This window comes from Equus quagga, chromosome 14 (assembly GCF_021613505.1).
Source record: "Equus quagga isolate Etosha38 chromosome 14, UCLA_HA_Equagga_1.0, whole genome shotgun sequence".
Lineage (NCBI taxonomy): Eukaryota > Metazoa > Chordata > Mammalia > Perissodactyla > Equidae > Equus > Equus quagga.
The window spans coordinates 15,244,937-15,316,692 of NC_060280.1; the positions used below are offsets into that span (position 1 = coordinate 15,244,937).

The 71,756-nt window shown below is 38.5% G+C and overlaps 2 protein-coding genes across 4 annotated transcripts; both read left to right on the top strand.

Moving 5' to 3' along the window:
• Positions 1-999: 999 nt before the first annotated feature.
• Positions 1,000-13,319, top strand: PSMA1 (proteasome 20S subunit alpha 1). Its single transcript, XM_046638452.1, has 10 exons — positions 1,000-1,120; positions 2,390-2,434; positions 2,696-2,797; positions 2,918-3,021; positions 5,209-5,297; positions 5,904-5,974; positions 6,091-6,220; positions 7,847-7,926; positions 11,523-11,633; positions 12,948-13,319. The coding sequence occupies exons 1-10, from the start codon at positions 1,118-1,120 to the stop codon at positions 13,002-13,004; spliced, it is 792 nt and encodes a 263-aa protein (XP_046494408.1). The 5' UTR covers positions 1,000-1,117; the 3' UTR covers positions 13,005-13,319.
• Positions 13,320-22,039: 8,720 nt separating this feature from the next.
• COPB1 (COPI coat complex subunit beta 1) lies at positions 22,040-53,054 on the top strand. Of its 3 annotated transcripts, none has more exons than XM_046685695.1 (22): positions 22,040-22,187; positions 22,919-23,069; positions 26,536-26,765; positions 27,182-27,351; positions 28,855-28,969; positions 29,686-29,778; positions 32,153-32,290; positions 34,118-34,237; positions 36,151-36,258; positions 36,341-36,487; positions 37,228-37,373; positions 38,951-39,047; positions 40,144-40,304; positions 41,184-41,304; positions 43,402-43,629; positions 43,794-43,973; positions 46,189-46,333; positions 47,364-47,483; positions 50,067-50,212; positions 50,823-50,912; positions 52,047-52,202; positions 52,671-53,054. In XM_046685695.1, exons 2-22 carry the CDS (start codon positions 22,979-22,981, stop codon positions 52,728-52,730), a joined length of 2,862 nt encoding a protein of 953 aa, XP_046541651.1. In that variant the 5' UTR covers positions 22,040-22,187; positions 22,919-22,978; the 3' UTR covers positions 52,731-53,054. The 3 variants fall into 3 exon arrangements, with proteins under 3 accessions (XP_046541651.1, XP_046541650.1, XP_046541652.1); XM_046685694.1 differs by having other exon boundaries at positions 22,073-22,222; XM_046685696.1 differs by having other exon boundaries at positions 22,097-22,261.
• The last annotated feature ends 18,702 nt before the right edge of the window (positions 53,055-71,756 follow it).

The window sequence follows — 71,756 nt, forward strand, 5'->3', positions numbered from 1 at the left end:
ACTACTAGGGAGTCATATTTAACCTGGAAAATGTTTAACATGAAAAAATGTCCAAACTATATAAATGAAAAGGTTTCAAAAGAGTGTGATACTAAATTGCTCGGAACTTGAGCAAATCACTTCAGGGACCTGGGGCTCATTTCATCTGCAAAACTTAGATCTTTAAGGACCCTTTCAACTCTTACCTGAGTCTAGGTACTCATCCTTTCTTCTTTACAAAGAAAATAAGTCACTGGCAGTAGGTAGATGTTAGGTTGGCAGCTGTTTGCAGACTTGTCCTAATCTAGTTCATTTGGGGACTTACTAAAAGATGCTCTCAAAAGAGAAAATACGTGTTTCGGAAGAAAATGTCCATTTTTTTCCTTAGTAGCCTAATGTATCAGGCATCGTGCTTGGTTATGAGGGCACAGAAAGACATTAGTGCCTTCAAAGAGTTCAAAGTCTGGTGGAGGAAAACCAATAACTGTGATAGTGATCAATGACAGCAAAGCCTTGAAAGATGAGTTCTCCAGGGAGTGGGGAAAAGGATTCCAAAGTAGGAAGAAGAGCATGTGCACAAAAAAAAAAATACTCGAGGAAGAGTATGGCTGACACACAGAAACGGACCATTTTTTTGTGGCTCTTCCTGCGGTCTCGTTCCTCTCACAGTCACACAACATCCCATTCTCTGTGGACGCTGAATGAGAGGTTGAACGGCACACTCCATCATCCAGAGTCGCAGCTGTCGTCTCGAGCGATTTCAGGTGCATCCGGCCAAGCCAGAGAAAAACTGGCGGGAATCTGCAACACACGGGTAACTTCTCTGAGGATCCAAAAGGGCGACTTGATGGTGGCCGCTCCGCAGCTCTTAGCTCCCGCCAGCACTCCCGGCCCAAGTTTCCCAGCCAATCGCAGTTCCTCCATCTTCCGAGGCCCCGCCCACTGCCTAGCCTGCGGAGGGCTCTGAGGGCGGGGAAGCGGCGAAAGCCTATCGATATCTCTGAAGTAGATTGCTCAGACCTGCGCCGCCGCCGTCAAAGCCCCGCAGACTTCTCAGTAGATCGCCGAGCGGTAGTGTCGGCAGCGCTCCTTGATCCGCAGCTTTGCAGGAGGCGGCAGTCAGGCCCGCGCCGGAACCATGGTGCGTCGGGTCCGGAGCCCAGGCAGGGTGGGGGCAGAGGTCGGCTGATTGGGGGATAGCCAGCCGTCTCTCTTGTCATCTTTACAGCGCCTCGAGGCCACGGGGCCTGGGAACCTCAGCCAGCGGGAGGGTTTCGGCAGTGATTCAGCATCTCCGGCCTGGCCGGAGAGGGGCGGTCGGTAGTCGGTGCGGCCTTTCCCCGGGCTTGTTTCGTTTTCCGCCGGGCCTCGGACGCTACGTCCTTGGTCTACTAGCCGGGTTCGTTCCTTCAGTGGAGTACATTCCCAGCGGTCCAGAGTGACCCCTCGTGCTCAGTGTGGGAGAGAGGGGAGTAGAGGCCTCCCTGCACTGCCAGGTGCAGACTTGACCCCAGGGTTTGGGTTCCTGGACCGCGTCCGTTTACCTGGTGCTTTCGTCTGATATCTCTCTCCTCTAGAGTTCGATCAAAAGAGGCCTTTTTCAGTCGCTGTCCAGTCATCTGGTTTTACAGATGACTAAACCGAGGCTGAGAGAAGCAATGGAATCAGGGTTACAATCTAGGGCTCACGGCTTCCTGTCCTGTGTCTACCTTTCCGGCACTCAGCCTTCTCGCCCCCATGATCAGTCTCCCAAGTACTGTTTTAGTACCGCCACTAAAGCAGTAATGGGTCTGTCCTGTAGTATTTGTGTCCATCTCTACCTTCCTGAGGACATTCTTGTGTTTATTCATTCAATGTGGATCTTTATACGTACAAGGCACTGTTTTAAGTGCAGTGAGAGTTCAGACATAAATCAGACATGTCCCTAATCATGGTATAAGGTAGAAGGGGACATGGAGATAAAGAACTGGTGAGAGTATGTGTTGGATTTTGGGAGAAAAGCTGGAGAAGACTTCAAGAGATAGGCATTTGGGCTAGTTTAAGGAAAAAGAATGCTTTTGACCATTTTTTAGGGCCCAGTATAAGGGAAGGGCATAAGCAAAGGACAGTTGGCACATATGAACTGTAGTAATTGAAAGAACCCAAAGGGAGGGCAATGGACAGTGGTAAAATTGGAACTTGGGAAGATAGGTACTATCTAGATCTGTCCCCCTCCCTCACTAGCTTATGGTAAATGTAGAATTGGCTTGCAGCTGAATACAGTAGTAATCTTCCAGTGAAGTTGTGGTAAGAGCATTGCATTAATGTTGAATGGAAGCAGATGGGAGAACATTTTATAATGATAGAGTTTGCCAAGATTTGGGATTTGTAATGTTCTTATATCAATAGGTCTTTTTTCTTTTAATTTCAGTTTCGCAACCAGTATGACAATGATGTCACTGTTTGGAGCCCTCAGGTACAGTACTGTTTTATACTATTTCTGGGAAGTGGTTTTTGGTAGCTGCAATGTGTTTATAAACTCAGGACGTTGTAGGCTGTGAGACAATGGAATATAATAATTTTAGACATTCCTGGAACCTAAGTTTATCATTAAAGTAAGTTTCCTAGTTAAAAAAAATCGTAACTGAGCTCACCAGAGATTTAGGAACTTTAATTTTAAATATATAGAAGCGTATTATAAGATGACTCTAAGATGTGTGATTTTTTTTCTCTTTAGGGCAGGATTCATCAAATTGAATATGCAATGGAAGCTGTCAAACAAGGTTCGGCCACAGTCGGTCTGAAATCAAAAACTCATGCAGTGTTGGTTGCATTGAAGGTAAGTAAAGCAATAAATATATCTGCCTCCTTTAGGAAACAGAACTATCAAACATAAGGTTCACTGTATAGATAATAAAATTGTAAACTTGTTTTTATGTTTCATGATGTCTCTATTTAGAGAGCACAGTCAGAGCTTGCAGCTCATCAGAAAAAAATTCTCCATGTTGACAACCATATTGGTATCTCAATTGCGGGACTTACTGCTGATGCTAGACTGCTATGGTGAGTATGATCACGAAAAATAAAAGAAACATCCCTTTGATTCATAATTGATTGCATTTCTAGAAAAGATCCAGATAAGATATTTTAGGAAGTTATCTGCCAGAGTGTTTATGAGTTAAGATTGTGGGGGCTGGCCCCGTGGCGCAGCAGTTAAGTTCACACGTTCCGCTTCTCAGTGGCCCAGGGTTCGCGGGTTCGGATCCTGGATGCGGACATGGCACCACTTGGCAAAAAGCCATGCTGTGGTAGGCATCCCACATATACAATAGAGGAAGATGGACATGGATGTTAGCTCAGGGCCAGTCTTCCTCAGCAAAAAGAGGAGGATTGGCAGTAGTTAGCTCAGGGCTAATCTTCCTCAAAAAAAAAAAAAAAGACTGTGAATACCTTAGTGGATTTGGGCTCACTTACTAAGTATTCCATTTCTTGATCCCTGTCATACTAGCTAATAGAATAAACCGTATTAATATTAATACTTTTGAGAAGTCACTGAATAATGTGATACTTGTTAACTCAGTGTATATTGTTTGAGACAATGTTATGCCTGTGAAGAGCTTGACACTTTTGTCTGGTTCCTAGGATCAGCCAAACTACCCTTGCTTTCTTTGATATGCCAGTATTTCTTAGACGTTTACTTTTTGTAGAGCTCAGTACACTAGATACTGCAAGGTGTACAAAGATGAATCAGACATAGATCTTCTCTTCTAGGAACTCAAAATCTAGTAATATATCTATAACATAAGGTAAAAAGTGGAGAGTAACAGGCAGATTTCCATGAGAAGCGAGAGGAGATAGAGATTATTTCTGGTTGAGAGGCATTGTGTAAATGAAGAACTGGGGCTTTGAAATCACATAGGTTGAGTTTAGTTCCCACTTTTACCACTTGGTATCTGAGATTGGGCTAATTACTTAAACTCTCAAATTCTTTTAGTATTTTCTTTTTCAGGGTTATTGTTGAATAGCCTAGCATGTAGAGCACTTAACACAGTGCCTTTCAGGTAATATGTGCTTGTGTGGCTGGGAGGTGGGAGCTAGTTGCCAAAACTAATCTCTTAAGTCTGTGATTTAATTAGGGAAGAAAGACTATGAGCATGAAGAGAAAGTAATAATGTTAAGAGTTTCAAGTTATCCAGTGAGCCCCCTGCTCTCTTAGGTCAGCAGAATAGTGGCAGCATTATTGTTTCTGTCTGTTCTTAAAAATGTAAAATATGTTACATTGTCAAACATTTTATGTAACCCAATCTATCTAAAATATTGCCATGTCAACATGTAATCAAAATAAAAACCTTACTAATGAGATATTTTATACATTGTTTTTTGTACTAAGTCTTTGAAATTTCATGTGTATTTTGTGCTTATGGTACATCTCAGTTCGGACTAGCCACTTTTTAAGTGCTCAGTAGTCACACGTGATTAGTACCTGCCATACTGGGCAGTGCAGTTTAGACAGCCTTAGGAAACGGACTTAAATAAAATTCCTGAACAAATAAATAGCTTGGTTCCTGCAGTCAACAGTTGATCATCAGATGTGACATACACATAAACTGGAGAAAGCAACGTGGAAAGAAAGGCGCATATCCATTTCTTATTTATCCTCTTGGCTTTAATAGTTAGGCATGAATTCCCTCTTTTCCAGTGTTCTCTTTGCTCGAATCTTGTCAGGTGTAACAGCGAGACTCAGCAGTCCAGTGACCAACACCTCTCTGGAGTGCTGCTTGCGGATAGAAGTAACATGGGCAGGAACACGTCACAGGGTCTTACTGTGGATTCTGTGTCTTGCAGTTGCTCTATTGGAGGAATTTTAGTCAGCTTTCAAGAAAAAAGCAAAGTAGTTATGTTTTTGCTGGTTCAAGACCTAGGATTAAGATATCTTAATATCTTAAGGGGAAGGATAAGAGAAGAGAGAGAGTTTTATTTCTTTTGCTCAGCCTTCTCTAGTCTATAAAGTGCTCTGAGACAAAGATTATCTAGAGCTAAAGAATATTTTAGACTTTTTTTAAAAACCTCCGGTGACCCCAGAGTTTGGTATAAAAATGCATCCTCGTGGCCTTGTCTTTCTGGTTCCCTCATACAGATGTAATCCATGTAAATGTCTGGAAGAAAGCAAAAAGAAATCAAACTACTTTATTTAGATTGGAATAACTCTCTGTGATTTGCAATTACTAATTTTTCTTGTTTCTTTTTTAGTAATTTTATGCGCCAGGAGTGTTTGGATTCCAGATTTGTGTTTGACAGACCTCTTCCTGTGTCTCGTCTTGTATCTCTAATTGGAAGCAGTATCCTTTTTATGTTAGCATTGGTGGACATGAACTTTAGAGGGTTTTGATACTTAATCCCTATGTTACTTATTAGGAATATGATAATACTTAACATAGGTAAGATTGTGAAAACTTTAACATCAGTCACTTTTTAATAACAGATTGTTTAAAATTTAGAAGAGTGTGGGAAGTTTTTCTATGGAAGAATAGGTTCTAAATAAGGAATTGGGTTACTTTTTCATCAGCCCTTATAAGCAATTGATATTTTCCAGACATAGATAAGCCCAATTTCAGGAAAACTATCCAAGCATCATTTTTAGAAGAGATTTAAAAGTTTTTTATTGGTAGTTCTAGATGTCCCCCAAAATCCCTGACCCTGACATCCAAAACAAATGAGGTTTTTTTACATGGAAGGGGATCATTTTGCTAGTGCTCGTTCTTGGGTTTGGTGAATAGTCAAACATTTTTTAATACTAGGCCAAGAAATATTGCCATGTTATTTTCTTCTTCCTGTGGTGGATTATGCAGCAATTAAGAAACCAGAACTCTTTGTTAATAATGTTTAATTTGAAATAAAGATACTGCTTTATTGCTTGTTAGAACAGGCTCTTTAACTGGTTTAAGAGACCCAGATACCAACGCAACGGTACGGCCGGAGACCATACGGTGTTGGGCTGCTTATTGCTGGTTATGATGTAAGTTCATAGAGTATTGTTATATTTTAATGATTTTTAAAAACTGACTAGAAATTTTCTAATTTTTAACTCAACCAAAGTCAAGAATTACGTAGTGTGGTTTTTTTTCTTTGTAGGATATGGGCCCTCACATTTTCCAGACCTGTCCATCTGCTAACTATTTTGACTGCAGAGCTATGTCCATTGGAGCCCGTTCTCAATCAGCTCGTACTTACTTGGAGAGACATATGTCTGAGTTTATGGAGTGTAAGTGATACATATATTTTTTTGCCCCCTCCAGTCTTTACATAGTGAATAAACACAGTGTTCTATCTGAAGAAAACTATCTGCCATACAGAGTTTTTTAAAAAAAATCAAGCCCATGAAGTGTTTGTTATTTCTGTCACACATACTGGTTTTTACCCCTTCTGGCTACCACAGTAGTTTCAATCACTAGTAGAACTTTTTCAGAATACAATTATGTGTCCCCAACCTTGAAGGTTCTTGATTCAGTTGGTCTGAAGTATGCCCCAGCCAGAGTTGAGAACCACTGTACTAGCTACCACTTGTAAGTTTTGTTTACAGCGTTCAATTTCTTATGATTCTGTTCTTATTTTTAGTCAAACAGACTTCTCTGCATTGAGTAGTCCATAAACAAGTAAGAAGTTGATGTAGCTGTGGGAAAGGAAGATGTAAGATGTGATGATAGGGCAAGTTTTCAAGTGCTTTGCTTATGCAAGGGTCTTAGATTTTAACATATACTTTTTATGCATCTTTTGAGGTCGTCGTGTGGTTTTTTTCCCCTTCATTCTATTGTGGTGTATTGCGTTGATTGACTTTTTTTCTTCTTCTCCCATTTTATTTTTTTGGTGAGGAAGACTGGCCCTGAGCCAACATCTGTTGCTAATCTTTCTCTTTTTACTTGAAGAAGATTATCCCTGAGCTAACATCTGTGCCAGTCTTCCTCTATTTTGTATGTGGGATGCCACCACAGCATGGCTTGATGAGCCACGTGTAGGTTCATGCCTGAGATTCAAACTGGCAAACCTGGAGCGGCCAAAGCACAGCACATAAACTTAACCACTATGCCAATGGGCCAGCCCCTTGATTGGCTTTTTAATGTTAAACCAGCGTTACATTCCTGGGATAAATCCCTCTTGGTCATAGTGTATAATATAAATTATATATAAATGTTTATATAAACATATAAATGTCCCTGGAATTTTGTTGAGGTTTTCTTTGTGTCTATTCATAAGTGGTATTGATCTATAGTTTTATTTTCTTGTAATTTCTTTGTCTAGTTTCGATAGCATGGTAATACAGGCCATACAGAAAGAGTTGGAGACTCCTTTTATAAAGGGCAAAAACAGCAACTAGCATTCCACAGAATACGTTCTATAAAACTTTGAGCTGTATCATTTGTGAATCAGGTATTTGATTAACTTAGCATAGGAAAAAGTCAAATTTAGTAATAAAAATCATGTATCCTCTCATTAAATAAAATAGAAGCCAGCAATGTTCTTGATTATTATTAAAAGATTGTATGGGGACCAGCCCCCTGGCATAGTGGTTGAGTTCAGCATGCCCTGCTTTGGCAGCCCAGGGTTCGTGGGTTCAGATCCCAGGCACGGACCTACACCACTCATCAGCCATGCTCTGGTAGTGACCCACAGACAAAATAGAAGAAGATTGGCACAGATGTTAGCTCAAGGCTAACGTTCCTCAAGAAAAAAAAAAAGATTATATAGCTAAACATTAAACTTTTGGCTATTTTTATTATGATGTATTTAGTATGTGACTAAAACCATGATTTCACACTATTAGACCTGACAGATAAAAGAAGCCTAGCATAAAGATGAAATTAAGAAATAATTGTTAATTTATTACACTTAGGCAATTTGGATGAATTGGTTAAGCATGGTCTGCGTGCCTTACGAGAGACACTTCCTGCAGAACAGGACCTAACTACAAAGGTAAATACCACCTTTTCCAATTGTAGATATTAGCATTTCAGTTTAATCACTTGTTGCATAAATGTAGTAGTGGAGTGTATACTTAGAATTCTTCAATTTGGGAGATGATTGCCTTGGCTTATTGTTTTCTGTAAGCTGTTTACTAAGTGACCAGATTTTGAAGTGATTTTTGAACATTTCTTTTTGGTAAAAGCAATAAAACCAGTAAGTCTGATATACAGTATCCTTTATTTCTTCAGCAGATAGGAATATCTTTGTGTTGTTAATTCAGTTAACATGTACTTATATTGAGCACCTATGACTGGGCAGGCATTGGCATTGAGAATATAGTAAACACAGCAAACATCTTCGCCTTCGTGGAACATACATCCAAGTGGGGAGAAGTAGACAATATATCCATAAGTAAATTATATAGTGTATTAGAAGGTGATAAATGCTGTAGAAAAAATAAAATAGGTTAAGAGGAGAAAGAATGACCAACTGGGTGTAGGAAGGAGGTGTGGTGGGTGTAGTTTAAAACAGAATGATCAGGGATGTCCTCGCTGAGAAAGTGAAAGAGGAAAAGACTTAAAGGAGGTGAGTGAGTGAGGCATGCAGGTGTCTAGAGCAAGATTATTCCAGGGTATAGAAATGCAAGGGCCCTGAGTCCAGAACGTTCCTAGCATTCAGAGCAAGGAGGCCAGGAAGTAGTGTTGGAATCAATGATCAAGAGGAAGAGAAGGAATGAAGTCAGAGGTAATGGAGGCCAGATTGTGCATGTCCTAGAAACTATGGTAGGTACTTTGGATTTCACTCTGAGTGGGCTGTTAGATTTTGAGCAGAGGAATAACTATGATTTCATTTAGGTTTTAACCATTTTATTTATTTATTTGTAAAGATTGACACCTGAGCTAAATCTGTTGGCAGTCTTTTTTCTTCTTCTTCTCCCCAAAGCCCCCCAGTATATAGTTGTATATTCTAATTGTAGGTCCTTCTGGTTGTGCTATGTGGGACGCCACCTCAGCATGACCTGATGAGTGGTGCCATGTCTGCACCCAGGATCCGAACCTGTAAAACCCTGGGTTGCTGAAGTGGAGTGCATGAACTTAACCACTCGGCCATGGGGCCAGCTCCTGATTTAGGTTTTAAAGGAGTCATTCTGGTTGCCATTTTGAGAATAGATTGTAGTAGGCATGGGTAGAAATAGTTTTAAGGCTGGTACAGTAATTCAGGTGAGAGATTGTGGTGGCTGGAGCAGAGTCACACAAGTGGAGATGATGAGAAGTGGTTCAGTTTTGGGTATGTTTTGAAATTAGAGCCAAAAAGATTTGATAGCAAATTGGTTGTGAGGGTGCCAGAAAAAAAAGGGGGAAGTATATCTTCAGGGGTTTTGGCCTGATAAAGAAAGGGAGAGATTTATGATTTACTGAGATGAATAAGACAGTTGGAGGGACAGGTTTTGGAGTAGGGGTTGTGGAGGAAGATCAGGCAGTTAGTTTAGGACGTAGAAAATTTGAAGTGCCTGTTGTTTGTCCATTTAACAATAAAGAGTAAGCAGTTATCAGATGTGCAGCCCCTGGCGTTTGGTGGAGAATGGTCTAGCCTAGAGTTACAGATTTTGGAGTCTTTCTGTAGAAATGGCTCTAGAGACTGGACTGGATGAGATTGCTAAAGGAATGAAATAGTTAGGAGGTTTGAGGACTGGGCCAAGGGCACCTTTAGAGATTGGGAGATGAGTAGATATCAGCAAAAAGGACTGAGAAAGATGGCCAGGGAGGTAGGAGGAAAACTCGGAAAGTGAGGCATCCTTAAAAGCGAATGAAGAAACTATTTCAAGGAGGAGGGAATGAAAAATTCTCTTAGATCAAGGAAGATGTGGATTAAGAGTTAACCATTAGATTAGCAAGTATGTCACTGGGGCCTTGACCAGACAATCTTAATGGAATGGTGGGGCAAAGGCCTGATAGGAATGGAATCAGGAGAAACTGGGAGAAGAGGGATTGGCAGCTGCTCTTTGGAGGAAATTTTCTGTTGTGGGTCCAGAGAAATGGAGTGGTGACTGAAAGAGAACATAGTGAAAAAAGAGTTTTTTGTTGTTTTGGTTTTTTGAAGGGGGAGAAATTAGGGACCGGCCCTGTGGCCGAGTGGTTGGGTTCGTGTGCTCTGCTTCGGCAGCCTGGGGTTTTGCCAGTTCAGGTTCTGGGCGCGGATGTGATGCCACTCGTTGGGCCATGCTGGGGTGGCGTCCCACATGCCATGGCTAGAAGGACCCACAACTAAAAGTATACAACTATGTACCGGGGGGCTTTGGGAGAAAAAAGAAAAATTAAAAAAACTCTTAAAATGAGAGAAATTATAGCATGTTTGCTGCATGGTTATGAAAATAATCTAGTATAAAGGAATCATTTATGTAGGAGAAATATGAGAAAAACTGCTGGACTGATGTCCTTGAACAGTATACAGGTGGAAAGACAGGGCTTAGGGAAGAAATTGGACTGTTCATTCACCGTACGGGAAAGGAGAGAATCTAGGGACATAGATACAGGAAAGAGTGGATACTGTGGGAGCTTGTAAATGTTCTCTTCTAATTAGCTTCTATTTTCTCGGTGAAATAGGAGCAAGGTTTTCAGCTGCAAGGAGAATGGGGATGTTACAAAGAGTTGTTGAGGAAAAGGGGAGATTGAATGATCTAGGGACCTCTGTAATACAATGCAGGAATTATTGTGGGCCTCCTTGAGCTTCATGATCATTAAAGTGAGATCAGTCAGCATATTATAAATCCATTTTGATAACAGTGATTGGATAATTATTACTTAATACATATGTGAAGACTTATTACCTACGTAATCTTTTTTAAACAATTTTTCCTGTTATAAAAATAATAAATATTCTTTAAAAAAATTAGGAAAGTATGTTGTTTTTATTTGATTAAAATACCTATAATGCCATCACTCCAAGATGACTATGTTTTAAATTTTAGGTATAAAGTTAACTTGACATTTATAATTTGGAAAAGTTTGTTCAGGTATCTGGCTTTCTGATTTCATATTTTTATTGAATCATACAGAATGGCCTGTATATCCTTATGCCTCAAGTTTTCACTAAACTTTTAATCTTACAGGAGTTATTTTGCACTGGTAAGCATTTGTTGAACATTTTAAGAATTGCTCTTTAATTTTTCCATGTAGAGCATAGTTCCAAGCCCCCATCAAATGTAACTCTTTAGAACCCCAAATTTATTCTGTTTCCTTGCCAAGAAGCATCGTGTCTTAGACAAGAAACAACTTTGATTGTCTCTTAGGAGTTAAGCTTGCTTCCTAGCTGAGTGGTCTGCGTCCTCTCTCTGGTCTGCAGCACGCTCCCATTATGAGCCAAGTTGCAAATTGCTAGGTGACATAGACCTTTGAGGTTACTCAAGGTTCTCAAAAGTGAATATTAAATCTACAAATTATAAGGATGTACTAGTTTTCTTACCTTTTCTCTACACTTAAGTATTTTTTGAGTCTTATTCACATGCTATATAAATTTTTATTCAGATTTTTTCACCCAACATTTTGTCATAAGCATTTTCCAACCTAAATTCTCTTGATTTTTTATTTTTACCTTTTTCCCCTCAGAATGTTTCCATTGGAATTGTTGGTAAAGACTTGGAGTTTACAATTTATGATGATGATGATGTGTCTCCATTCCTGGAAGGTCTTGAAGAAAGACCACAGAGAAAGACACAGGTATGTAACTGCTCATAACACAAGAGGCTTTAGTTCTGTTGTAAACTGCTGTTCCCTCCACAACTGTGTAAACCTACCATTTTTGTCTGTATTATTGAGATAGGATCGTAATTCAAATGGCAGGAGGAAAACTAAGAACCTACTAAAGTAAAATGCTCAAGGAGCAGTGATCTCCATAAACACAAAAAGGGTTGATGATTTGGTTATCTATTGCTATTTCCCACAATTCTCTGGGTTGACTGGGGCTCAGCTGGATGGTTCTTTTGCTGATCTCACTTGGAGTCTCTCAAACGGTGCAGTCAGTTGAGGAGGTGGGGCTGGAACGTCCAAGATGGCTTTACTCACATGTCTTTACTCACACTTTCTAGGTATCTTAGAGGGGCAGCTAGAAGGCTGGGACCTCTGTCCATGTAGTCTTAGGGCCTCTCCTTGACCAGGGCCTCTCTAGCACGGTAGCAGAACTCTTACAAAAGTTTAAAAGCTCAAAAGTGAAAGCTGCCAGGCATTCTTAAGGCTGAGGCCCAAGACTGGCACAGCATCACTCTTGCACGTTCTATTAGTTGAAGCAAGTCATAGGGCCAACCAAGATTTTGTAGGAGTAGGGACTCAGAGAAAGTTTGTTGGAGAACCAGCTTTGGCAACTAACTTGGCTCTTCAAATAGTGAGAAAAGGATCAAGAAATCTTGGTGAATCTTAGGCTAAATACTGGTCTTTTTATTTGGGTGTTTAGAATACACATTTGCTATTTAAAGATGTTTATTTGATAGCTGTGTAATTGAAAATAAAGTGTCCTGTATAGAAATTTCTTCTACAGCATGAATTTTTTTTCCAACTTGAAAGGGATATTGTTGATACTATTTGGAGGAGCAAGATTTGCATTATTTAAACTGATTTTGGTAAGGCCCAGTACTGTTGGGAAGACTGTAGTGCAGTGCCATGCAGCTGGTTTGTTTGATTGTATTTTTGCTGTGTTTATTAGTGCTAAAGAGGAAAAGAATGTCTAAAATGTGCCAATTGTATTTTAAGGCTAGTAGTAGTAATAAAAGCAAGGCCTGTATTCTTGTGCAAGACAAAGTGTGATAAAATGCTGGAATTGTTCAGTGATGCTTAGGTTTTCAGAACTGTAAAATTATATCTATTCAAAAAAACCTTTTTTCAGAAATTTTAACAGGACAATGAACTAAAATTGAGTGTCCAGAATATCTCCTAACCCCTTTTTCTCATAGATTTTTTTATAACATAACATTTGTGATTAGAAGTATATGTTGGTCACGTGTTCTTTGTACATATTTTCTTTTTTCTTCCCCTCTTAAGCCTGCTCAACCTGCTGATGAACCTGCAGAAAAGGCTGATGAACCAATGGAACATTAAGTGATAAACCACTCCATATGTGTATTATCAAATCTGTAAGAATGCAGGAACATGTAGTGATGACAATAATCTATACTTTGAAACAAAAGATGCAGACTGGTGGAATGGTATGTTTTAGGAATCAGTCCAGATGTGAGTTTTTTCCAAGCAACTTCAATGAAACCACATAATGGGATGCATTTTTCTTTGAAAGGGTCTATATAATCATTTTCTAGGACGTATAGTTATCTGTACTAATGTTTTTATATGAAGAACATAGTGTCTTTGTGGTTTTAAAGACAACTGTGAAATAAAATTGTTTTACCTGCTGGTGTATTGGGATTTTGTTTGTTTTTTTAAGTAGCTTCAACTGTAAATAGTAATCTGAGATTACAGCTGGTCATTTGTCTCGTTTGCCAAATTAAATTTCCTTACTTTTAGTCATAGGGAAAAATATTACCTGTTATCTATCACAGTCTTATACTGGTTCCCCAATGTATGAACTGGCTGCATGAGATCCATGGAGATTTGGTTCAGAATACAAATTTCAGGGTTCAACCCTAGAGATTCTGATTAAAACCTAAGAAACCACCACTTCCCAACAATAGTAGCAGCAAGTTAACATATGGACAGTTTTTCTTTCCAACCAGCAGATGGCAGTAGTGATAGCTCCTGTCTCAGTGTAGGGAACTTTTGCAAAAATAACAAAAGGGAAATTTTAATCCCAAACCGTTGTTTCCTCTTATCCTGCCCAGCCCCATTCCAGCATAATCTTTAGGCTGCCTCCCATTATGCGTATGAGCTGTGCACACAGATATTGCAGAACAATCTTTATCTTAGACCATGCAAAATGAGATTAGAGGGAATCTGGTTTAAAAAACAAAACCTTTAATCCAAAATTTTGCTGCTAAGAAGCCTATAGAAATTATTTTATTTTCTAAGATTCTTATCTTTCTAGAGGGGAGACTTTCATTTATAGATAGGGAACTTGGATTTAGACCTAATTCTATAGTCAGCTGCTGTTGGCTTTGGGTGAGTTACTTCACCCTGTTTTAAGGAAATCCTTTGGAGAATTATTGTGAAGGTTAAATGGGAAAATTTATGTGAAAACACCTTGTACACTATAAAATTCATAAAATGTTAGTTTAATTTTTTTTCCAGGTTGCCCAAAACTTTAAAAGCCTTAGTAGGTTTTGGGGCCAGCTCTATGGCCAAGTGGTTAAGTTCGCGCACTCTGCTGCAGCGGCCCAGGGTTCACTGGTTCAGATCCTGGGCGCGGACATGGCACCGCTCATCGGGCCACGCTGAGGAGGCATCCCACATGCCACAACTAGAAGGACCCGCAACTAAAATATACAACTGTGTACCAGGGGATTTGGGGAGAAAAAGCAAAAAAAAAAAAAAGCTTTAGTAGGTTTAAATCTTTCTTTGACTTGTTGAAGGGAGAGTGGTAAGAGATACCAGCAAACTTGTTGAGAGAAAAACCTCTAACTAAATGCTAAATGCAGAAATGTGAGCTATTGGTCTCCACTCTAGAAGTATCCTCAAGAGACTGCCATTTGAGCTTGGGACAAGGCCACAAGTACTGTGTGACCATTTGACCTACAATGGAGTTGCATCAAGCACACGTTAACTTTCACACACACAAAACAGTGAATGAGAGGGAGTCCTCCCACCTGCCTTCAGACTCAATGGGTGTGTTGTCTGGAGGAGGGAGCATAAGTGGGAAATTTCATAATCTGCTTTTCAGGCAGGTCTGTCTTCCCCTGTGCCTTTCATTGTGTGAGCCTCTGTCATTGTTGAGTGATTCTCTTGTTTAAAAATGGCGTGTGCATGTGTCTCATATTTATTGTTGATGCCTTCAAGTTGATTCTGACTCCTGGCAACCCTGTGTACAGCAGAGGTGACACCTCACCGATCTTTTTGCGCCATCCTCTCACCTTCCAGTGCTATATTAGATAATGCTTCTCTGCTATTCACAGGGTTTCATGGCCAATTTTTTTGGAAGTAGGCGCCCAGGTCCTTCTAAGTAGTCTATCCTAGTCTAGAAGCGCCACTTAAACCTGTGCACCCTGGGTGACCCTGCTGGTATTTGAAATACTGGTGGCATAGCTTTCAGCACCACAGCAACATGCAGCTGCCACAGTATGACAACTGACAGATGGGTGGTATGGCTCCCTGATGGGCTGTAGCGGTAAAAGCACCAAATCTTTTTTTTTTTTAATTGAGGTTATGATAGTTTACAACATTGTGAAATTTCAGTTGTACATTATCATTTGTCAATCATCTTATAGGTGCACCAATTCACCCTTAGTGCCCACCCTCCACTCCCCTTCCCCCTGGTAACCGCTAATCTGTTCTCTTTGTCCGTGTGTTTGTTTATCTTCCACATATGAGTGGAATCATAGAGAGTTTGTCTTTCTCTATCTGGCTTATTTCACTTAACATAATACCCTCAAGGTCCATCCAGGTTGTTGTGAATGGGACGATTTTATCGTTTTTTGTGGCTGAGTAGTGTTCCATTGTATATATACACCATATCTTCTTTATCCAATCATCAGTCAATGGGCACTTAGGTTGCTTCCATGTCTTGGCTATTGTGAATAATGCTGCAGTGAACACAGGGGTACATGAGTCTCTTTGAATTGCTGATTTCAAGTTCTTTAGGTAGATAGCCAGTAGTGGGATAGCTGGGTCATATGGTAGTTCTATTTTTAATTTTTTTGAGGAATCTCTGTACTGTTTTCCATAGTGGCTGCACCAGTTTGCATTCCCACCAGCAGTGTACGAGGGTTCCTTTTTCTCCACAACCTCTCCAACATTTGTTATTTTTTGTCTTGGTTATTATAGCAATTCTAATGGGTATAAGGTGATATCTTAGTGTAGTTTTGATTTGCATTTCCCTGATGATCAGTGATGATGAGCATCTTTTCATGTGCCTATTGGCCATGTGTATATCTTCTTTGGAGAAATGTCTGTTCACATCCCTTGCCCATTTTTTGATTGGGTTGTTTGATTTTTTGTTGTTGTGTTAATTCTTTATATATTACAAAGATTAACCCTTTGTCAGATATATAATTTGCAAATATTTTTCCCAGTTGGTGGGTTGTCTTTTCATTTCAATCCTGTTTTCCCTTGCCTTGTAGAAGCTCTTTAATCTGATGAAGTCCCACTCGTTTGTTCTTTCTGTTGTTTCCCTTGTGTGAGAAGACATGGTGTCAGAAAAGATCCTTTTAAGACTGATGTCAAAGAGTGTACTGCCTATATTTTCTTCTAGAAGTCTTATGGTTTCAGGTCTTACTTTTAAGTTTTTGATCCATTTTGAGTTTATTTTTGTGAATGGTGTGAGAGAATGTCTATTTTCATTCTTTTACATGTGGCTGTCCAGTTTTCCCAACACCATTTATTGAAGAGACTTTCCTTTCTCCATTGTATGTCCTCAGCTCCTTTGTCGAAGATTAGCTGTGTGTAGATGTGTGGTTTTAATTCTGGGCTTTCACTTCTGTTCCATTGATCTGTCTGCCTATTTTTGCACCAGTACCATGCTGTTTTGATTACTATAGCTTTGTAGTATATTTCGAAGTCAGGAATTGTGATGCCTCCAGATTTGTTCTTTTTTTCTCAGGATTGCCTTAGCAATTCTGGGTCTTTAATTGCTCCATATGAATTTTAGGATTCTTTATTCTGTTTTTGTGAAGAATGTCATTAGGATTCTGATTGGGATTGCATTGAATCTGTAGATTGTTTTAGGCAGTATGGACATTTTAACTATGTTTGTTCTTCCAATCCATGTGCATAGGATGTCTTTCCATCTCTTTATGTTGTCATGTTTCTTTCAGGAAAGTCTTGTAGTTTTCATTGTATAGGTCTTTCACTTCCTTGGTTAAATTGATGCCAAGATATTTTGTTGTTGTTGTTGCAATTGTGAATGGGATTGTGTTCTTCAGTTCTCTTTCTGTTAGTTCGTTATTAGAGTATAGAAATGCAACTGGTTTATGTAAGTTGATTTTGTACCCTGCAACTTTGCTGTAGTTGTTGATTACTTCTAGTAGCTTTCCAATGCATTTTTTAGGGTTTTCTATATATAAGGTCATGTAGTCTGCAAACAGGAAGAGTTTCACTTCTTCATTGCCTATTTGGATTCCTTTTATTTATTTTTCTTGCCTAATTGCTGTGGCCAAAACCTCCAGTATTATGTTGAATAGGAGTAGTGGGAGTGGGCACCCTTGTCTTGTTCCTGTTCTCAGAGGGATGGCTTTCAGTTTTTGCCCATTGAGTATGATGTTGGCTGTGAGTTTGTCATATATGGCCTTTATTATGTTGAAGTACTTTCCTTCTATACCTATTTGATTGAGAGTTTTTATCATAAATGAATGTTGGATCTTGTTGAATGCTCTCTCTGTGTCTATTGAGATGATCGTCTGTTTTTTTTTCCCTCATTTTGTTAATGTGGTGTATCACATTGATTGACTTGTGGCTGTTGAACCATCCCTGTGTCCCTGGTATAAATCCCACTTAACCATGGTGTATGATCTTTTTAATGTATTGCTGTATTTTGTTTGCTGATATTTTGTTGAGGATTTTTGCATCTATGTTCATCAGTGATACTGGCCTGTAGTTTTCCTTCTTTGTGTTATCCTTGTCTAGTTTTGGTATTAGGGTGATGTTGGCCTCATAGAATGTGTTAGGAAGTGCTCCATCTTCTTCAATTTTCTGGAGTAATTTGAGAAGGATAGGTATTAAATCTTCTTTGAATGTTTGGTAGAATTCTCCAGAGAAGCCATCTGGTCCTGGACTTTTATTTTGGGTGAGGTTTTTGATTACTGTTTCAATCTCTTTACTTGCGATTGGTCTATTCAGATTCTCTATTTCTTCTTTTTTTTTTCTTTTGAGGAAGATTAGCCCTGAGCTAACTACTGCCAATCCTCCTCTTTTTGCTGAGGAAGACTGACCCTGAGCTAACATCCATGCCCATCTTCCTCTACTTTATACGTAGGACGCCTACCACAGCATGGCTTTTGCCAAGCGGTGCCATATCTGCACCCGGGATCCAAACCGGCAAACCCTGGGCCGCTGAGAAGCAGAACATATGAACTTAACTGCTGTGCCACTGGGCTGGCCCCTCTCTATTTCTTCTTGATTCAGTTTTGGGAGGTTGTAAGTGTCTAAGAATTTATCCATTTATTCTAGGTTGTCCAATTTGTTGGTGTATAGCTTTTCATAGTATTATAATCTTTTGTATTTTTGTGGTATCTGTTGTAATTTCTTCTCTTTCATTTCTGATTTTATTTATTTGAGTCTTCTCTCTTTTTTTCTTAGTGAGCCAGGCTAAGTGTTTGTCAATTTTGCTTATTTTCTCAAAGAATCAGCTCTTTATTTCATTGATCCTTTCTACTTATTTTTTGGTTTAAATTTCATTTATTTCTGCATATTTTAGTTGTGAGTCCTTCTAGTTGTGGCATGTAGGACGCCGCCTCAGCATGGCTTGATGAGCGGTGCCATGTCCATATCCAGGATCCAAACCTGCGAAACCCTGGGCCACTGAAGCGGAGCAGGCGAACTTAACCACTTGGCCACGGGGCTGGCCCCCCTTGTTGACTTTCCGTCTGGATGATCTATCCATTGGTGTTAGTGGGGTGTTGAGCTCCCTTATTATTATATTGTTGTTGATATCTCCTTTTAGTTTTGTTAATAATTGCTTTACGTCCTTTGGTGCTCCTGCGTTGGGTGCATGTATATTTATAAGTGTTATGTCTTCTTGGTGGAGTGTCCCTTTTATCATTATATACTGCCCCTCCTTGTGTCTCTTTACCTGTTTTGTCTTGAAGTCTACTTTGTCTGATATAAGTATGGCGACACCTGCTTTCTTATGTTCACTGTTAGCTTGGAGTATCATTTTCCATCCCTTTACTCTGAGTCTGTGTTTGTCTTTGGGGCTGAGGTGTGTTTCCTGGAGGTGGCATATTGTTAGGTCTTGTTTTTTAATCCATCTGGCCGCTCTGTGTCTTTTGATTGGAGAATTCAATCTATTTACATTTAGAGTGATTATTGAAATGTGGGGGCCTAATGCTGCCATTTTGTCACTTGTTTTCCTGTTCTGCCTTTCTTTTGTTTCTCGTCCCATGTATTTTGGACTACCAATTCAGTTAGGTAGTTTTCTATGCTGGTTTTCTTAGTTTTCTCCTTATTTGTAGTTTGTGTCTCTGTTCTAATTATTTGTTTAATGGTTACCATGTGGTTTGTATAAAATATCTCATAGATGAGATTGTCCATTTTCTGATAGCAGAGCGCCAGATCTTACCCACTAGACCACCAGGGCTGGCTATCATTTTTGTGTCTGTTTCTTAAGTGTAAACCAGTTACTTGGTTGGCACTCAGCTGAAAAAAAACAACCAGTGATCTGTATTGTAATTTTGGGCAATTTTAGTAATTTTTTCAATATGTGATTTTAGTCATATACTCTGACTTTAGAACTTAAAATCCAATCCAACCCCAATAAGATTCAACCCCACTGTCTGTGCAGAGTTCATTCTGATGTCTTTTCATGCCATTTTGTCTAGTGTATTATGCTCTTATTCCATTTAGTCTGTGTTAAATAAAATTCCTAATAATTTCCTCTCATGAAACCTATCACTTTGATATAAAGATAATATTCAATTCACATGGAATTTGTTAGGCATCTGTATGTGCATCTTTCAAGAACTTGTATGGTCAAAAATAAACGGCAGTAAAGTAGGTGACAGGATTCAGGTTCTAGTCCCAGCTTTTTCAGTGTTTAACCATTTTGTGATTTGGGGGCAAGTCCCTATTCTCTAGGCATTGATTTCCTGGACACTTAAGTTTTTATGACTCTTGGTATATGACAAAGTCCTTGCTCTCAAGTAACTTATAATTTTAAGAGCTTTCAAGTGATATAATTACATGGAAAAGTAAAAATAAGTCCTAAAACAAAATGCATGTTATAACAAGTCAGGAAGAATTAGGCTATATTTGGTCCTATATTTGGTCCATTCAACAAACTCTGTATTTTAAGAATATATAACAATATATATATACTGCCAATGACCTAAAATGAGATTTTATAAAACACATTACATTGTCTTGCCTTTTCATATTTAGTAGTTTTCTTAATGACTCAGTCATGATAAGCCTCCAATTTTATTCTGTAACACAATGAACCTCCAGGGCAACTGAAGTGGGTATGGTTAGTCCTACACCATGGTTGCCCTGAGCTGCTGAGCTTTCATTGCTAAGTCTAGTTTTTATGCTTCTTTGGGCCTCATTTCATGCCAATAGATTGTCATTTCTTAATAAGCTGGCTTGGAAACTAGATAATTGTAATTATTAAAATTCCATGTTAAAAATGAATACACAGAAATAGAACAACCTGTTGTACACACATTTTGGGTTGATCTCAAGGGAATTATGCTGAGTGAAAAAGAGCCAACCTCAAAAGGTTTACATTGTATAATTCATTTATATTACATCCTTGAAATGACAAAATTATAGAAATGAGAACAGGTTAGCTTCCAGGAGTTAAGGAGGGAAGTGCCTATGACTATAAAAGGATAGCAGGAGGAAGGGCTGGCCCCGTGGCAAAGTGGTTAAGTTCGCACGCTCCGCTGCAGGCGGCCCAGTGTTTCGTTGGTTCGAATCCTGGGCGCAGACATGGCACTGCTCATCAAACCATGCTGAGGCAGTGTCCCACATGCCACAACTAGAAGGACCCACAACGAAGAATATACAACTATGTACTGGGAGGCTTTGGGGAGAAAAAGGAAAAAAATAAAATCTTTAAAAAAAAAAAAGGATAGCAGGAGGGATCCTTGTAATGGAATTGTTCTGTATCTTGACTGGCAGAGATCATATGAATCTAAACATGGTAAAATTGCCTAGAACTAAAAACAAGTGCATGTGACCGGTGACATCTGAATAAGGACAAGTGAATAATATCAATGTCAATTTCCTGGATTTGATATTGTACTATAATTATGCAAGATGTCAGCATTGGACAAAACTGATGCAGAGTATTTGGGATCTCTGTATTTATGTCACTCTATAATTATCTCAAGATAATGGTTTTTAAAACATTAATACACAGGATTTGAGGAGCACTCTTAGAAAGTGCTATAAACACGTGGCCTTTGCAATGTATTTTGGTTGCTCAAAGAATTTATTTTCATTTTTTGCTCCATGGTTCCAAAAAGAAGAAATCTCAAAACAGCTAGATTCTAGACAGATGAGGCACTATTTATGTTCTGTCTCCCCAAGATGAACCTGTTAATAAGGGAAGGTTCTGTCAGACCTCTTTGTATTCACAATATTTTGCTCAAGACCTCGAAATTTTTTTGATTAATAATTGGCAGGAAAAGAACTTTTTTCAGCGGGGGGTGGGATATGGAACCTCCAATGGGCTAAACCGAAGATGCTATGGTTGATTGTAGCTTTAACAATTAGGTCTTTGGAGATAGGTGAAATCCTTTAAAAGTCACTGTCGATCTCCCTTTATGCATAAAAAGTTTTTAACCTACCGGGTACTGAGAAAGGATCATGAAAGGGACCATTACTAAATAAAGACCAGAAATCATACCAGCGCGACTTCAGTGTTCAGACAGCTCCAGCCTAACTGCAGAAGCAGAGATTCAGACTATTGCAGATGATAAGAACTGAAATAGATCTTCATATAATCTAGCGTCCCTTACTAGAAGAACTGAAGTTACTTTCCCAGTTTATTAGTGAGTGAGCTAGAAAAGGACTTCCGGCTCCCAGCCTAGCGCTCTTTTCCACTGGACCACGCAGCCCTATAAGATGTGTCTTCCCTCTCTCCAAGTACTTCCTCCCCTTGGCTGTTTTAATTCTCGGAAGAAGAAAAAAATTTCTAGGTAGCGTTTAAATGGTCACAGCGCTTAATTCACGCTTGCAGGAAAAACTTAATAAACCTGTGTTTCCAGTCCCCTCTGTCGCCTAAACCAGGCGGACGAGAGAAGCGGAAGAAACTTGCAGGATCTGTTTGCAGTGCGCAACCGCAGGACGGAGAAGGCATGTCCTCTCTGAGTTGCCGTAGGTGCTAGGTGGCTGCGGCCTGGGTCGTCCGCCAGCCCCTTCCACGTCAGCCGAGGACTCTGCGGAGCGCCGCTGTTGCTGCGGGTCGGAGCTGGGGTAGACGGTATCGCCGTTGTCCCAGCCGCTGCCCCTCGGAGCCAGGTAGCGGGCTACGAGCCCCTCATCCCGGAGGCGTGGTGAGCTGGGCAGAGTCGGAGGAACTGGCTATCCTGCAGGAAGATACGGGAAGGGAACGAGTAGGCCGCTGGCGTCCGGGCCTGGTGGAGTGGAACGGGGGGCTGGGACGCTCTGGACCGGACTCCGCATCCCGGCCTGCGTCTTGGCGAGGGGTCTTCTCCCTCCTAGGCCCCCGGGGCTCGCCACTCCAGGCCCGGGCCTGCTTTGCAGGAGGAAAGGGACGAGGAAGGGGCGTGGGGGTGCAGCGCACTGATCGAGGGACGCAAGTAACAGAGTCGAGTCCCACCGGCGGACGCGATGGAGCGCTGTAATTTTATCGGGGTGTTCGTGCACAGGGTCTCCTGAGCAGTCCAGATTGTGTGTTATGCTAAAAAATCATTTCTGTAACATGGTGGGGTGGGGCTTGGGGACTGTCACTGTATTGTGGGCCTATGCTGCAGTACAGCACTCTAAACTCTGGGCGGGGTTGTGAGGTGGGAGCTAATATGCCTTAGGCCGAGCCTGGCAAGTGTGGTTTTTGTTATAATAGGCTTTATTTTTATGGGATACACTATAGACTGAATCTCTCCTAATACTTTAAAACTCATAAGACAAACTGAATGAACTTTAGACAGTAAAGATCACCATAATTACTGGTTGTGTTTCTGTTTTTTGGTTTTTTACTTGTAATGGTATCCTTGTATTTATTTTTCTAGGTTTTCTGGCATCTGTCATCCTTAAATCTTGTATCCAGGGTTGATTTATAACCGGAAACCATGACGGCTGCTGAGAATGTGTGCTATACGTTAATTAATGTGCCAATGGATTCAGAACCACCATCTGAAATTAGCTTGAAAAATGATCTGGGTAAACTTTGATAATATTTTGAAAATTTTAAATGGAAAAAGCATAAAAAACTCATTTGCATTTCAAGATCTTTATAATTAGAAATGCTTAGTTTGTGTCTAAGTATTTTTTTCTAGGATTTCTTCAATAGACCTTTTGTCTTATGAAAAATGAAAACTTGCTACCCTTAGACTTACGGGTTTTTTGGAAATAAAACAACATCTCAGTTTAACTTAGAAATGTAATAGTTTAGTTGTTTGATATTCTTCAAAATAACATAATGTCTTATGTAGTTTAATACATTATGCTTAAACGTGGCTGACAATTCTCTGTAAGTAACAGATTGAGAATGTGTATTTGAATGTCTTAGTTCCTTTGTGCTAACTTCATGTTACTTAGCTTGTGAAACTAAAAGAGCTTTGTTCTTTTGGGTTCACCACCTGTTGAACAGATGAAGTCAACACTGGAATACATATGTGTTTTCCAGAAAGGTTTAAGCTTTTCATTTTTAAACTATTTATGCAAATAAGAAAACAAGTACATTTCTTAATTCTAACAGTGTTTACTGTGTCTCCTTTTTTGTGAATGATTCTGTCAAAAAAATTTATCTTGGGGCTGGCCCCGTGGCCGAGTGGTTCAGTTCGCGCGCTCCGCTGCAGGCGGCCCAGAGTTTCGTTGGTTCGAATCCTGGGCGCGGACATGGCACTGCTCATCAAACCACGCTGAGGCAGCGTCCCACATACCACAACTAGAAGAACCCACAACGAAGAATATACAACTATGTACTGGGGGCTTTGGGGAGAAAAAGGAAAAAATAAAATCTTTAAAAAAAAAAAAAAATTTATCTTAAGTAATGCAATTCCAAAGTAAGGATTCTTGTTTAATTGAACTGCTAAAAATAAGTTTACCTTAAACTGATAACTACTGTTTAAAATAGAGTGAAAATTATATTTCCAGTCTCTAGTTTGCAGTTTGAAAGGAGACAGTATTTTACTTGCATATTCCCACCTCTTAATCAGCAGTAATGGAATACCTCCTGATTACTTAATAGTAGGTTTCTCATGAGGGCTTTTTTTGGAGAAGGAAAAGAAACCATCTTTTGTGGCATTTAAACTGATGCCCCGTATATACGAAAGCCACATATATTTCCTTTTGTTCCCCATATTTCTGTAAGATAGTAGAATTAGAGTGCAAATTAATGAATAAACTTTTGTTGCTGTTTTTTTCTTACAATTTAAAACTTTCATTTTTAGATCCCCCCCCCCCCCCAAAATGCTTAAAGTTACCACTAGGAAGGTAAAGAACAAAACCTGTCCTTGATTGTTACCAAACTCTTTTCTTCACTCCCTTCCCCTTACCAATAAATAAATAAGTAGTCTTGAATTTTGTGTATGTTTTTTACTTTATCTCAAAAGACTTGAGATGAGAAAAAGTTTAGAAGTAGTTTCCAATTTGAGTAACAAATATTTTTTGTTCCATGAAATATTGAGTTGCTTTACGTACATGTTTCTTTTTATCGCTGGGTACGAGCTCTGATGACTATACATTCCCTGAAGTAGGAAGTACCTAATGTATTTTGGTGAATTGAATTGATATTTGAAATTTTCCAAATTTTTGGTAGTGCTAGTAGAGGAAAATAAGTTCTGAAAATTTTGAATATATGGAAAGAAGCATCTTTCACCTCAATTCGAATTGTTGGAATAAATGGAAATCAGGGTTGCAAGGGGCTTGGAATATAAATGGTGTAGTTTTTTTTTTACAAGTTTGCTGTTAAACTACTTTTAACACTTTTTAACCTTTAGTTCCAAGTGGAGTTTTATCCTGCTAAACTTTTAGGATTTGCTAATTTGTGAAAAGTAGCCAAAAACTGAAACAAAAGAAGCCAAGCATTACTGTGATATAATTTTATGCCTTGTGGATTTTGTATCCTTTACTCTATCAAACAGATTAGAAAAGAAAAAAACTTTAAAAAAACGTTCAGAAAGGAAGCCTTGGGACAAAGGGAGGAAAACCTGTTTAGGCTCAGTGAAAGCAACTTTAGCCACTTAGAACTTTGCCTAATCTGTCTTACTTGCATAGTTATTGCTATCAGTTACTGTCATCTCTCCTGAAGCTTTGTTTTTTGTCATCCTCACAGACTTAAAAACTGAAGGTTTACCCAGATTGAGACTCACTTCATCTTTCACCTTTATTTCTTGATTTGTTATGGCACACACCAGATTTTTTTCATATGTGGCAGGAAATAGAATGCTCTGAAGCAGGCAGAGATTCATGAGAAGTTAGTCTGTTTTAAACAAAAGCATTGACCCTTGTGGGATAAATTTGGCAATAACTCTCCCGGTGTTCTCAGTCGAAATACTGAGAATATTCTCTTATTCTGCAACACGTTAGAATATCATGCCAACCTTGTAATAGATGTATAGCCTTCAGGGGCTAGAAAGAACTTTTGATTTACCTCGTACAGTTTTTCTGAAGCTTAAATCCTTCCTGTAACTCTACCAACTGGTCTTTCAGTCTCTCTTTCTTTGGCAACAACAAGGAACTCTTCTAATTGTTGGAAGTTTATTTCTAGTTCTACTCTTTTTTCTCATGATATCTCTAAGATTATTAAAGACTTTTGTCATCCCTCTTTGTCCTCCCCTCTCCTAGATTTGTTTATTTTTGTAATCTAAATGATTATAGTAGCAGTGTGCCTGTCTCTTATTTCTGCCTTTGAATGTTGGCTCCAAAAGATTTTTCCCATAAATTCTTCAGTGTGCAGTGATAATGATGTGAACTTATAGATTGTTTTGCATAAAACACTTTATAGAGGGTGTTTTTTAGGCTAAGTAACAATAAACTAGCATCTTATGTGTCAGTGTATGTAATTCTAAATAATGGCTACTAATCTAGTACATTTTACTTTTATTCCAATTTCTTAGATAATTTGTTAAGAAAGATTCTAAAGTTTTATAGCTTGTAGAAATATGATGGAATTTTGGAATTAATCTAGTATATTAGTTCCCAACTTTTTTGACTTTGAGGATCTCCCTAATGTTGAAAACATGTCAGTCCTCCCCTGCCCTCCCCCCAATAATAGTAGTTGTAACTTTCATTGAGAAAATACACACTGACCAAAAGCTACTTTGAATTCTGAAGCACTTAACAGCATCTGTTTACATTTTGAAAAATAGCTACATGTGTTTTTGAGACATGCATTATTTGGTTCATGGCCTCTGCATTAATTCCATTGGTTAGGGACCAGAGATCTTATCCACTGCCTTTATATTATATGTAAAGAATCGTGGCTTTCAGAGATAAATGACTTGTATAAGTCATACGGCTTGTTTGTGGCAGAACCAGGTGGAGAACTCTTGTCACTTGAGTTAGTACCTTTATTACCATTGCCACTGATAAGGTGAGAAAATGTTTTGTTAATTGCTTTTAAAATTTTCTGAGGAATTTTCTTTTGAAATAATTGGCCTTTTTTCCCTAATTTTTGAATCAGAAAAAGGAGATGTAAAGTCAAAGACTGAAGCTCTGAAAAAAGTAATCATTATGATTCTGAACGGTGAAAAGCTTCCTGGGCTTCTGATGACCATCATTCGCTTCGTGCTGCCTCTTCAGGATCACACCATCAAAAAATTACTCCTGGTATTTTGGGAAATTGTTCCTAAAACAACTCCAGATGGGAGACTTTTGCATGAAATGATCCTTGTATGTGATGCATATAGAAAGGTAAACCAAACAATATTTATTTTTCTGAATATTGATTTCTGAATTTGATTTTGAGTAACTATGAAATTGGTAGAATGGGCTTTGTTTTAATTTTTAAAATTAAATCTTGGATAGGATGTAAGTTGTAGATATGTGGAACTGAAGTTGTAAAGGATTATTGCAAAAAGCTTTATTATTGCTTTTTCAGGCATTTTCTGTGCATTTTTATTTGTTATTAATAAAAAACAGTGACAGAATATGACTTTGACATGATAAGTAAAAATGCTTTAATCACAGGAATCTTTTGGAAATTGTCTAATAATCTAGGTCTTTTTCCTCAAACATAGTTTCTGAATTTTTCATTGAAACGTTTTGCATTTAAAAGTTTTTTGTAAAATCCTGGAACTCAGCATTTCGTGTTTAAACTTTTATGTCAGGATCTTCAGCATCCTAATGAATTTATTCGAGGATCTACTCTTCGTTTTCTTTGCAAATTGAAAGAAGCAGAATTGCTAGAACCTTTAATGCCAGCTATCCGAGCTTGTTTGGAGCATCGACACAGCTATGTCAGGAGAAATGCTGTTTTGGCCATCTATACTATTTATAGGTAAATAAAGATACTCCTTTGGCTTAGTTCTGTGAGGACTCTTTAGTCATTTAGACTAGAGGTTCCACAGTGGCTCTTTGCAGATTGTTTGTAGCTTCCAGATCTGTTTTGTTTAGTCTGAGCAATATTTTTTCCTTATTACCATTAAGTTGTCAACATTGAAAAGTCAAAAGATCTGGCAGCACTGGGTCCTGGTTTGTTCATGACAGCAATCTGCTGAAATTGAATGACAGTAGCCCCTTTAAATAGATTGTACACATTCCAGTTTACAACAGGGCTTGTCATTCTCAATTGTATTTCTCTAGCCCGCTTAATTAATTTGTTAACTTGATTAGCCCCTATAGGCTTTGACCCTGTTTTAGAGTTCTCTTTTTGTGGAATTTGAGTCTTCTCTTTTTATCCTTAGAAGCCTTAAGAAAGGAATTTTTTTTAATAGGAAGGGTTGCAGTTTTCAACTGATTCATGTTCTTAGAAAGCTTAAGATTTTGGACTTTAAAAACAATTCAGAGAACCAGTTAGATGAGGCTAGAATACTTGGTTTTTACAGTCACTGGTGGCAGACCATTTAGAAAAAGGACGTAATTTTTATAAACATCTTTATACTTTAATAGTTGATTATTATATAATTTCACAGTTCTCTTACTTTTTGTTATCTATTAGGGAAAGTGGTATTCTGGTTAATAATGTAGACTTCTGTGAAAGTTACCATACTACACAAATTTCAGAAGTTAAACTACAGTGCACACACAAATTATGACATTTATAAGATAATTAGAAATTTGAACACTATATGATGATATTAAATTAAAAATTTTTTTAAAGTATGATAAGGTATTATGATCAGTTTTAAAAAGAAAGAGTCCTTAATTTTAGAGAAACATACTGATACATTTACAGAAGAAATGATAAATGATCTGGAATTTGCTTCAAAATAATGTGGGAGAAGAGGAAGTGAGCAGGGCTATAGGTGAAACAAAAATGGCTATGAATTAATAATTGTTGAAGCTAAGTGATGGTTTTTATTAAACTGGTGTTCATTGTTCTGTGTACTACAAATACTTAAAAACTTCTAAAATAAGAAGTAAGCTAGTAAGTAAATAAATACAGTGCATACCTAATAAAATTCAAGGGACTATTTTTTTTCCTCTGAGAATTCTTAATGAAGGATCCTTCAGTACCTTGAGGTTGTCATTATAAGCATCAATATTATTTCCTAAAGTATGTGAAAGACAGTTATTAGAGAGATCCAGTTGATAGATAGCATGTTGAATAAATCAGCTTTTTCTGCATTGAACTAGAAAATATGTAATTTGATAACTTAATGAATATATAAGCTTGTGATTCCTACCCACAATTTTCTAATTGATTTTAAGTTTAAAAAAGCAAAAACAATTGGTAGTGTTATAAAGTTTGATAAAGGTTAATTTTGGTAGCATCCAGAGAGTTACTAAAATAACAAAGTGGGTTTTTATTAAATATTGATATTACCTGTTTTACTTTAAGAAATTTTGAACATCTTATACCTGATGCTCCTGAACTGATACATGATTTTCTGGTGAACGAGAAGGATGCAAGTTGCAAAAGGAATGCATTTATGATGCTAATTCATGCAGATCAGGTGAAGTATTTTTAAAAAAATACTTTTATGTCTGTATTTAAATGAGAATTAAAAGTATTGCATAGGCCTAATCAAATTTTCAGTCAGTAATTTTGTTTGTAGTACTTGCGAATTGTGTATTTTGATTTTTTAGATATTTGAACTAAATTTGTATACAAATAGAGGTCTTTCTTAACCCTTCTCTGGAATATTGCTTTTGTATATATTCTTTTTTAAGTAAATATCAGGAAGGCATTTAATAACAGCCACTTTATAGTTTTTCCAGATTGAAATTATTATGGCCATAGTCTGTGGCACTCTACTTTGGGGCTTTGATTGCCTGTTTTTCCTTCTGTTGGTATAAATCTAAAATTGTTTTAGAGAAAAACAGTTTTATAGAGGCCACCCTGAGCCATGTGTGTGCAAGAAGGGTGGCCTTCAGTGCAGATGAGCATCCTTATTAGGCTCCTCAAATTCATAGGTGAATATCAACTCTATATCCAGCTCTACTAGTGGTTAAAAGTATATGAATCTACTGTTTTGGTTTAGCTGCTAGAAAATTCAGACCCCAGATTTGCTGCCCATTTCTAGAAAATATATTTGACTTTATGTTTTATATTTATATGTTAATCTTCATTTTTATTCTTTGCTCCTATTTCCTTACTTGTTTTATATTTAGTTATGTATGTCCTTTTATTGAGTGAGGTGGAATTTGATAAATATTCTTATTTTTTTAGGATCGAGCTTTGGATTACCTAAGTACTTGTATTGATCAAGTTCAGACATTTGGAGACATTCTTCAATTGGTTATTGTTGAACTAATTTATAAGGTAAGACTAGTCTGTGGTGGGTAAAATAAACTTTAAGAGTTTAAGACAGGGGCTGCCCCTGTGGCATAGTGGTTAAGTTCAGCATGCTCCGCTTTGGCGGCCTGGGTTCATGGGTTCAGATCCCGGGTATGGACCCACACCATTTGTCAGCCATGCTGTGGAGGCAACCCGCATATAAAGTGGGGAAAGATTGGCACAGGTGTTAGCTCAAGGCTAATCTTCCTCAGTGAAAAAATAAACAAACAAAAAGAAGAGTTAAGACAAGGTTAAATAGTTTCTTTCTGGGATGCTGCTTAATTGCTAAGATAATATGCTTTAATAGTAGAAATATTTTATAGCATGGCTTATGAACTCTTTTTTTTTCTTTTTCCTTTGGTATATTGTATTTTCCAAGTACTTGCTTCCATTCTTTCTAAACCTCCATAAAGAATTCTGTAAAAGGGGCCAGCTCTGTGGCACAGTGGTTGGGTCTGCACCTTCTGCTTCGGCAGCCCAGGGTTCACCAGTTCGGATCCTGGATGTGGACTTATGCACCGCTTGTCAAGCCATGCTGTGGCAGCCACCGCACATAGAATAGAGGAAGCTGGGCACAGTCAGCCCGGGGCCAGTCTTAGCAAAAAGAGGACTGGCAGCAGATGTTAGCTTAGGGCTAATCTTCTGCCAAAAAAAAAAGAAAAATTCTGTAAAAACTCATGGCATGACCTAGTACAGCTGCAAAGAAATTGTTATGTACTTCTCAGTCAATGAATAGATTATGAATTAGGCTTTGGAGTAAAATTCAAGGTCTTTTCTTTTGAGGAAGATTAGCCCTGAGCTAACATCTGCCACCAATCCTCCTCTTTTTTGCTGAGAAAGACTGGCCCTGAGCTAACATCCATGCTGGTCTTGCTCTACTTCATATGTGGGATGCCTGCCAAAGCATGGCTTGACAAGTGGTGCATCGGTCCATACTGGGGATCTGAACTGGCAAACCCTGGACTGCCAAAGTGGAACATGCTAACTTAACTGTCGCGCCACCGGGCCAGCCCCTCGGGGTCTTTTCTTGAGTACACACTAGACAACTTTGGAAATCTAAAATCAAACAGAAAGCCTGAAATACTTTTTCTGTTCCCTGTTTGTAAAAGAGACTAGAGAGACTTTACATATGTTAACATCACGTTGTAGGCCATTGACTAATAGGAAGTCTAAAACTAGGTAAGAGATTTGGGTTTTAAAATGAAGTACTTTATTGACAATATTTTAATTTGATAAATCCTTTGAAAGAATTGATTGTATCTTAATGTTCTAATAAAATAAAAGATGCAGTAAACATCCAATTTCGTTGTTGATGCTGTTGGAGGCTAACAAAAATATACGTCGGGAACAACTTTATTAAATAGGATGGTATGGACAGAATACCCATGGCAGACATTACTAACTTATTACAGCCATCTTTGCTTCTGCAGGAGAGACCCTGTTTCAACACAGGGTAGGAGTCATCTGGAACTGACATTTAAGATGAAACCTGAATATAAATAGATAGCTCCTTTTAATTGATGTGTGTGGTTTAAGGGTGCCACTGAGGTTCTCAAAAATAGAGATTCTCTGCTATCCAGTGACTTCTTTGTCTATTAGGGTCCAGATTATAGTAAGAGGGAATAGCTTTTGAGTCATACCTAAGTAATAGAGATTTGACTATATACATTTGAGGAAAATCTAACAAATACTAACTTCAAAGGAGAAAAAATGAGGAGTATTTGTTTCACAGGTAAAGGTATTAAAAGTATTTAGAATGGGATAGAAAATTTTAGTTGTCTCCGCAATGTTGAATATGGTTCCAAATAATAAGTAGTAGTACTTGAAAAAGAGTTGTCTTTCTTGCTTTAAAAACTTATTTTCCTTTGTTCAGTTATTGAGATTTATATAATCCATCGTTTCCCTCTTTTTGACATGACATCCAGAATAAAAATTTAGAACCAAATTTAATATCCTATCACAGTACCTGTAGAGTGTACTTGGTTAATGTGGTGTTGGCCTTGCTTTCATTAGATTTTTCTTTCCCTCTTTCCCTTGTGTATAGTTTGCGTATCTTTTATTATAAAGTCATCTGAAAACCTTTTGTGCAAGAGTGAAAATATAAATTATGATTGAGTGAATAAATGAATATCTATAACAATTATTTAAAGTAAAACCCATTTCTTTCTGAATTTACCAGTGTTGTGTCACAGTGTCTCATCCCATGTTGGCCAGTGTCTTTGGATGTCCTTATAAGACTATTCTTAGCTTTCAGATTAAGAAAACTGGCATCCTATAAGCTGACATCTATTAAAAACAAAATTTATTTGAAAGCAAGTGTCCCTGAAGTCAGTTGAAAACTAAATGTTTTCTTCTCCAGGTCTGTCATGCCAATCCATCAGAAAGGGCTCGTTTCATTCGCTGCATCTATAACCTGTTACAGTCATCTAGCCCTGCTGTAAAATATGAAGCCGCTGGAACATTGGTGACACTGTCTAGTGCACCTACGGCAATCAAGGTACCGCTTATTTCTTTTGGTGCCAGTTAGATGATAGATATGCTGTCTTATCACTTAGGATTGAGTGACATTACTGTGAGGTTACATGGCATTACATGGCATAGATGTTACCACTACAAATTTTATGAAATTATTTTATTCCTTACATAGTCCGACCTTCCTTCTTTTCTTGCTTCCTGCTTTCATACATATATATGGAGAGAAAGAGAGACAGAGACAGAAAAAATACTAATATTTCTAGTTTCTGGGGAATGCTACTGGTATTTTAAGCTCTCGCCATCATTTAATTACATTAGAAACTAGATCTGGGAAAATGAATTCTGGATTCCAAAAAGATTCTAGTGAGTATTTTCAAAAATGGAATGTTATCTTCTTTAGTATATCAAGACTATATGAGGATCTCCTAATATATTCAGAGAATGAATTATTCTAGAAAGCCAGATTGTGTAAATAGGAGAATCTACTGCTGTACTCACCAGTACTTTAAAAAAAAAAATTTTTTTTAACTTTTAATTGTGAAATAATTTTAGACTTAGAAGTTGCAAAAATAGGACAGAGTTCCCATTACTATTCACCCAGCTTTCCATAATGTTCATGTCTTGCATAACAATTGTGTAATTGTCAAAATGAAGAAATTACTATTGGAACAATACTGTTAACTAAACTAAGTAGTTTATTCGAATTTCACTAGTTTCCCCACTAATGTCCTTTTTCTGTCTCAGCATCCAGTCCAGGATCCCACATTGCATTTAGTTGTCATGTGTTAGTCTCCTCCAATCTGTGACAGTTCTTCAACCTTTCCTTGTTTTTCATGACCTTGACACTTTTGAAGAGTTCTGGGTTGGTTTGTAAAATATCTCTCGATTTGGATTTGTCTGATGTTTTCTCATAATTAAGGTTATGCATTTTGGGGAAGAATACCACAGAAGTGATGCACCCTTCTCAGTGAATTGTATCAAGGAGTACATGATGTTGATATGTCTTATTACTGGTGATGTTAACCTTGATCAGTCCTTTAAGATGGTATCTGCCAGATTTCTCCACTGTTGAATTATGATTTTAGATACTGTGAAACAGTGCAAATATCCTATTTCTCCTCAGACTTACACCAACTAATTTTAGCATCCATCAGTGGATCTTGTCTATAATAATTATTACTGTGGTATTCTAATGCTGATTTTCTATTTCCCTCATTCTACGTTTATTAATTGGCGTTCTGCGAGGAAGAGCTGTCCCTTCTCCTTCCTCCCTCCTTTCCTTCTTTCTTCCTTTGTACCAATATGGATATTTTATCCTATGGATTATATTCCATTATTATTGTTATTTATTTTATTGATCAAATTGTTCCAGCTTTGGTCATTGGGAACTCTTTTTCAGGTTTGCTCTGTTGTCCTCTGCTTTTAATGTCTCAGGGTCATCTTTATGTTTTTGATTTTTCTGTGCTATAATGCAGATGTGTTAGACTTTGCACTTAAGCTAAAAGATGCTCCATAGCTATACTTCTGGGCTTTCTCTCTCTGCTTTTTTCTGCCTTGTTCCTTAGTTTCAACCCCTTTTGGCTGTTTATAAGTATTTCTGCCTGTAGCAGTCCCTTTTCATCCTTTTAATTTGTGGAGCTTCTGATCTTTTGTAAACTTGAAAAATAATGAGATCTGTTAGAACTTAGGGAATGGAGGGGCACATTCCTCTGGGGAAAATGCATAAACGTTTAGTGTAGGAGTAGTGGATATATTTTGGCTTCTTGGGGGCTTTTTTTCCCTCCTTATTTTCAGATTCTATGTTTAAGATAAATGAATGTGTTCTTAAAAATCTTTCTTTTTTATTTAGGCTGCTGCTCAGTGTTACATTGACTTAATTATTAAGGAGAGTGACAACAATGTAAAGCTCATAGTTCTGGATCGATTGATAGAATTGAAAGAACATCCTGCTCATGAACGAGTACTACAGGTAAATGTTATCTGAAAGAGAGAAATCCTAAATAAAATCTTTTCTAAGTTGTGATATTTCCCAAGCCTTGCCATCTTGGTTGGCTTAAACGCTTGGAGACTGGGCAGTTTAAATTTTGGTCAACTAAGGTGTAACTCTTGAATCACCATAGCTTTTTTGTGTATTGTCTTTGCTGTAAAAAAAGTATTTCTGGGGCCTGGCCCCGTGGCCGAGTGGTTAAGTTCACGCACTCAGCTTCGACGGCCCAGGGTTTTGCTGGTTCGGATCCTGGGCGCGGACATGGCACTGCTCATCAGGCCATGTTGAGGCGGCGTCCCACATGCCACAACTAGTGGGACTCACAACTAGAATATACAACTATTTACTGGGGGTCTTTGGGGAGAAGGAAAAAAAAAAATTAAAAATGTAAAAAATAAAAGATTGGCAACAGATGTTAGCTCAGGTGCCAATCTTTAAAAAAAAAAAAATTTCTAGCTTGAATTAATGTGTTATTTTTTAAAGTCTTTTCTGTTTGTACTGTACTTGGTATTCTTGGCAGTAGACATATATTCTTTTTGATTTGAATATAATTTACATTTCTTGGAAAATATACCAATTGATTGAGAATAAAAGATTAGATACTAGAAAATTATCAGCATACCTATTTAATCTGTGAGAATAATGATTGTTATGAAAATAAAGCCCCATCACAGCTAAATTCACTGCTGATCCTAGATCAGAACAATAACAAAAAATTTGCTATAAAAGACACTATTGGGACAGTTGGAGAAATGTGAATGTAGACTGTATATTAATTAATAGGATTGTTATCAATGTTAAGTTTTCTGAATTTGGTAACTTTATTGTGGTTATATAAGAAACTATCCTTATTTGTGGAAGGCATACACCAAAATGTTTAGGGGGAGAGTATGATAAAGCAAATGTGGCAAAATAGTAACAACTGGTGAATGTAAATGAAAGTTATACAAGAGTTCATTCTTAGGATTTTTAGAACTTTTTCATCAGTGAGGTTTTTAAAAAATATGAAGTTTTAAACAAGTAAAATTAATCATAAATTAGGTTTGCCATATTTTAAAATATTTATCTGCCATAGATTTTTTAAATATGCATCTTTAAAATATTACATTTTCCTGCAGAGCCAAAATAACATTATCACACTTAACAAAATTGTGAATAATTTCTTAATATTATCTAATACCAACTCCAAACTCAGATTTTCCCAGATATCCCCCAAATGCATTTTTTGTTTGGTTTGTTCAGTTCATGACCATACCTCATATCTGGTTGTGTCCCCTAAATCTCTTAATTTAAGCAGTGTCTCTTTTTCATGACAGTGACTTGTTAAAGAGGCCAGACTAATTGTCCTGTAAGATGCTTCTCCTTCTGGATGTGTCTGGTTACTCTCTTGTGGTGTCATTTAGCTTGTTCCTCTGACTTCTCTACTTCCTATAAACTGTAAGTTTGATCTAATGCTTGATAGAGTCAGAGTAAACATTTTCAGTTTGAATGCATCGTGTGATATTATATACCCAAAATATCTGGTTCTTTCACTGCTAGTGATTTTATTATTTTTTTAAAATATTTTATTTTTTTCCTTTTTCTCCCCAAAGCCCCCCTGTACATAGTTGTATATTCTTCATTGTGGGTCCTTCTAGTTGTGGCACGTGGGATGCTGCCTCAGCGTGGCTTGATGAGCAGTGCCATGTCCGCGCCCAGGATTCGAACCAATGAAACACTGGGCCGCCTGCAGTGGAGCACGCAAACTTAACCACTCGGCCACGGGGCCAACCCCTAGTGATTTTATTATTGATCAAATTGGTGATGAGGGACAGAATCCTCCATTCTACAGTAAAGATTTTCTTCTTGTGACCAGAAATATTGGTGTTAATTCTGGATTTTTTGGTTTTTTTCAGGATCTGGTTATGGACATCCTAAGAGTATTGAGCACACCAGATTTAGAAGTACGCAAGAAAACTCTGCAGTTAGCACTGGATCTTGTCTCTTCTAGGAATGTTGAAGAGGTAAAACAAAACTCTGACAGCACCTTGTAAGCTTTAAGGCAAACATAATGTAATTCTCACTTATTTTTACCTTGTTCTGTAGCTGGTTATTGTCCTGAAGAAGGAAGTGATTAAAACAAATAACGTGACTGAGCATGAAGATACTGACAAATATAGACAACTCCTTGTGCGAACATTGCATTCTTGTTCTGTCCGATTTCCAGATATGGCTGCAAATGTTATTCCTGTGGTATGTAATTCTGATGACCTTAATTTTGAAATTCTCTAAAAGAATTTAAAATAAATTCTGGTTATCCAACATTTAAATTCTGGAAATCTCAACTGTCTGGAATCACTAAATCTCATGGTCAGAAGGGATCTTGATGTCCACTCTTAAGCTCAGAAGGATAAGGACTGACTTCCTTCTACATCTTCATCAAAAAATAAACAAAATGTAGTGACAAATATACCTCTGCATGTTATTATAATTGGTGTTTGTTACAACTACCTAAAGTAAAATTATTCTGTGTCTATCATTCAGTAGAGCAAATAAGTATTTCTTTCAGATAGTTTTACCTCTTAAAATTGAAGGCTTCAGTTATAGGAAAAATTTCACACACCGAGAGTATTTTGCTTCTGTCACTGTCAGAGAATGAGGTATGTTAGTGTAATTTGAAATTTTACCTTTGAGCTCTGAATTTTCTCTAAAATGATTTCAGTTTTAGTATCCAGTTAATTTATTTTGAGTTGTGGATTTCCTGCTTCTGTTTTACTGTGAGTTTTGTAATAAACTTTGCTGCACATAAAACAGAAGAGCCATTGTGCCTTTGTTTACATAATGGTGCTTGTCTCTCAACTTAAACAGTTTATTATTTATTTGAGAATTGTTAATTACATTCTTTGTAAGTTTAAGTTACTGATTAAACCTTAGATAATTTTCTTTCTGAAAGTTATGTTATTGTTATCCTATTTTCCGTTTTTTTCTTTTAGTTAATGGAATTTCTCAGTGACAATAATGAAGCAGCAGCTGCTGATGTCTTGGAGTTTGTCCGTGAAGCCATTCAGCGCTTTGATAACCTGAGAATGCTTATTGTTGAGAAGATGCTTGAAGTCTTTCATGCTATTAAATCCGTCAAGTAGGTTTAAAATCTGTTTAAATGTAAAGTCAAGTAAGCATTTTACCATTTTTATCTTTAAAGGGTCAGTTGATAGAAAATATAAGGGAGGAGAGATGACTCAAGAGAAGCCAAAATAAGTGTGTCAGTAAATATCACCTCATCTCCACCCACGGTTAATCCATAATCTATGGGGAAAATTTTTTTTTGTATGAGTGATTTAGCTAAGTTTCTCTATTCTGATTTCCTCTAAAACATCGGGAATCCTAAAGTGATTTAAAGCATCTGATAAATAGACTATTCTAGACTTGCATTATATCTGCCTACATAGAAAAGAAGGGACCACTACAAAATTGTTTTTATGATGTGAAAATGTGGTGATATTTATAGAAGTGAGAAAAGATTTGCTTCCTTTGTGAGAAAAAAAAATTATATCAAAGTGTTGCTTTTGGCAACCATAATCTCTTAGGGCTTCAGTGTCTAGAATTTTTTAAAAATAAATTTAATGAAAATCCTAGGGAAAAGATGATGGAAGACTTTATTCAGTTTAACATTTTTTTGTTTTTTGTTTTTTTTTGTTTTTTTTTGAGGAAGATTAGCCCTGAGCTAACTACTGCCAATCTTCCTCTTTTTGCTGAGGAAGACTGGCCTTGAGCTAACATCCATGCCCATCTTCCTCTGTTTTATATGTGGGATGCCTACCACAGCATGGCTTTTTGCCAAGTGGTGCCATGTCCGCACCCAGGATCTGAACCTGCGAACCCTGGGCCACCGAGAAGCAGAACGTGCAAACTTAACTGCTGTGCCACCAGGCTGGCCCCTTCAGTTTAACATTTTTAACTAGAGAATTGTTGCTTTCTTTACTTTGTGTTTTTGTTTTTTTTCTATTGGTTGATCCTTCCTTGTTTATTGTTCTGTTTAGCATACTGCCTCTTCTTTTCAGTGACTACTGAATAGAAAGCGAATTACTTTTTACATTAAAATAATACAGTCCGTATAGTAGTAAGTGATAAAAATCAAATTTACCTTAACTCTGTCCTAAGTGGAAGATAACACCTTTCTGGGAAACATTTTAGTATTTTATTTATTTATTTATTTATTGAGAAAGATTAGCCCTGAGCTATCATCTGCCAATCCTCCTCTTTTTGCTGAGGAAGACTGGCCCTGAGCTGACATCCATGCCCATCTCCTCTGTTTTATATGTGGGATGCCTACCACAGCATGGATTTTTGCCAAGCGGTGCCATGTCTGCACCTGGGATCTGAACCTGCGAACCCCGGGCCACCGAGAAGCAGAACGTGCATGCTTAACTGCTGCGCCACCGGGCCGGCCCCTAGTATTTTATTTTTACTGCTGGGCTTACCAGTTTTAGAATGTTCCTAATAATGATGGGTGAGAACACTTATTTTCCGTTTAATCCTTGTGATTTCTGAAGAGAATCAAAGAAACTTTGTCTTTTTTATATTCTTTCTTAAGATCTCATCCATAGTCCCTTAGAACTGCAGAATCTTTTCTTGCTTGAGCTTAGATTCAGAAAGACCTGTGCTTCAAGATTTGTTGGCAAAGTCAGTGTTTCAGAACTTGTATTCCTGCCTTAGGATTTACCGAGGAGCGTTATGGATCCTGGGAGAATACTGCAGTACCAAGGAAGATATTCAGAGTGTGATGACGGAGGTCCGCAGGTCCCTTGGGGAGGTATGTTTTACTCTAGTAAATGCTACTTTAGATGATGGTTTTTACTTTAGTGAATCTGACATTTATGTCTTGATTTGCTTTCCTGTTTCTGTTTAGTAATGTCTGGGTTAAAGAACACTTAAAAATGCATTTTAATTACCCAGATAATTAAGTCTTAGGGGCTGTGGGAATATCGGGGAGTCCCCCCTCCCCTGCCTTAAGCCATAACATCTGTTCTTTTATCTGTTATTTTTACCCTTCTGAGTAAGATTTTATTTGAACAAAAGGTTCTGTGTTTAAAAAAGAAGACTTGTAAAATTCTGCTTTAGCCTATGCATTCTGAAAGAAGGATGCAAATATTATAGGAACAGAACTGCTTTTAGAATATTTATGCACTAAAACTAACAGTATTTCCTTTTCCAAATGACCATATGGTAGAATAGAAAGAACAGTGCTTGTCAGGAGACCTGAGTTTTAGTCTTGCTTCTGCCAATAGTTAGCTCTGGCACGTTGGATGTGAGTTCCTTAACCTGACTGGACATCAGGTTTTTCATCTATACAATAAAGGAATTAGTAGATAATGACTGAAGACTCTTAGAGCTCTTCAGTTAGATGATAGACTGGTATTGAGGAATAATTATGCAGTACCCATTTGGTTTTTAAAAATACTAGTTGGTGAAGTTTATTGTGTATAAATAAGTCAGATTCGTTTCGTTTTAGAAGGATGGATGCTGTTTTTTTCTTTCAAGGGAAGGGATGGAGAAGACGAATAAGACTTAGTGAGTATTTACTTTGTCTTAGTCACTGTCCTAAGCATTTTCCTATTAAGTAACTCATGTGGAAAGAATTAAGATTTCCATTTAACAGATAAAGAAACTGAGGCTCAAAGTAGTTTAATTAGCTTGCCCGGAACCATACAACTAGTAAGTGGCATCCATCTCCAAAGGCCCTGTTGTTTTCACTGCATTATTCTGGGAAGGAAAGAAGATTGAAAGCAGAGTTCCAAGTTCCGAAAATCTTACTGGGGGAATGCCTTCTCTATAGAATTGATTGTTTAAATATGATTTTGCTTGTGGTTGGTATGATTACTAAATTGATGTTTACAATTGATTTTTAGATCCCAATTGTAGAGTCAGAAATAAAGAAAGAAGCTGGTGAGTTGAAACCTGAAGAAGAAATAACTGTGGGGCCGGTACAGAAATTGGTAACTGAGATGGGCACCTATGCAACTCAGAGTGCCCTGAGCAGTTCTAGACCCGCCAAGAAAGAGGAGGAAAGGTAATTCGCAGCACCTGCGCCCTCCCCTGTACTTTGATTATTACTCCTGTGTGTAAAGCAGATGATTTCTTTCCTCTTAGTAGTTTGGTTTTTTGATCAAAAGGGAAATCTTTGCCATTTAAGATATTTGAAAGGAGAAGGATGTTTAAGTTCTTCCCAGGAATTGTCGTGATGGTTTTAATCCTCTGCTCCTTAAGTGTTTCACTGAAATAACTCTGTTCTCTTTAAACTAAAATTATTTTACTCACGTAGAAAATGCTAAGTGGAGGTAACTTTGGTGATATTTGAGTTTTGTTGCCTATTAGTATTTGGGAAACATATTTTGAATATTTTCCATTTCTAATTGATGGAATAAAGTTTTGATGTTTTCCTCTTTGTTTTGCTCTCCAATTTTATGTGAAGATGATGAAAGTAATGCCTAAAATTTTAATGATTGCTTAATGTATGCTAGGCATTCTGGTAAGTAGTTTGTCTCATATAGTCTTGACAACAGCTTGTTGAGATAAAGTATATTATTAACCCCATTTTACAGAAGAAGAGTTTGAGGCTTAGAGAGGTTTGTAACTTCCCAAAGGGACATAATAAATAAATAGATAGGCGGGGATTTGAATGTAGCGTATTGGCTCTGGTACATACACCCTTAACCATTTTCTCTTTCTTTATTCAGTTGGCTCTTGCATCATTTGAAGATAAGTTTTAAAGCCATGTATTTTTTCTTTTTCCTTTTTCGTTCTGAAAGCTAAAGAGGGAGCTAATTTAGATCCTTATCACTGAAACATGGCAGTAAGAGTGTTAAACAGGCTTATTTCTGTCATTTATACAAAAGCTGCATGCTGCTTGAGAAGTTGGTGGGTTTCATTTTCCTTGGTTGCTTTGCAGACCTCCCCTGAGAGGATTCCTTCTGGATGGAGATTTCTTTGTTGCTGCCTCCCTTGCCACAACTCTGACCAAGATTGCCTTGCGCTATGTAGCTTTGGTTCAGGAGAAGAAAAAGCAAAACGTAAGTTCGTTTATTCTACATCTGCCCCACAAGTGAGTATTGAGTGCATACTGTATGTCTTAAACAGTGAGGGGCCCAAAGGTGAGTGCTGAAGTTCCTGTCGTGAAGGAGCTTATGGTTTAATGGGGGAAATGGACACAGTAATGTAATGTCATTGTAAAATTGACAAAGTAATATATCAGCAATACCTTGTGATTAATCCAATGGAAGAGATATAAGGGTTTGTCAAGTCATTTCTGTTTGCTAGGATTAGTCAAGGCCCAGTGAAGAAATGCTTCTCTCTTTCCAACATCTTTATCCAGTCAGTCATTGTCTCTTTTATCCCAGAAATATCTCTTAAATATATTCCCATTTCTATAATTCATACCTTCATCATAGCTTCTGACCATTCTGACTCTACATTCATTTACAACAATATACTTCCATTCTCCCAACCTCTCTTATCCTCTGCACTATTGTCCTATATTTTATTTCTATGTCATGTTGTCAGCTCTATGATGCATTGCTATTATTTTTGCTTTAAATAGTTACCTTTTTTATAAATATATTCAACATTTTTTTCCATTTCTTATTTATCTAATGTCTGGACTTAGGTAGGGAGGGGCCATAGCCAATTGTAAGAAATCAAGAGTTAAGAAGAGGGAACAGAGCAAAATTCAAGTACCTTCATGGGTGCCTTTTTTTTTTTTTTTGCCTATTCTTTTCATGGTAAAATATAGATAACATAAAATTTACGATTTTAACCTTTTTTTTTTTTGGTGAGGAAGATTGGCCCCCAAGTACCATCTGTTGCCAATCTTCCTCTTTTGGCTTGAGGAAGATTGTCTCTTAGCTAACATCCATGCCATCCTTCTTCTACTTTATGTGGGACACTGTCACAGCATGGCTTGACAAGCATGCTGAGTACACACCTGGGATCCAAACCTGTGAATCCCAGGCCGCCAAAGCAGAGCACACAAACTTAACCACTATGCCACCAGGCCGGCCCCCACAATAAGGATTAAGATAGGTCCTAGTAATGATCCTATTACCAGTAATGGGACACCCTGAAGTTATGTGCCTCCTAATGGAACATACTAATAAATATAAAACATCACCTCTCTGGTACTCTAACCAAAAGTGGGGGGCATTCTGTAAAACAACTGACCTGGGCTCTTTAAGTCATTGGGGGAAGCTGGCCCTATGGCCGAGTGGTTAAGTTCACATGCTCCACTTCAGTGGCCCAGGGTTCACCAGTTCGGATCCTGAGTGTGGACCTACACACCACTCTTCAAGCCATGCTGTGGTGGCATCCCACACAGAAGAGCTAGAATGACCTACAGCTAGGATATACAACTATGTTCTGGGGCTTTGGAGAGGAAAAAAAGAGGAAGATTGGCAACAGATATTAGCTCACAGCCAATCTTCCTCACCCAAAGAAAAAAAAAGTCATTGTGATGGAAAACAATACAAAAAGCTAGGGGGACTAGTCTAGATTAAAAGGGACTAAAGAGAATAACAGCGACATAAAATGCATGAAGCTGATCCTGGATTTAAAAAACAAAATATTTTGTGACAATTAGGAAAATTTATTTGAATTTAGAGTGTATAGTAGATATATATTTTGCGATAATTACAGTTCTCAGATGAGATAATGATACTGTGGTTATATAGGAAACTCGTGATTCTTAAGAGATATATGCAATGAAGAATCTTACTTTCATATGTTTAGCTAAAAAAATAAGTGTACGTACAGAGGTAGAATAGGAAAGCAAACATGGCAGAATGTTAGCAATTTGTGAAGGGTATCATTCTTTTAAGTTCTCTGTGGTTGGAATTTTAAAAAGATGGTATTGGCATGTGATGGGGTTAGAGTAAGGGAGAACAGTTAAAAAGCCATTGCTGTCTTTCAGTTGAGGGTTAATGAAGGGTGGGACTTAGAATAGAAAGGAAGGAAAAGGGTGCAAAAAAAAGATGGAGATAAAATCTAAAGGATTTGAAATCTTAATCAGGTGATGTTAAAATTAGGTTTATTTCTTGATTGTAAGTAACAATAAAGTGACATTATTGCGGTTGGAGAATCATGACAGTAAATAATCCATTTCTCTCCTTTTCTAGTCTTTTGTCGCTGAGGCCATGTTGCTCATGGCCACTATCCTTCATTTGGGAAAATCCTCTCTTCCTAAGAAGCCAATTACAGACGATGATGTAGATCGAATTTCCCTGTGCCTCAAGGTCTTGTCTGAATGTTCACCTTTAATGAATGACATTTTCAATAAGGAATGCAGACAGTCGCTTTCTCACATGTTATCTGCTAAACTCGAAGAAGAGAAGTTATCCCAAAAGGTAAGGTATATATGATAAAGCCATAAAAGTACTTTGTGTTTATTTTTTTTATTTTGTTGATTTTTCAGTCCTGATATGTGAGGGCTGTCTCTATTAATGGCCTACAAAAAGCTGTCTTTCTTTCCATGTTAGAGAGAGGTGTGTGTATTGTTTTCTCAATACAGAAAGAATCTGAAAAGAGAAATGTGACAGTACAGCCTGATGACCCCATTTCCTTCATGCAACTCACTGCTAAGAATGAAATGAACTGCAAGGAAGATCAGTTTCAGCTGAGTTTGCTGGCGGCAATGGGTAACACACAGAGGAAAGAGGCGGCAGACCCCCTAGCGTCTAAACTTAACAAGGTAACAAAATGTCAGATACGATGGTAAGTTGTTTAAACTGGCTACTTCAGAAAGTAGTAATCAAGACGTTGCTGGTCTTGCTGCTTTTTAAAAGAAAATAACTGGTTATACAGTATCAGTTTTTGTTAAATCAGTGTGATTGATAGGCTTGTTAAACATGAAGTGAAACTCAGAAGCTGATGAGATACTTTACTGTATGATGGGACTATGAGTTCAGGAGATGATTTCATACTTGTTGCAGTTGTGTGTGGATCGTAGACTAATACACACAGCTCGGGGATCCGTAGAGTTAAGTACAGCTGAAGGCGGAACTCCTCCCCAACACTGCCCTCAGTTTCTCCTGGCCCCTGCTTCAAACATGGCAGTTCCACTTTTGTATTCTTAATATACTGAATTCCAAATAGGATTTTATTAAGAAAACAATTCTACTCTTCAAATACATCAAACTTACAAATCAGTGATCTGCTGTAATCCCTTTGTCTGTTAGATGAGTAAACAGTCTCAAATTGATTTTGTTGTCCAAGATAAGATTAGCAGAATTAGAACTACTAAAATACTTTCTCTTCCTTAAAATTGAGAATTAATAGTGGCAATATTACAGTTAGAAAATTTTTAAAATACGTTTTTTAAAATTGTGGTAAAATTTACATGACATCAAATTTACCCCCTTAACTATTTTTAAGTCTGTGGTTCAGTGGTATTAAGTACGTTCACATTATTGTGCAACCATCACCACCATCCATCCCAAGAATTTTTTTCATCTTGCAAAGCTGAAACTGTAGTCATTAAACAATAACTCCATTCCCCTTTCCCTCAGCCCCTGGCGACCACCATTCTACTTTTTATTCGTATGAATTTGACTGCTCCAGGTACCTTGTATTAGTGGAATCATACAGTATTTGTTTTTTTGTGTGACTGGCTTATTTCACTAAGCCTAATGTCTTCAAGGTTCATCCATGTTGTGGCATGTGTCACAATTTCCTTCCTTTTTAGGGCTGAGTAATATTCCCTTGTGAATATATGCCACATCTTGTTTATCTCTTCATCTGTTGATGGACACCTGGTTTGCTTCCACCTTCTGGCTGTTGTGAATAATGCTGCCATAAACACGGATGTACAAATATCTATTTGAGGTGCTGCTTTCATTTCTTTTGGGTTATACCCAGAATGGAATTGCTGGATCATGTAGAAATTCTGCTTTAATTTTTTGAGGAGCCAGCACACTGTTTTACGTAGCTGCTGCACTATTACATTCCAGCCTTCAGTGCACAAGGTTTCTGATTTCTCCACATCCTTGCCAACGCTTATTTTCTGTTTTGGTTTGTTTTTTATAGTAGCCATCATGGTGGGTATGAAGTGGTATCTTACTGTGGTTTTGATTTGCATTTACCTAATAATGATCAGTGACGTTGGGCATCTCTTTAAGTACTTATTGGCCATTTGTATATCTTCTTTGGAGAAATGTCTGTTCAAGTCCTTTGCTCATTTTTTAATTTGGTTGGTTGTTTTTTGTGTGTTGAGTTACAGGAATTCTTTTTATATTCTGGATACAGGTCCCTTATGAGATGTATGGTTTGCAAATGTTTTCTCCCATTCTGTGGGTTGCCTTTTCACTTTGTTAATAGTGTCCTTTGAGCCACAAAGGTTTTTAATATTTATGTAGTTCATTTTATCTATTTTTTTCTTTTATTGCCTGTGTTTTTGGTGACAATATTACCTTTTTAAAGTGCTGTACTTTGGATGTTTAAAAAAAATTGGGGGGGACATCTAAAATTTTATCTTTGTGAAATTACAAGCATTGCTTGCTGTATGATCTCTCTGGTTCCCCGAGTTTGGGTAGCAGGAACTACCACACGATCTGAATTTTGTTTCCTGAGTTTTGGAGAGCATCTGGTGAGTTTAGATGCTGCGGGATTTAACTGCAAATGTATCCAGGTCTATTCAGTTCCTAAGTTGGGGTAATGTTTAATGTATTTGTCAACATATTTAACCTCTTTCTGCTACTGAGCTGTAAACTCTAGGACTTGTTATTCTAATGACCCAATTTCAATTACTGTGTCTGTATTACAAAACAATTTTATTAGACCTATTTCAAAATGACCTTGTCTAATATAAGCACATCTGTTAATTACCTAACAGACTTAGTCATTTGGCTAGGATATGTTTGGTTAAATTGTCTCAGTCATTTGATTATCTCTTTATTTTTGTTTGACAGGTCACCCAATTGACAGGTTTCTCAGATCCTGTATATGCAGAAGCTTATGTTCATGTCAACCAGTATGATATTGTCCTGGATGTACTTGTTGTGAACCAAACCAGTGATACTTTGCAGAACTGCACATTAGAGTTAGCTACTCTGGGTGAGGAAGTTTACCATAAAGGAAAGATATTGTTACGTAGTAAATCTTTATGACAGATTATTAAGGGATGTGCACAAGTTTTAGTATAAGAATTCTCTTGAGCCCTTTGTGACATTTTGAATCAAGGCTTAGTTTTACATTTAACATTTAGTCTCCGTCAATTCCAGTTTTCTGAGCTTCTGTAATACTGACTTTCTTGTGCTTGTGCTCTTGGTACATCTAGATGGGTTTATTCACTGAGCTTGATCTAGCAAATGTCGGTTTTTCTAGATATAAATAAGCTGTTTAAGTTACAGATTTACCATGTAGCTGACTTAGTTAAACTTTTAATTGCCTTACTACAGAACCAGGTATTTTCTGAGTCAATAACTAATGCATACATGTGTGACCAAATATATCATTTCTCACTAAGCAACACTTAGCAAAAAGATGTCTTTTTTCTTCTTAATAAAGACACATGAATCCCACTCTCTGACCACTTTTACATCTGGCTTTGAAATTGGAAAATATAACTTGTATACAGGAACAGTGCAGTGCCCCCAGGAAATTCCATATGGCTTAAGCAAGAGTTAAGGAACTTTAATATCTAGGGAAAACATGCTTCTGCCCTATCTTCCTCAGCATAGCTTGACGCCTGTAAGAAGAACAGTGTTTCTAAGAATTGACGAGTCTTTCTGCAGATTGTTTTATCTGTCTCGGTAATGGAATGTATAGTTTAATACTTAAGCTTTTTGAGCAATTTGTATTCATTCTTTGAAATAAAATGGTATGCTCAAAGTTTCACACCCTACACTCACAAATCAAATGTAGAATTATTCTGAGAAGCTTACTTATCTTTTAAAAGAACATGCATATTGATGTGAATAATAAGATGTTAAATAATTTCTTAATTTTGTCCTTATAGTATTTGAATCATAACCTTTCTCTTGTTCCTTATTTTGCTCGAAGCTATAAGCTGCATACATTTTAAGATTTCATGACTTGGGAGGTTACCGAATGTGTATTTAAACCATGTCTAAATTTTTTTCAGGGGATCTGAAACTTGTGGAAAAGCCATCTCCTTTGACTCTTGCTCCTCATGATTTTGCAAACATTAAAGCTAATGTCAAAGTAGCATCAACAGAAAATGGAATAATTTTTGGTAATATAGGTAAGGAATTGTTTTATAGCATGTGATGTTTTAACTTTTTTATTGAAGAATTTCTCTAGTGAGTTAGCTTTGTGACATTTCTTGAGGACAGCATCTGAATCCATTCATTCCTTCATTCATCATTTATGGGGCACCTGCTGTGTTACGAAGCATTGTACTATGTTCTGGAGGTATAGAAATGAGCCAGATACAGAGTCACTGTCCTTAAGAAACTGTCACACAAAAGGAGGAGATAAATAAGTAAATATATAACTGTAGTACAGTGTGATTAGGGCTAGTTTGCATACTATGTATTTTGGGATCATAGGGAAAAAATGCTAACACTACAGGAAGTTTTATAAAGGAGGCAGGTTTATTATCAAAGGATAAGATTTGAACTGAGTCTAAAACTTAGTATAAGCATTTCTTTCCGGGTACTCATTTAGTCAATATGCTTTTTTTTTTTAAGCAATTTCTGTGGTAGGGATGGGGCTACTGTGGTGAGGAACAAAAGACAAAAGCTCTCTGCCCTCAGATAGCTTATAGTCAAGTAAGGGAAAACAGATGTGAGGAAGATGTGTGGAGTCCATAATGGTAAGTGCTGTGAAAGAGGCTGTGCAGTGTAAAGTGGGAGTCTGAAAATATTTGGTGACTTCTCTCAAAGTGGCAGGGGGCTGCGGGGAAAAAGATAAGGCAGGCTTTGTGGAGGAGCTAATTCTCAAGTGGGGTTTTGCAAGATCAGTTTAAGTATTCTACAGATAGACAGGGATACAGCTGGAACAGATGCAAGTAGTTTGATAATACCTGGAATTTAGAGTGGAATGGAGGAGGGTGGTGGTAGAAAAAAATGGGGTTAGGAAGGTTAGAGCTATATTTTGCTTGCCATGCTGAGGATTTCAGACTTTATCCTGGATGTAAAGAGAAGCCATTGAGGAATTATAAGTGAGTGAGTAGTTACATAATTAAATATTTCCGTGACAGCACTACAGAAAAGTCATGGGAAGATGCAGGAAGATTAACTAGTAAACTATTGCAGTAGCACAGGTGAGAGATGGCAGAGAGCTTGAACCAGTGTTGTGGTTGGGATGGAGAGAAAGGCTGAATATAATAGATGTTAAGGAAGTAGAATGCCTGGGACATGATTACTAATTGAAGAGGAAGTGACTAGAGTAACCCTCAGATTTCTTGGTTGGGTTGATATTTATGTCAATCACCAAAACAGAATATAGGAGAGAAGAACAAATTAGAGAATAAGTAAAATCTTAAGCAAGTTCAGTAATAAAGTGTCTGAAAACATCCAAGAGCAGTTTGATAAGAGTCTGGAACATAAACAAGAGGTCTAAACTAGAGATAAATATTTGTTTAAAAGCCATAGAAAGGGAAGAAATCACCCAGAGACGGCATAAAGAATGAGAAGAGGGGAGATTTGAAAACCGAATCAAAGAGAACAGCAATATTAAAAGCTTGGGCAGGAGGAGAAGCCTACAAAGGAAACTGAAGTGTGGTTAGAGAAGTAAGGAAAAATCTTCAAGAAGTATCTGAAGGTACAAAAGATTGAGTAACGTGAGGTCTAAAAGAAGAGTCCTTTGGATTTGGCTATCAGTGATATTAAAATATTTCTCGTGGTATGTCTTGGGCAGTGGTGGTGGATTGAAGACTAAATAGGAGATGGAAAAATGGAGATAGTGAGTGTAGACTATTCTGAGTGTAGGGCCTTGGGTTTGATAAGGATAAGAGAGGACAGTAGCCAGAAGAGAATCAAGTATGAGGGAGGATTTTTTTTTTCTTAAGATGAGAGAGCCTTGAGTATGTTTACGGACTATAAGGGAAGAAAGTCAGTAGAGAATGTAAAGGTAAAGACATGAGTGAGAGAGGTGCTGATTGATGGAGTGAGGTCCTGAACGAAGGCAGGATCACAGACGGCAGGAAGTATTAACCTTGAAGAGAAGAGGCAGCACTTCTCTGATATGAAACGTAAGGAGGTAAGAGTAGATTCAGAGAGAGATGTTTGTTTTTAGATGTGGGGCTGAAAATTAAAAGAACTTAATTTTGGTAACCTCAGTTTTTTCTGAAAGTAGAAAGGATGAGGGAATGTCAAGAGAAGAGGCTAGAAGGAAGAAAGGTAGGCTCCAATCAGATTATGACTTTTACCATGGAAGAGACAGTCATAGAAGCAGATAATCTTAATTAAGTCCTATGGCTCAGCAATATTTATTCAAAAATATTAGAGAAGCACCTACTATGGGAACACTTCTACTTGTGTATCCCCCTGGAGTGCCTAACACACCACAACTGCTGTGAAGGACTCACTGGGTTTGCGTCCTGGCCACACTACTTATCGGTTCTGTGACCTTGCAACTTAATTAACTTCTCTTTGTTTTTGTTTCCTCGTCTGTAAGATGGAAAATAATAATATTATAACATAGGATTAATGGGAGTATTAAACAGGTAATATTTGTAAAGCGTTTAGAATAGAGCCCAGTATATAATAAGCATTTTATAAATATTTGCTAGTATCATCATTATTATTTGGAAATATTAAAACTTTTTAAAATTATAATTAGCCTCTGCTGATCGAGGATCTTTTTTGTATGTATATTGCAGTTTATGATGTCTCTGGAGCAGCAAGTGACAGAAATTGTGTGGTCCTCAGTGATATTCACATTGACATCATGGACTATATCCAGCCTGCAACTTGTACTGATGCTGAGTTCCGTCAGATGTGGGCCGAGTTTGAATGGGAAAACAAAGTTAGTCCTTGGGAGATTTCCTTGAACTCCTTAGCTTTCTTTTGGGCTAGTGTTGAAGGATTCTTTGATAAAATTAATCCCACTAAAAAGTGTCAGATGTGGAAAGCAAAGTCTTTCAATATCTGTTCTTGCAAATTAGCCTTAACTGGAAGTCATGTAAGTAGTTTATCTGATAAGTGGCTGTTGTAAATTGGTGAGAGTAGCAGTTCTGTAATTAATCAGATTGATCAAGACAGTATTCCATCCCCTGTATGTATATGTATGAATAATAATTATCATTGAATCCAGTGTCCAAAAGAGGCTTTGCAAATTCAGTAGCCTGGTGAGGAACTTTGTTCCATTGAGCCTTGATTTTTATTAGAAATATTTATGTGCAGCATGTTGATCTTCTAAGAAGTTACCTATGTCTGAAAGATCTGATAGCAACCTGCAGGTTGTTGGATTTTGTAGAAGATGTTATTTACTTTTTTGTTGCACCCTCCCTCCTAAATACTTGGAAGGAGGTTCTAATATGACATACGAGTGATTGTTTTCTCGACCCCAAGATAAGAAACTCTCAACTTTCTCATTCTAAGAATTATAATCTTGACTTTTCTCTCCCTCTGTACAGGTGACAGTTAACACAAATATAGTTGATTTAAATGACTATTTACAACACATATTAAAGTCAACCAACATGAAATGCCTCACTCCAGAGAAGGTAAAATTTGACTGAGGACTTCTTAAAGCTGATAGAGTGGTAGATTCCTGTATTTCCTCTAGGGTATTTTTGTTACTAGTCAGCATGAGAAAAACAGTGTCACTCTGGACTAGCTAAAAGAAATTATCCCATAGAATGTATGGATCTGCTTACCTCTGTCTACTGGAATATACCAGCCTGCTTGTTTCTAGTACAATGACCCAGTTGAATAGTCAAATTAGTTTTTCTTTTCATTCTCCCTTTCAGCTAAAGGCTTATCACAAAATAGTTTGTGATACTGAGTTAGAAAATGCCCATGACCTCTTCTGTTGGCTCCGATTATGCGTCAGAATATATCTGCTCAAATACAGAACTGGTGATACACTCTGGTTTTCTGCTGTGTGTGTGTATGTATGAAAAAAGACTAGAAAGACCATAAAAAAATGAAGCCAAAACTCTAAGGAATTTTTTTTCTTTATAAAATTTCTGCTAATGTTACAATATTAATTTAATCAGTAAAAGAATGTATCCTGCCAAACCGGTAGGTTTTAATTCATATATTAGTTTATTCAACAAATACTGAGTCAAATAAATACTATATGCCCAGTACTTTGTGAGCTGCTGGATATAGTCTCTTCCTTCATGGAGCTTAAGGTCCAGCATGGGAGGCGAATAACTCTTAAGTGAAGAGAGAATGTATAATTACAAATTGGGGTAAGTGCTATTTCTTTGAAGTCAGGTTTATAGAGGTATAATATAGAGACAGTAAAAGTCACATTTTTTACATGTATAGTTCTATGAATTTTGACATATTCATACGGTGTCATGTAACCACCATGACATGGTAAGTCCTGGTTTAAGTGATAATTCAGCTGTGCTGTTTGGTCTTGCTTATGTGTATAGTCACGCGCCATATAATGACCTTTCGGTCAGCAACAGACCACATATATGCTAGTGGTCCCGTAAGATTAGTACCATACAGCCTAAGCATGTAGTAGGCTATACCATTTAGGTTTGTGTAAGTACACTCTATGATGTTTGCACAACGATAAAATTGCTTAACGACGCATTTTCTCAGAACTTATCCTCGTTGTTAAGCGACGCATGACTGTAGTTCTCTAGTAAAGTATTGACTTTATCACAAATTTCTTCCAGGCACTTTCTGGCTACTGTGGCTTTATGGCAGCCAACCTCTATGCTCGTTCCATATTTGGAGAAGATGCACTTGCAAATGTCAGCATTGAGAAGCCAATTCAACAGGGACCAGAGGCCCCTGTTACTGGCCACATAAGAATTCGTGCGAAGAGTCAGGTAACAATTTTTTTGAGATCATCTCTGAACTGAGCAAAAAGAAGGAAGAATTTATGTCTGTCTTATTTCTATATGAAGTATCCTCTGTCGTATTAGTGTTCTGTGCTTTAGATGCATATATATAATAATAGTATGCTCTGAATAGAAATATAGCTTTTGCTTCATTAAAATGGCCCACTTTTAGGGCCTGTCGTTCTGGCTTATGTGCTTAAAACCAGATTGATTCTCATGGGATGTTTGTGAAATGGGTTCTTTAGAGTTTTTTGAAATCCAAGCTACAAGTCTAGTAACTATTTGTAAATCTAGCACTGAAAGTACTTACCCAGGTAAAGTTTTGGTGAGTCTGTTTTCTGTATCATTGGTTTCATTGTTGATGTGGACTCATTGAATGGAGGCTTTATGAGATAGAATAACTTACTGGTTGTACATAGTTTCAATAATTATAAACATCTTCATTCTTCTTTGCAGGGAATGGCCTTAAGTCTTGGAGATAAAATCAACTTGTCTCAGAAGAAAACTAGTATATAAGAACAAACAAAAAGTCCTTGCAACCTTACAGTTAAAATTTTGGTATGGGCTTATTGGACTCCAACGTCTTTTGTACTCTTTCATGCTTTATGTTATAAAGAATCTGAGTTCATGCTGAATGCCTTCCAGCCAATAATTTATAGCCTTTCCCTTAAATCAAGATTGAGTTTAAAATTACAGTTTGTCTTTTATCTTAACAGTTTTGAATGCTGTCCTCAAAGTATATAATGTTTCTCACATGTACCGAGACCATTTTCACAGTACAATAAACAGATCTATTCCTAAATCTCTTGTTATTTTATAAATAAATGTATAATTACATAATTTTAGTTATGTAGCAGTGGATTTCTTTTAGTTGGATTATAGATTTCTATTGTAAATGAAAATTACTCTTTGAGTTGTGAATATATGAACTTTATTAAGAGAATTTACAAACTCACTGATGTGAAATGAGACAGGCATTGATTTACTTGATTGATTTTTCCTTTTCCAACATCAGTATCTCTAAAAATGCCTTATCATGTTCTAAAGGGCTTTTCTCTGGAATTTAGCTCCAGGAAGAAAGTATCAACTTGTGAAAACAGATCCATCTTCGGTTTAAAAGAGTATTATGAGCTTTGACTGAAATAAACATATTATTCTTAATTATCCTGAATCATAATGTAAAATAGATAACCCACAATAGGTTTTTAAATCATTTGCATTAAGCTTTGGGTTTTCTTTTATGTTTGTTAGGAATTAAATGGGTTCCACCTAATTATCAAAGCTGCACTGGCAGAATTCAGCTCCAGGGGATTCAGAGAGCTCCAATTCCATGTCGCCTCTGTGCCTTACTCACTCCTCCCCTTTTCCTTACTTTTCACTAGGGCTGGGCACTATCACCTCCCAGTATGATTCCAGAGGCCTCTCTGAGCCAGTTCCCTAGAGCCTGATGGTGCTGTCCTTTTGGCCCTTGCTTTTCCTTGGGGATGATTGAGGTAGTCTGATGTTTTAGCTAAGTCCGAACGTTAAACTATTATACTTTGTCTTCCAGCTAGACTTCAGGATGCGTTCAGGATGAGTTGAGAGAATAAGGTCTGTGGAAGAATGAAAGCAGCATCTCCTATTTCAGCACTTGAGTGAGAATGGAATGATTTGTTTGGAGTGTGAAGGTGATTGATACTTGTATGATGTCATAAACTTTGAAGCCACTTGCTTTTTTAATCAGACAGATCCAGACGATTACAGGGCATTTGAGATTCCAGAGCACTGAGGTCTCAAAGCAACGTCAGTGGCCACCAAATGGGAAAGATACTGGGAATGCAGGAAGGGGTCAGTTTGATGCATTGAGCCAAGGGCTGGAGATTTGTGGTGAGAGCAGATGCCACTTTGTTTGGATAAGATCATTTCCCAGACTCTGTTCCTTTGAACATTAGCCTCCGTGATGTTGTTAGATCTTCTGGGAGAAAAAGGATTCCATGGTCAAGTAGGTTTGGGAGAAGTTTTATCCTGTTCTGTACTGGGGATTCACCATGCATTAGCATACTAAAAATTCTGAGAGATCCTTTAGTAAAAACAGTAGGCTAGTTTGGTTTAGCCCAGCATATCTTAATCTTACTTGACCAGGGAATCTTTTTTTCACAGAACACCTATTGACAATATATAGGGCAGGAAAAGTGACTTAGCATGCTGAAGATTTCGGTTTTGTATTCACACTCAACCAGTATTGCATTCAAAATCTCAAGGAATCATGCCTCTCTGTGTCCTAGAATATATCTCTGTTGATACTCTCAGAAAATACCTGCCTAACATAATCAGGCCATTTTTGTTGGGATCAAATTGGCTCACATTGCCATTTTCTTAAATTCAAAAATAAGGAGAACTCAGAGAAGTTAACAGAGTTCTCAGATGTCTATACTACATTAAGCTATTTACTTCATTAGCATTTTATTAGCTTTGTGCATTTAATAAATGTAAACTGAATTGGATAGCAGCACTATTTAGTAAAGCTGTTCACACTGTGCTCTCTTAATTAGGATATAATATACATTTAAAGGTTGTAGCTGCTCACATTAGAAGATATCACATGATTAGGGCCATGATGTCTGGTAAGAGGGTAAACATGGTATCTGACACCAAGTGAGGCCTTAATATATAAATGTATTGAACGAATAAACCTATAAATCTTACGAGAGAATTAAATGGTCCTTATATTTATTTTGCTGTCATGACACTAGAGGGAGCTCCATGCAGTTACTTTGGTTTGGGGATTAGAAGTGATTGGAGTTGTTTTTATAAGAGGAAAAAACAAGGTAATTTTCCTATTAGCAAGAGATTGATATTAGCGATATTTTGCTACCTGTGAGAAATTTTTCTACATGATTTATAAATAATGTAGGAGACAACTCATTTCAAGGTATCTAAAAAGGCAAAAGAACTGAAATATTTTTAGACACTCAGTATCAGATGTGAAACATTTGCGCTACATATTGGGTAAAGTAAGTAGTTTTACGGGTGACTTTTTCCTTCCACATTGGTAAATGTTCTTAGTTAGGTAGTAATTTATAGCCTTTCCTTTAAATCAAGATTGAGTTTAAATTATAGTTTTTTTGTCTTAACAGTTCTGAATACCATCCTCAAAGTAGGGTGAGGCATATCAGCTCCCTGCTTACTGCCCTCTCCCAGACTCTCCGCTCACCATCGTGTTCTCTGTCCCCTCCCTGAGCTCCGCACTCACCCCCAGGATCTCAGGAGCCTAAAGAGGTAACCAGGTGTAGTGCAGTTCAGTTTAGAATGAGAAAAGCTTGCAGTCCTGTCACCTACTTGCTCTGCGGTCTTAGACGATGGTATAGCTGATGTATTGAGTGCTTACATGTGCCAGGCATAACACTGAGTGCTTTTTCTGTGACATATATAATCCTCCCAATGACTCTATGAGGCAAATACTATTAATGTCATCATTTACAGATGATGCTTGCAGTCTTAAGAGGGAAAGTTACTTATTATTAATTAAGGCTTAATAGTAAAAATTGAACCCAGATAAAAAGCCAGGGTGCCTGACACTGAAGCCCTTGCAACTGGTCACACATTGCCACCATTGCCTAATCTCTTTGTGCCTCAGTTTCCTTATTTGTAAGGAGCTTATAATGTCTACGTCATAGAGTTGATGTGAGGGATGAAATCATTAAATGTATTATTATGAATATTTGGCACATAGGTGCTTATCAGTAAGTATACATTCCATTCCTTCCCCCATTCACCTTCCTTACAGTGCAAGGGAGACAGAAACCTCTTCTCAGTATCATACCTCCTTCAGAATTTAGGTCCTAATTTTATACTCTATTTGAATACTTTGTTTTTGTTTTTAATACCAGTAACTTACTTAAAAGAAGCTTTATTTCTCAGAAATTCTTTAATTGAGATATCATTGGCCCTCAACTTTGTAACAGTATTTATCATGTCCATTTTTTAATTAGCTCTTGACACTTTTGCTTATTAACTATTGTTATGTCAGCTAAAAGAAACCGTCAACAACCCGTGTACCTCATATGATAGATGGTCTGTGATGAACGTAATGGTTTTGTTTGCTTTCAGAATGACAATCAAGTGACAATTATTTAACAGTTGAACACAGAATATGTGCAGCTGGGTTACAGTAACAATGTGACATTTAGTGTTGCTCACTCTGATCAAAAGTCACTTCCAGTAATCTGACCACTTTGTCCTTAGTTTCTCTATCTAGCCTGGCAGGATCTCTTTGATTGAGAAGTCAGGTGTGCAGTGACAAAAGAATGCAAGTGAGATTTGTGCCTTTTATCTGGGTTCTGTATATAATCGTAGGATTCAGAGAAAAATACTCTATTTTTGAATAATTGTAAAACCAACAAGACATACAAATGGAATGCAGCATGGCAGACTGAAGAAGCCGTGAATGAGTCTTCCTAAATTTAATCTCAATTCTCTAAGTAGCTTTCTGAAAATAGGTGTATCTGTCTGGGCCTCTCTCCTTATCTATAAGATGAAATAGTTCAGTTAACTGACCTTCAGAGTTTCTAGCTCAAAAAATTCGTACTGAAAAGCCTTGTGTTTTTACATCTATCTCTTCAACAGACTTTATAGTCAACTGGGATATCTCCACCTGGATATTACCCACAGACACCTCAAAATCAACATTATGAAATGGAATTTATCTTGCCCCTCAAACTTGTTCTTCTGCTGTGTTCTCTGTCTGGTCGCTTATGCTAGAAATCCAGTAGTCACCCTTCACTCTACCCTCATACCTTATATCTCATCAGACACTCAGCAGCATGTTCTCCCTTCCTCAGCATTTTTAGAATCTTTTTCCCCACTCCTACCACCATCACCCTGCTTTAGACTCTGATTGTCATCTTTGTCTTGGTCTCCTGCAGTGGCCTAACCATAAATTTTACATATAATTCTAAAATTAAAAGTGTATGCTTTCCTCTTGACCACATACAGCAGTAGCTCTGCAATTCCTTCACCTGGTCAGACTCTTCCCTGGTAATACCATTTTGAGAGACATACCTAAAAAAAGAAAAAGATAAGTTCAAAGATTTTAATAATAATATTTTTAATAATAAAAATAGAAAATCATCAAGACACCTCAAAATGAAAATTAATAAGCAGATGGTATTCAGTATATACAGTGTGTACCAGAGTACTGCGTAGATAGAAGTTGCTCAATAAATATTTATTGAATGACCAAATAAATGAAGCATGTAGCTCCAAAGATAAAAGGGTGTGGATTAAATCACACCATGGACGTGTGCCTATGAAATAATGTTAGTTGATAAAGACACCACTCTGTAGGAATGTCTCCTACGATAAGATGAATCAGGATATGGATACACTGTCTGTCTCTCCAAGTGAATGGAAAATCAAAATATCACGTCAGTAATATCACTGGTATATCTTGAAAATAAATGCTGTTTACCCCTCAGGCCACTGGGTGTGGTTAGGATATTTCATTACCTGAAGTCCCTGCTTCCCGCTCTTGTGATTTTTAGATCTGTAATCTTTATCTCTCCGGCGTCTGGGCCCACCCGGAGAGCTGGCATCCCCTTGGAAGTGAGCACTGCCCTCCCCCGCACGAGGCTGGGGACTGGATCTTACTGCCCAGGACTCACCAGCCGGAACGTGGCCAAGATGCCAGCGTGGTTCAGGAGTCAGTCCGGGAAAATTTCTGAACTCTGCTAAGCTGTGCAAGCCCTTTCTCAAAGCCCAACAACATAGAAAAGTGAAGTTCAGTAATCGTAATCAAAATTTTCTCTATGAAGTTGTTTAAGGTCACACTTTTTTTTAAATGACCCTGTGCTTTGAGTAAAGGTATGACTGTTAGGAGCGTGGTTTTCAAACTCTCAGCTAGTAGACTGGGAGTCCACAAGCTAGACCAGCGTGTTCCCACAGCTAAGATCAGATAATGGTGGTCTTTTTCCCAGGTCCAAGAAAAGTTGGTAGAAAGAATTTTGTCAACTTTATATTTTTTCTCCATAAACGTTAACATGTTAATACCTGCTACCACATTTAAAAAATTGTAAACATTATGGGAATGTTTGGCTAGCTGAATATTCTTGATCTAGTAGCTTGTCTTTGTGGCCGTATGTGCTCCTGGTGGTTTTATGCTGCATACATATGTTTTCTGCTAATAAGTTGTTGCTTGTTCATCAAATTGAATTAAATGTGTCACTATCATGGTGGCAGCAAAGAACAACTTGATTCGTAGATGCTCCCCCACTGGCCTAGGTGTCTCTGTGAAGTAGGACTTATAAAATCCTTATATTCGTATGCACTTCTTGCAGTTTATGTATTCATAGGCACTATTTAATGAAAAAAGCCTTGGTAACAGACGTATAAATCCAAGTTCAGGCCATTCCTGGCTTATGCCCTCAATGTAAAGAACTTTGGCAAAGTCCTGAAAGAATGTGCCCTGGTTTTCAGTACTCAACCTGTATGAATTTTCCCCTTTCTTCAACCTAAGGCACAAGACAGGGGCTTCTGTAACTCGTGGGTTCTGACTGTTAATACCTGCTGTGTGTCTAGTGCTGTGCCGCGTCCTGAAGTTACTAAGGGTAAGCTACAGTTCGGTGAGTATTTGAAGAACACATAAACACCTAATCAGAGGACTGTTGAATAAGTCTTGTAACAGAAAAATGTACCAGCTGCCGTGAGAGCACAGAAAACTGGTGACTATCGGAAGAAAGTCAGGCATGGTTTCACAAAGAGGTGACATTTGAACTAAGCCTTGAAAAACATAAATTTGCCTGCTGAATGTCAGATGAGGGATGGAGAGAAGGATGGGAAAGCCATTCCAGCCACAGAACGGTTTGGATAAAGTCACAAGAGTACATGGCATAGAGAGGCGGGTTCTGCTCAACGGAGGATGTGTTGGGGGGCAGTGGCAGATGGTGAGGCTGGAGAAGGTAGACGAGGGTCAGATCACGAAAGACAGGCCGAGGCCTTTGAACTGTATCTTGAAGGGAAAGAAGAACTACTGAGGATTTTAAGCAGATGAGAGATTTAGAAACACCGCTGACTGCAGTTTGGAGAATAGGTTGGTGGTCTTGGAGGCCAGTTAGCAAATGCTGCTCCGATAAGCAGGAGGGTTACCAAATCTGCTTTTTCTCATATATAAAATGGGAATGATTATCCTACCCCTTCCTGTCTTAAAGAGGTACTGGAATGGCAATGAAACCTAATCTGTAAAGGTGTGTACAAATGGGCGACCGAGGAGCTGTTAACAGTGTTGTCATAGTGATCTTCATCCCCAGAAGAAATTCCATGAGGTTGAACCATATGAAATTCCCTCTTTCATGGCTAAAAAAAATCAAATATCAGCAATTTCATGTGATTCAACCTAATAGTTGGTGGATTACTTAGTTTTCCCTGTTACTTCCTGCCTCTTTTTAGACCATATCCTTGCCTTCTTTTTTTTTTAAGATGAGCAATCCATTTCATCAAGGGGATTTCCAGGAATGCTGGGGAGTCAAGTATGGTAGAAAGTCTGCAGGCTTTGGAGTCAAATAAGCCTGGAATCAGATTTTCATCTGTAATTTAGTAACTGTGATCTTGGGCAAGTCAATCTGTGTAAGCCTTATTTTTTTCATCTGGAAAATGGAAATAAATAATACTTGCCTTGCAGGATTATTAAATGAGAAAATTCATGCCTTGTTAGTGTGTGGCATGTAAAAGGTGTTGAATAAAAATTAGTCCCAACTGTTTCGTACACGCCCCTCCTCGTTTGTTCTCCTTGTTCACGGAAGGTTTGGCGTAGAACTCTCCTTATCTGCTTCTTTGTGTCCCAACAAAGCTGACTTAATAGCTACGTGCCCGGGGTTTGAGTATGTATAAGAAATTTTCAGTTGTCATAACTTCAATCTAAAACCTTTTAAACTAAGCGACCGTTTAGACTCTCAGACATCATTCCATGGAATTGCTTTGGGGCACAGTTAGTGTCAAGCTTTTCCGGAATGCCACAAGCCTCATCGCTTTTCACATCATTCAGGAAGTTACTCATTTAGTCCAGACTTCCAATAAACTCATACGTACAGACTGTGTCATGTTTCTCTGGAAGTGTCATCACCTTTTTTCTTTTTTAATGTGATAACTGCTTTTTGCAAAGGAAAAACAATTGAAATAGTGTTTATTTCTTTATATTCCTGACTCCAAATCCAGTGTCAAAAAGTCAACTCACAATTGCCGACCCTCCGCATTGTCGGGTCCCAGGAGCACAGCTGTGTCTGCCTCCGTTTCCCTGCTTGATGTTTTTGTTCCCTGATGAGGAGTTTTGATTTTGCATTAGTTCAGTGTTTCTTTATTGAGTTCCTACTTTGTGCAAGACTGTTCTTGTCACAGCATGTATATGGTAAACCAGACAGGCAAAATCTTTGTGTTCACGAGCTTACGTTTTTGTGATAATAGTCAAGATATTTTCAGCGTGGATGAGTGCTATGAAGGAAATAAATAGGCTAATGGGATAGATAGTGCCTAGTAGATGGAGGGTGACTTTGAGAGGGATGTCAGGGAAGTAAGGCAGTAACAAGGCCCTGAGGTGGAAATGAGTTTGGCATATTTGAGGAACAGATGGTTGGGATTTCTTTTTTCTTTTCCTTTTTTTTTTTGGTGAGGAAGATTGGCCCTGAGCTAACATCTGTTGTCAATCTTCCTCTTTTTCCTTGAAGAAGAGTGACCCTGAGCTAACATCTGTGTCAGTCCTCTATTTTCTATATGGGTCACTGCCACAATATGGCTTGATGAGTGGTGTAGGTCTGCACTTGGGATCTGAACCCACGAACCCAGACTGCTGAAGTGGAGCGTGCTGAACTTAACCACTACATCACTGGACCAGCCGCTATTTTTTCTTTTTTTGCGACAGAGATAAAGTGGTAGAAGATGCAGCAGGAGTGATAGACAGGGGGCAGATAAAATTTATTCTCTGAGCTCTGGCCTCTGGCTCCTCTTGACGGTTGGATTCTGTATCTAGCCTCTGCCCTTAAACCAGAAGTACACCATCCAGAAGTATGGTGTGACTGCCATTCTGACTCCATCTCTATTGCAGGGAGACTGGCTACCTTGCCCTACCCCCTTGAATTTGCCCCTGACTGAAATCAAGTCAGAGTCCTGATTCTCCACTAAGTGATGGCCTTTTTTAACTTACAAATTAATTACTACTAAATAATGTCTGCTCGTGAAGATAGAAGATAAAGACAGACAAAAATAAAATAAATTATATACCACCTCACCACCCAGAGATAAATAGTGGTTATCATTTTGGGATATATCATTGCAGATATGTATTCATTTATATATTTTTTAATCAAAATATAATGTGACCTTTTCAATGACATAAACTTCTATATAAGCAAGTCAGTGTCTGCTTCTGTGTTACTTAAATTTGTCATGCTGATGGTATACCACTATTGATTCAAGCTATTCACTGTTTTGAGGACTAATAAAATAATAATGATAACCATAGCAGTTAGTATTTATTAAGAACACTGGTAATTTTACACATATTTCTGAGGCGAAGCATGTTAAGTGACATGCCTAACACCACACAGATGATAAGTAACGGACAGTGCTGAAGCAGAAATGACGTTTGCTGAGCATGTAGGGCGGGCAATGCATGGTGCTCCTCTCAGCAGGGAGATAACTTCTGCTATTTCCCTTAAACCTCACAGCCTAGAACTCTGTAGCCCTTCAGTGACTGTCATGGGAGACAGGCATCCAGATGTCCACTGCCACCGAGACTGCACTTACTGTGTAGAGAAATCAAGGTGTTCCCAGGAAGGAGGAAATGGATACTGGACAGCCTAAATTCAGCAGTCATTATTCTCATGCCTTATGCTACTTACAGTCCAGTCTCATGTTCTGGTGCCCCCCCCCCCCCCAAGATAGCTCCCCCACCAGGAACCCCTCACCTCTTCTCTGAGATCCAGTTTCTTTTCATCTATCAAATGGATATACCATGGTTTGTATTATTGTTGACTGTTAAATAGGATTAGGTCCCAGCCCTGGGTGGCCAAGTGTCCAGAAATGAGCTGGCTCGTCAACAGTGCCCTTTGAAAAAGTGAGAAGGGAAGCGTCAGAGTTTGGGAATCTAAGGGGTTGAGGAAGAAGGGAACCAGATAGGATTTGGTTCTTCCTCAAGGTTATTGGAGGAAATAGTGAAGAGAGAAGGGGGTGGGGCAGGGGTCCTCCAACAACCTCATTCAGGTGTGGCATGACCCTGGGGTGTGTGACAAGTCATGATTCCTTTAAAGGCCTGCTGGCTCCTGAGAGAGCTGCTCACAAGTTGACCCACTGGCCTCATGGGTTCCCACATAAGGCAGGGCAGTCAGCCAGTAACAGGCATCATCAGACAGTTGAGCAGAGGCTAGCAGGCAGAGACTGAAGCATGATGCCTCATATCTGGGGGATCTGAGCTGTGCGTTTGCACCCTGACAGTAAGTTGTTGACAGCAAATTGCAGAGACTACAAGAATGGTGGTGTTCCCATGGCTGCCAAGCCCATAGCAAAAGCAAAGAGAATAAGCTCCTCTGTGGGGCCAAAGAGGCCTCTTTCTGCTTTGTCCAAAGAGTATGGAGGAGACGGCACATAACTGCTGCATGTCTGTGGCCCTGAGTTCTAGTTGGGTCTCCACCACCAACCTTCTGGGAGTGGAACACCTCTCCTCTCCTCTGGCTTAATCTTCAAGGCCCAGCTCACATGCCACTTCCACTATAAAGCTCTCTCAGGCTCTCCCTAATTGTTTTTTCTGTGCTCACACAGCACTCTCTCTTCCACCATTATACCACATAGCACAACTTAGCATGTTACTGTGTCCCTTAGACTATGAACTCCAAAGGTACGGATTGTGTCTGATTCATATTATTATCCCGTTGTCCAGCTCAGGAACTGATATAGTATTAGCCCTCAGTAAGGTTTCTTGAACAAATGAACCTGTAAAATGGAGATAATGTTTGCCCTGCCTTCCTCCAAGGACTGTTCTAAATTGAAAATCAAGAATTAAGAACTTTGGGGCCAGCCTGGTGGCTCAGCGGTTAAGTACGCACGTTCTGCTTCGGCAGCCAAGGGTTCGCCGGTTCAGATCCCGGGTGCAGACCTGGCACGGCTTGGCACGACATGCTGTGGCAGGCATCCCAGTATAAAGTAGAGGAAGATGGGCACGGACGTTAGCTCAGGGCCAGTCTTCCTCAGCAAAAAGAGGAGGATTGGCAGCAGTTAGCTCAGGGCTAATGTTCCTCAAAAAAAACCAAAAACGTGTTAAGAACTTCGGTCCAAATTTTACCATTAACTCACTGTGCAATAATGATAATAACAACTCACATTCAGACAACACTTCCAGTTTACAATGCAGTTTTGCATCTATTGTCTGTTTGATCCTCACAGTAAGCCAGTTATGACTTAATCATTTTGCAGTTGGGAAAACTGAGCTCAAAGGGGTGAAGTAATTGGCTATGGTTGCTAAGCAAGTAAATGATGGGGCCAGAAATGGAACTCTGACCTCTGACCCAGAGCCTGTCTTCTCTTTATTACCTGTTATGACTTTTACTGCTAGAACAACCCTTGATCCATTGTAGAACAAGCACACAGACCAATCTCCTCTCCTGTGAACTTTAGGTTCATGTCAGATTACTCTCTTTACCTCGAGTTTAATGGAAACTTGGCTCTCCCTCAAAGCCACACCTTCCCTGTATTCTCTACCATTCTCTTCTGTTCTCACACATTCCACTGAGGGCTCCAGTTGGCAGCCCTGTCATTCCCCATTAACGCTAACCTACCACCACACTAGTATCACATGCAAAATGTGCTTCTCCTTTGAGGCTCATGCCATCCAGCTCAGCCCACAAGACCCTCTGTCCTGGGACCCTGACTCTTGAATGAGTGATCCAAGGAGGGAAGGAGTGATGGGAGGGCCTGTTTTTGAGGCTTATGCCATCTTCTATGCTATTTTTGCTTCTATGCTCTTTTGTCTTCTGACCACCTTGGTCCCTAATGTCTTCTCCACTTCAAGTCCTGCCATCATCCAGATGACTTCACTATGTGAAGCCATTTAGCATCCTACCCTTTTTGTTCCTTAATGCTGGCAACAATAATCACTACGTCACAACCACGGTTATACCCAGGACCTTCTTAAGACCTGGAACCACTCTGCTTTAGAGTTCTTAAGGTCTGGCATACTAACTCTCTGACTGTCGGCTCCTGGCTCCCTGGCTCTCTCCCTCTTGTACTCCCACCGCCTGCTGCTAGACATTCTGGATACGACCAGGCCTTTGGCCTCACTGTTTTCTCCCAAGTCCATCAGTCCCCCTGATATTTCCCTTCCTTCCCTATTTGGCCTAGCCCTTATAGTGCAGCACGAAAACCAGCATTGTCCTCTGTCTGTCACTCCAATTCTGAAAAGTCTAAACTTTCTAGTAGTCCAGTCATCTGCCTTCTCCACCCCGTACCTAGGCTGCAGAGCACAACCATGCAGACGGGCTCTAAGGCAGGTCTTTGGTCTTCGTCCTTGACTGGGCTTTCATAGCTATTGCAACCTTGGTCTTCTCATCACAATAGGTATGAATTAATCAACTAACAAAACTGATTAGTCCATTCATTCATTTGACAGATATTTGCTTATCATTTGTTATATGCCAGGCAATGTGCTGTGTGTTAAAAACGTTAACATAGACAAAAACGGACAATAGACACAGTGCCTGCCTTCATAGACTTGTAGTCTAGCAGAGGAGAGAGACCTTGTCCACTAAGCACAAACATCTCATTACAAAGCTGTGAAGCGTGCTGCAAAGGACAAACCTCTGAGTATTAAAGAGTGTACAACAGGAAGACCTCCCCTCCTCTGAAGGGTCAGAGAATGGCTCCTTGAGAAAGGGACATAATTTCAGGCCTAAAGGAAGGGTTTGAATCAGCTAACTGAAAGGAGTGGAAGTGGAACAGAAGAGCTTTCCAGGTGGAGGGAAGAGTGTCTTTGAAGTGCCTGAGCTGGGAAAGAGGAAGGAAAAGAAAGGGGGCCTTGTGAGAGTGCATGGAGGGGTTTGAGGGCAAGGCTGGAGAAATCAATGTAAGCCAGATCCTTGAGCCGTTTTATGGATTTTGAACCAGTGTAGGGTTTTATGCAGAAGATGGCATCATCTGATTTGCCCTGTCTTTTGAAAAAGGTCAGCTCATTTGTGGTATGTTGGAAGGGTTGAATGGAGTTAAGTAATCCAGATAGGAGGCTATTGCAATTGTCCACACAAGGTCTGATAGCTTGGTGGAGATAGATTTGAGAACCTTCTCCAAACTCCTAGAGGCCCAGAACCTACTTCTGATCCCTCCCACCACTACCACCACTTTTGGCGATTAACTTCCTTCCTCCTTCTTAGGAAACTGAAAATATCAGGTGTGAACTTCCTCAGTTTCCTGCCTCTATATGCACAAATTTAGCTAACTGGACTTCCTTCACTTCCTTCCTGCCGATCTCAGAGAAAGAGGGTCAGGTCTCCTTTATGAGGCTCATCATTCCCCCTTCCACATTCTCCATACTATGCACCGTTGCTTGTCCATTCCATCTCCTGTAAGCAAACTCAATCTTCTTCTAATTAGAAAAACAAAAAGCAGGGGGCTGGCCTGCTGGCGTAGTGGTTAATTTTGTTCACTGTGCTTTGGCAGCCCAGGGTTCACTGGTTTGCATCCTGGGCATGGACCTACACACTGCTCATCAAGCCATGCTGTGGGAGCATCCTACATACAAAATAGAGGAAGATTGGCACAGATGTTAGCTCAGCAACAATCTTCCTCAAGCAAAAAGAGAAAGATTGGCAATGGATGTTAGCTCAGAGCCAATCTTCCTCACCAAAAAACAAAACAAAACAAAAAACAAAACCACTCACCTCCTGTCACCCTACTTACGATCTCTCTCCCTCCCCTTATAACAAATTTTATATAATCTACCAGAGATAGTGGTGCTCATCAAATATTCTATCTACTCCCCACATTTCCCAGCTCCTCTGAAGCTTGGCAGGCCCAGGTGACTAGTATCTCACCCTGGACCAAAGCATAGTGTAGCTGGCATGTGACCTTCCAATGATCTCTTCAATTGCTGAGCCAATTGTGGGGGGAGTTTTGTCTTCCAGAAGTTGCAACTCAAAGATGATGGAGCATCCATCACTCTGAGCTCCTAAGTGACTGTGGGGCAGTCTCTCTGACACATAGAGTGTAAGAAAGAAACAAATTTTTGTTGTGTTATGTCACTGAAATTTGGGAGTTGTTTGTTACTACAGCATAGCCTAGCTAACTAATACATTTACCATCTCTACTTCCTCACCTCCTGTGCACTTGTTTTTTTAAAGATCGGCACTTGAGCTAATGTCTGTTGCCAATCTTTTTTTGTTTTTCCTCTTGTTCCTCTCCCCAAAGGCCCCCAGTACATAGTTGTGTATTCTAGTTGTGAGTGCCTCTGGTTGTGCTTTGTGGGACGCCGCCTCAGCATGGCTTGATGACCAGTCACATGTCCGTGCCCAGGTTCCAAACCAGTGAAACCCTGGGCCACCAAGGCAGAGCATGTGAACTTAACCACTCGGCCGCAGAACTGGCCCCTCCCGTGCACTTTTTAAAAAAGAATTATATTATTTCTGACATACCTTTTAGCCCTCAGACTCCTCCTCTCCATTGACATTTCTTAGGCAAATGTCACCACAATTCTTTTACTGCTAAATCACCTAATTTGATTTCTCTGCATCATGTGACTTAGTTGGCTACTCTCTTCTTGAAGTTTCTTCCTTTGGCTACAGTGACATTATCATCTCTTGGTTTTCCTCCTTTTTTACTAGAACAAAGGGTTTGGAGGTAGACAGAACTTTTTTCTCACTTTATCAAAGTGGAATCACATGGCTTTTATCAAGTCAGACCCCCCAGTAAAGGACTTGTATGGCTTTCCAAGTCTAAGCTTATTAAACTGACCCTGGAGGCCCTCCATGATTTAGTCACAATCTATCTTCCTAATTTTATCTTCTACTATTCTCTTTTATACAGTGTACACTTTACCCAGTACAGGCTTGGTGCTCTAGTTCTGTTTCCTTCTGTCAAATAATTTAGACATGCATGCAATGATGCATGTATAGGATCGCTTATAATAGAAAAATACTGAAAATGACCTAAATATCCATCTCTAGGTGACCCCTTAAACAGATTATGGTAAGGCCGTGCAATATATACTATGAAGATGATGATGTACCGTCATGGAAATTGTTCACAGTTTATTAACTACATAAAGCAGTGAGGAATACATCATCTCATCTTTGTTAAAATACACAGAAAATATCCAGAGTATACATGAAAATATTAATGGTCACAAGTGACAAAAAATTAGATAAATTGGACTTCATCAAAACTTAAAACTTTTTCCTTTAAAGGTCACCATCAAGAAAATGAAATGTGAGACAATGTTTGCAAATCATATATCTGATAAAGGACTTGTATCTAGCATATGTAAAGGACTCTTACAACTCAATAATAAAAAGGCAAATAACCCAATTAAAAAATAGGCAAAGGATAAAAATAGACTCGTCTCCAAAAAAGATATACAAATGGCCAATAAGCACATGAAAAGATGTTCAACATCACTAGACGTCAGGGAAAAGCAAAATAAAACCACAGTGAGACACCACTTCATACTCACTAGGATAGCTATAATCAAAGCAATGGACGGTAACAACTGTTAACAAAGATTTGGAGAAACTGGGGCTCTCATACACTGCTGGTAGGAATGTAGAATGGTTGCTGCTGATTTGGAAAACTGTCTGACAGTTCCTCAAGATGTTTAACACCAAGTTACCATATGACCTAGTGACTCCACTCCTAGGTGTAAAGCCAAGAGAAATGGAAACACGTGCACACGAAAACTTGTACATGAATGTTCACAGCAACATTATTCATAATAGCCAAAAAGTGGAAACAACCTAAATGTCCAACATGGATAAGCAAAATAGGGTATATTCATACAATGGAATGCTATCTGGCAATAAAAAAAAAAATGAAGTCCTGATACACAGTACAACTCAGATAAACCTTGAAAATATCATGCTAACTGAAAGAAGCCACTCACAAAAGACCCCATGTTGTATGATTCCTTTTATATGAAAGGTCCAGAATAGGCAAATCTATTGAAACAGAAAGTAGATTCTATAAAGCTTGGAGAGGGGGAGCAGTGTCAGCAGGGAAAAGGAGAGAAGGGTTGATAAGAAATAATATACAACTCTGGCTTAAGCAAAAGAAAAAGTGTGTGTGTGAGGAATTTATTGGAAGGATTCTGAGGTGGTTCATGGAATCCAGGAATTACTGAATAACCAGGACTTGGTAGGGAAGGAGGGAGGGAACTCTGAGGATTTTAGTAGCAGGAGCTTATGGGACCTCTCTCTCTCGTGCTTCTGTTACTAGGACTGAACTCCAGTGACTTGCAGCCTCAGAGTCTCTATTCCAAGTTTCAAATTCCCAGGAGAGAGTATTTCATTGTCTCAGCCAGGGTTAGGTGTCTACCGCAGGGTCAGTCAGCTCTGGCTGAGGACAACAGGATCAAATAGCAAGGACCGGATTGCAGGAGGCCTTTGCTTGTGTATCTGACTCATTTGTACAGTAAGACGACAACGCCTGTAAGTGGGGCAGATAAACAGACACAAGAGGTACTTACTAGAATTAAGTCAAAAAGCAAGGTCCAGAACAGTCTCTGATAATATTCACTTTTTCATTAAAAATTTATATCATGTGCAAATGAAAAGAGGGGCAAGGCAGGTGACATAAATGAGCACTGCAGGCAGATGTAAGACCATAGAGCATGCTGAGGACTGTGGCAAACTGGAGAGAGGGTCGCACACTTCAAGGGAGCAGAAGCAACTCTGTTCCAGCAGATTTTTTTCCTGCAGGAATACAAGTCCACTGTTGCTAGGTCTTTGGATTTCTCAAGCAAAGCCAAACACTTGATTTTTATGTGAAATTTCCTGAGTTTTAAAACTTCCTAAGGGTCAAACAAAAATCTCCATGGATTGTCTGTCTGCAGGTTTCCAGTTTGCAACTTCTGATATATATATTCATATAGGAATAGGAAATATTTAAGACAGACCTGAGTTTGTACCAGCTGTGTGATCTTGGGTAAGTTATTTCCCTTCTAACATGTAAAATAGGGACAATAATCCAAACCTTCAGAGTTTTGTCCGTAAACTAACATAAACAAAGTGTTCAAGGGCTTTCGGTTAAAGATGGTGGATTAATAATTTTGTGCACATATAATTTTGCTCCCTCCTCAAAACCCATTAAAACCACAGTAAAGGGATTTAGAGAAACAGATTCATAAGGATGGGGGAAAAGGAGAAGAGACAGCAGCAATGAAATTTTGGAATCTGAAAGCAGATGAACAAGTGGTAACTGACTTGGCAGGTCTGAGAAGCTAAATCCTACACATGGAAAGGATGTGAAAAGCTGAGAACCAACCTGATCTATACTACAGAGTCCTCCAAAAGCTCGGCCACCGAGGACGAAGGAGGTGGGAACTAAATTTAGGAAAATTGATCGAACACTGCTGACAAAACAGATTCTTAGAGTCTCCTCTGTATTTGATCCCCCTGAGTGACTACACTTACTCCACTCTAGCAGAGGGCTGAAGGGTTATTCTCTAGAAAGAATTTTTTAAAAAAGAGATAGAGAGAGTCCCTGGATTAAGGGATGCACGGCACAGTTGTGGACCAATAAATATGTGTCTACTGAAGGCTGGATGCTGAGACCTGCCAGCTCTCTTTCCCTTACTGGCTCCCAGAATGTAAACAGCCAGGCATTGACCCTCCAGGTGGATGATGAAAACATTTTTCTGGAGGATCTGGTCAGCAGAAGGGGAAATAAATAGAACATATCAACACTGGGGGTTCCCTGATAAATGACCTGGTCAGATCATCCCACAGTGAAGTGCTATATCGCAACAAGCCTCACCCACGTGCTCGAAGCTTCCAATTTTTTTTTTGAGGAAGATTAGTCCGGAGCTAACATCTGCTGCCAATCCTCCCCTTTTTTTGCTGAGGAAGACTGGCCCTGAGCTAACATCCATGCCCATTTTCCTCTATTTTATGTGGGATGGCTACCACAGCATGGCTCAACAAGTGGTGTGTATGTCCACACCCGGGAACTGAACTGGCAAACCCTGGGCCGCCAAAGTGGAGTGTGCAAACTTAACTGCTGTGCCACTGGGCTGGCCCCACAATCAATTTTTAAATATCCCTTCTTCAATAAGAGCAGACAAAGATTAACAAACATCTGAGTGAAACTTCTAACAGGAGAAAGACCAAAACAAAGAAGCAGATAAAAGTCAGTTGGAGGAAAGAAAGATAATGCAGGAACAGAAAAACTTCTAAATCTCTGTCATTACTATGCTCAAAGAGATAAGAAAAGATCTTCCCTTGCTATTTTTAAATAAAGGGACAGTCAAAGAACAAAACTTGGCCTGTGGAAATTAAAATCATAACCACAGGAAAAAAATTCAATAGAAAGATTCGAAGTTAAAGTTGAGGAAATCTCCCAGAAAGTAAGGGAAAAATTCAGAGAGCTAGAAGGTGAGAGAGAAAAGGTAAGAAAATTAAAGGTTCAGTCCACAATTCCAACAGTCAAATAACAGGAATTTACAAAGAACAGGAGAAACTGAGGGAAGGAAATCATGAAAGAAATAATCCAGGAAATTTCCCAAAAACTGAAAGTTTTTCCAGATGAAAGGACCCACAGAGTATCCAGCACATTGAATGAAAATAGACACATACATGGCACTTGGTGAAATTCAGAACACCACTGTGTAATTTCAGAACACCAAACGTAAAGAGAAGATTCTGAAAGCTTCCAGAAAGAAACAATAAGTTATATACAATCAGGAATCATAATGGCTTCCGGATTCTTAACAGCAACCTTGGAAGCAAGAATGGAATGAATCAATGCCTTAAAAATTCTGTAGGCAAATAGTTTCTGACTGAGAATTCAACACCCTTCCAAACTATAATCAAGTGTGAGGCTAGAATGAAGAAATCTGCAGACATGCCATGTCTGAAATGCACCCTTCCTCACCAAAATAAGGGAATAAACCAAGAAAACAGAAGTTCCGACAAGGAAAGAGATGAAAAGCACAAGAAAGGTGATGGTAAAGAGAAACCCTAGGATCACAGCTTTGCACCAGGGGTAGAGGGCAACCAGTCCACGTGAGAGCAAGGTGATTCCAGAGATATGTTGTCGGCTATCGCTAGGCAAAAATTGATGACGCCATTGGTATATGTGATCTCCCAAATAAGGGTGTCATCCAAGAAAGAGAAAGATAAATTCTAGGCAACGGGGACTCCAATTCAGGAAAAGACAACAAGAACAACAAAAATCCCCAGATGACAGGGGAAGAAAGTCCCAGGTGGTCAGCTGAGCAGGAGGACTAGAGTGCAAACAGTTCCGATAGGAAAATGAAGGTCTCCAGGAGGGGTGTCTTCAGGAGAAAAATTGGAACTGACATTACCTGATGCCATTGACCACGAG

Bases quoted from the DNA above. Each gene is read 5' to 3' on its own strand.
- PSMA1 (XM_046638452.1), top strand. The intron at 2,798-2,917 runs GTAAGTAAAGCA...GTCTCTATTTAG, and splicing joins CAGTGTTGGTTGCATTGAAG to AGAGCACAGTCAGAGCTTGC. The intron at 5,975-6,090 runs GTAAGTTCATAG...TTTTCTTTGTAG, and splicing joins TGCTTATTGCTGGTTATGAT to GATATGGGCCCTCACATTTT.
- COPB1 (XM_046685695.1), top strand. From the start codon at position 22,979: ATGACGGCTGCTGAGAATGTGTGCTATACGTTAATTAATGTGCCAATG. The intron at 37,374-38,950 runs GTAGGTTTAAAA...TTCCTGCCTTAG, and splicing joins CATGCTATTAAATCCGTCAA to GATTTACCGAGGAGCGTTAT. The intron at 43,630-43,793 runs GTAAGGTATATA...TTCTCAATACAG, and splicing joins AAGAGAAGTTATCCCAAAAG to AAAGAATCTGAAAAGAGAAA.